The sequence below is a fragment of the Dermacentor variabilis genome, chromosome 4, assembly GCF_050947875.1.
Source record: "Dermacentor variabilis isolate Ectoservices chromosome 4, ASM5094787v1, whole genome shotgun sequence".
NCBI classification, from domain to species: Eukaryota; Metazoa; Arthropoda; class Arachnida; order Ixodida; family Ixodidae; genus Dermacentor; species Dermacentor variabilis.
Window position 1 is genome coordinate 170,127,684 of NC_134571.1, and position 72,089 is coordinate 170,199,772.

A 72,089-nucleotide genomic window follows, 5' to 3' on the forward strand; every position below is an offset into this window, starting at 1 on the left:
GATAAAACATTTCGTCAGTCCTCAGCTTTCCTGCGCACCACACGGCTCACGACTTCGGCAGTTACGATGCTGCTCTCCGAGTTATAGCAGAGCACAGCAATGCAAGCAGATGTCACATATACATTGTTGTGGCGGTGAAGAGACAGCAATGTTTAAGAGATTTCCATGAGCAAGAGGAACCCTGGACACGCCACATTAATGTCCGTATCTTTCCGGCATATACATCTGCAGTTAATGGCACCGCTCGTACTTAATTCACCATCATCATCCTCATCATCATCATCATCAGCCTGGTAATGCCCACTGCAGGGAAAGGCCTCTCCCATACTTCTCCAACTACCCCAGTCATGAACTAATTGTGGCCATGTCGTCCCTGCAAACTTCTTAATCTCATCCGCCCACCTAACCTTCTGCCGCCCCCTGCTACGTTCCCATCCCTTGGAATCCAGTCCGTAACCTTTAATGACCACCGGTTATCTTCCCTACTCATTACATGTCCTGACCATGCCCATTTCTTTTTCTAGATTCCAACTAAGATGTCATTAACTCGAGTTTGTTCCCTCACACAATGTGCTCTTTTCTTATCCCTTAACGTTACATCTATCATTCTTCTTTCCATAGCTCATTGCGTCGTCCTCAACTTAAGTGGAACCCTTTTCGTAAGCCTCCAGGTTCCTACCCCGTACGTGGGTAAGACACACGGTAAGACCCAGCTGTTATACACTTTTCTCTTCAAGGATAATGGCAACCTGCTGTTCATGACCTGAAAATGCCTGCCAAACGCACCCGAACCCATTCTTATTCTTCTGATTATTTGCATCTCATGATCCGGACCCGCGGTCACTACCTCCTGCCTTAAGTAGATGTATTCCCTTACCACTTACAGTCCCTCGCTACCTATCGTAAACTGTTGTTCTCTTCCGAGACTGCTAAACATTACTTTAGTTTTCTGCAGATTGATTTTGAGTCCCACTTTTCTACTTTGCCTCTCCGGGTCAGTGAGCATGCATTGCAATTGGTCCGCTGAGTTACTAAGCAAGGCAATATCATCAGCGAATCGCAAGTTACTATGGCATTGTCCATTAACTCTTATCCCCAATTCTTCCTAATCCAGGTCTCTGAATGCCTCCTCTAAACACGCTGTGAATTGCATTGGAGAGATCGTATCTCCCTGCCTGACGCCTTTCTTTATTGGAATTTTGTTGCTTTCTTTATGGAGGACTACGGTGGCTGTGGAGCCGCTATAGATATCTTTCAGTATTTTTACATACGGCTCGTCTACACCCTGATTCCGTGATGCCTCCATGACCGCTGACGTTTTGACAGAATCAAACGCTTTCTCGTATTCAATTAAAGCTATATATAAGGGTTGGTGATATTCCGCACATTTGTCTATCATCTGATTGATAGTGTGAATATGGTCTACTGCTGAGTAGCCTTTACGGAATCCTGCCTGGTCCTTTGCTTGGCAGAAGTCTAAGGTGTTCCTCATTCTATTTGCGATTACATTAGTAAATATATTGTAGGCAATGGACAGTAAGCTGATCGGTCTATAATTTTTCAAGTCCTTGGCATCCCCTTTCTTATGGATTAGGATTATGTGAGCGTTATTCCAAGATTTCGGTACGCTCAAGGTCATGAGGTATTGCGTATACACGGTGGCAAGTTTTTCTAGAACAATCTGCCCACCATCCTTCAGTAAACCTGCTGTTGCCTAATCCTCCCCAGCTGCCTTCCCGCTTTGCATAGCTCCCAGGGCCTTCTTTACTTCTTCCGGCGTTACTTGCGGGATTTCAAATTCCTCTACACTATTCTCTCTTCCAGTATTGTCGTGGGCGCCACTGGTACTGTATAAATCTCTATAGAACTCCTCAGCCACTTTAACTATATCATCCATATTAGTAGTGACATTGCCGGCTTTGTCTCATAACGAATACATCTGATTCTTGCCTATTCCTAGTTTCCTCTTCCCTGCTTTTAGGCTTCCTCCGTTCCTGAGGGTATGTTCAGTTCTATTCATATTATGCTTCCTTATGTTTGTGTCTTACGCTCGTTGATTAACTTGGAAAGTTCTGCCAGTTTTTTCTAGCTGTAGGGTTAGAGGCTTTCATACATTGGCGTTTTTTGATCAGATCTTTCGTCTCCTGCGATAGCTTACTGGTATCCTGTCTAACCGAGTTACCATCGAATTCTATTCCACACTCCTTAATGATGCCCATAATATCGTCGTTCATTGCTTCAACACTAAGGTCCTCTTACTGAGTTGAACCTTCAATTTGTACATCTTATTAAGTATCACAACAAGACCTGCCACCCTCTCGTAAATACTATAGAATTTCTGTATGTTAGCAGCTATATTCTTATTAATCAGTAATCCGACTCCTATTTCTCGTCGCTCCGCTAAACCCCGGTACCACAAGACGTACCTACTTTTTCGCACTTTATATGCTTCTTTTGACCTCCTAACTTCACTGAGCCCTATTATATACCATTTACAGCCCTCTAATTCCACTAATAGCACTGCTAGGCTCGCCTCACTAGATAACGCTCTAACGTTAAACGTTTCCCGGTTCAGACTCCAATGGCGGCCTGAAAATAAAAGAATCTAAGACGTTTCGGCTCCCATACAGGGGCCTTGTTCACAAGATTCACAAGATGATTTGTGAACAAGGCCCCCGTATGAGAGCCGAAACGCCTTGGTTTCTTTTCTTCAATGTATTTGGCCGGCGTCCGTTTTACCGTTGACTATGAGCAATCCTGAACAGACGAGTTTTCATCGAACTCTTGATTTCAACAAAAAATCAACTACGCATCAGTGACTTTGCTGTCAAAAAAGCAATTAAATCAAGGGCTAGTTGTTATGCGATTATACATCTAGACGTCTAACAAAAGAAGACAAAGGATATAAAACTAACAATAACTAAAGCGTGTTGTAGACGTCTTGAAACTTCTGTTTGTATCGGTGCTGCAAGTGTTAAATATTTTGTTGAAAGTATTTTAGCAAAGTCCCTGAATAAATAACTCTGGTTTTAGTAAAACGAGGCACTAATTGGAAGGTAAGTCAATTAGACCGCCTTGGGTGTTCACTCTCAGTGTCTGTAGGTATACATTTAGGGACAACTTCTTTAATTGCTTTTACACGGTTTTCCATCGGCCATATCTTTCTATAATTGCTCGATCAACAGGTGCTCTCCAGGTATGTTAAAATTGATGCTCACACATTTGAAATTCCTATGGGGATTTCTCGCATGGGGTCCACATTCTGTAAACTGACAAATGTCAATGAAGAATTTAAAATTACTAATCCATTCTGCAGCTCGCTAGATTTTATGGTTCTGAACTATGATGGTTCTGAACTATGATTGGTCGTGAATTACTGCGCCGACAACTGCAGACCTTGCTTGGCTGCTACTCGCCGGATGATGTCTTCTACTGTGGTGAGACCTGACTGTTTTACAAGCGTCTGCCAGAGAAGACGCTTGCTGTTTCCAGAGATCTTCCCCCCATGGTGGGAAGAATAGCAAGGAAAGGGTTACCGTTCTGTTAGGTGCGAGCATATCCGGAACTGAAAAGCTTTTGGTCATAGGAAATTCCAGAAACACAAGATGCTTGAAATGCATTAGAAGTGTGCCTGTGTCGTATGAAGCAAGCACTAATGCTTGGATTTCACAACAGTTGTTCGAAGGCTACGTGCGGAGGCTGGATAAAAGGTTTGAGGCACAAAAGTGCAAGGTGCTGCTTTTGTTGACAACTGCAGTTCCCATGGCCAAATGAATAACTTGAAGCCAACTTAAATCAAATTTTCACCACCGAACACCACGAGTATCCTCCAGCTTATGATCAGGACATCATCAAGAACCTGAAAGTGTTTTACTGATCACACCTGCTACGTCACATGGTGCTGTGCATCAACAGTGGCAAAAGTCAGTGTGGATTTGTCGTGTCGATACCGGGAAGGAACTGATGGCAGGCACAATCCACCGCTGTTTCCGCCATGCAGGAGCCTTAGCAACTCTGCCAGACGTGAGCGGAGATGATATGGTTGAAGATCCGCGAAGCGGTATGCCGATTCGAGCCACAGTGAACTTCGGAAACGTTTCTGATGTAGACAATGCCAACGTGTCCTGTGCCAAACTTACTGACGAAGTAATTGTTAATCAAGTACTCGCGCCCTTGGGAGATCACTCTGACTCTGAGGAGAGCCTACCATGCGCTGCAGGGCCATCGAATGGGGACCTGCTTTCGTTGTGCTTCAGTGAGGACATGGCGCTTGCCCAAATTCAAGCGAATTTGTTTCTACGTAAGCAGAATACCGTTAAACAATGCATCGAACAATGCATGTTCTTTTTTCGCCTCAAGTGCTCTAACAAGTAAATAAATAAGTGTTTTCTTGCCGAATTTGTTTTTTCAGACATTCGATGGTTCGTAATGTTTTGCGAGGTTTATAAGGTGTGAATTATTAGTCGGCGACTGTACACAGACTGTACGAAATGCTCAACGTATACACAACACTACCGCACTTACCACGATGAAAACAAGCACACTTGTAAATGCAAACTGAAACTTTTTGGTCAAAAAGACATCAAAGTCGTATTAAAACTTTCTTTAAGGTGCAACAATGATCACAAAGGCACGAAGACAACCGCCTTCGGCACAATGCCTGACGATACAAAGGTTTATCGTGCCTCACCTGTGTGCCTTACATTTCATGCTTAAAAGGACCACCTGGCAGTCCAGTGATCATTCAGTGATTTAATGAGACAATAAAGAGTGTGACTACATCAGTTTAGACTGGTAATACATTCTTTGAAGATTGTATTAACAATTTATTTGGTAGAAAACTGCTAATAACCAGAGGAGAATTTACGACAAACTTCCCCTTCTCAAAGGTTGCGCCCAAAGCCCAACGTCTGAATTTCAGTGTGACATTACAGTAGACAATTCTTAAACAAAACATTTCAAAACCTGCTGGTTCAAGTTTTTGGTGCTTCTGCAAAACAACATAATTCTTATCGATTAGCAGTTAACTAGTCTCATATAGATGCTGAAAGAATATATGACACAGTAAAAACTGGGGCTGGAATACCTAGGTTAGGTATTTGTGTCTTCCAGATATTTCACCACTGAGGTCATATATTTGCGCCATTTCTGGCTCACGAAGCATCCTTTTTGCCACTTTTTGCCACCTGAATGGGTAGCGCATCACGTTGCTGTTCCGAGGGAACAGGGTTCCATACCAACCAACGGACCATATTGTGCCACTGAGTATATGGCAATGTGCCGTAGATACGTACCGCTCTTCTAAGAACCTCTTTCACGCCGAGTAGAGGCAATGGGTATGTGCCTCTCGGTCAATGCTGGTCTTCTTTGATGCCAACTTGGGTCTCTCTGCATATCTCATTAGGTGCGTGCCTCTCTTCAATTAGTGCGTTTGACGCACTAATTGCCCTACTGGGGATGTGCCTCTCTACAATGACGAAAAAGATCCCTTATATTTATGCGATACTGAGCGGAATCAACTCCTCGACAAAATGGTTCCTCAAGGACAGCAACCCGACGCATCAGCAGTCTGCGCCAGAAATGCATCCGGTATGCGCCGCTTTCAATGAACGCCTTTCACACCACTGCTACAGCGAGCTGCACCATGATTGCATTGGGCGTGTACTGCTTTTCAATGAACTTCTCGCCAACTTGGGTGTCCAAGTAGGCGCCACAGTGTGTGCGGCAAGTGAGGGAGCACTTCTCACAGTTCGCCGGCACCAGCGTGCCACGCCTCACGTCTCGGAGGCCAGGTGCTGACATCTCGGCAGTGCCAGCAGATGGCGCAGCGAGTCCAGAAACCTAGGCCATAAGCTTAGCAAAGACACGTTGGGAATTATGATCCTTACTGAAGATCGAGACGAGTAATTACGTTGTGTCCATTCAATAACAAACCATACCCATCGTCAAGCAACATAAATGCCTCGGCGTATACGTAAACGTTGGAAAGACTTACTCAAGCACACACCAAGATAATCTGAAATTCAAGGGGAAGCGGAATGCAGCAATAATGAAACATAGAGCACTTTGGGGCCACTATATTTATCAGGTGGTGCGTGGAATCTGGAAAGGAGTAATGGTGACAGCGCTAGCGTTCGCAAATGTCTTCGGGTGACTAAAATCAGATATCTTTTCAGTCTCGGAAGTTAACCACAGATCGGTGGGCTGGTTGGCTTTGGGAGCCTGCGGTTATACCACAAATGAGGCAGCGCAGGGTGGCATGGGTTGGCCACCACCAATAATTATGTTCACCGTTATTACACACGTCATTCTACCGGAGACGAGTGCATTTTCCGAACGTTACGCAGTCGCGCATCAGTTCTCTCTGCCTGTGTAAATGTAGCGTGCATGAAGGATTCGCTCTACGAGAAACACGAATTGCGTACGGCTTCATTGCGACACGTGGCTTCGAATTCGCAGGAGGAATATCAAATGGCTGCAAGAAGTGCTCTATGATCAGCGTGGCGAAGTAGCCGGCGACGATGATGAAACCTTTATTTGTCGTCAGGTACACCATGCCCTTAGTCCAGTGCGTTTTCTTTCTGCACAGCTCCAGCGCTCGCTGAACGTGTACCGATATGTGCTGCTGATCTTCCAGAGATATCGTTTGGCACAGCCACGCTGGGAGAAATACCAGTTTCTCACCAGTAGCGATATTTGTTTCAAAATGCGTTTAAACTGTGGACGAATTTCACCGCCATTAAGCGGCAACCCGGTGTATATATAGGGTATATATACGCTTGTCCGCGTCACAGGATTCCACGTTGCGGCTGGTAAGTTTCTGGCTGCGCGATGACCGCTGTTTAAAGTTCTGAAACACGGCATAGATTCTTCCGATATATTTAACCCTTTCAAGGAGAGGGCATATCTCCATGTCAGGTGTATGATCAGAATAAATGGCTAAGCAGATTGCTCCAATCTGTGTGAAGCGAAGCCTTAGTGAGGCGAAGAATTAAACGCTACAGAACTAATGGCGATTCGTACATTTGCGTTTACATTTATGTAAGCGTGTGATCTCGTGAGTGTTTATATTCACCCAAGACAGCGGTTCCAACATTAGTCTCGTGCACTTTCAATCTTTACGCACCACACAGCTCACAAGCAATCCGGAAACGTAGGCACCAAATAATGCGGTTGCGCAGTGCGAGACGTCTACCCAACAATGCCACGAAGACGAAGGCGATGCGCGATGCTTCTCGAGGAAATAACGGTGAGGACGGGTGTATGCACTGAGGAGTACCACACTTATATCGCTAACATTTAAGGACTCTGTACCTCTTGTGTCACAGTGGGACCTACCCATTGTGAAGGATATTGGCCAAGATTATATGGACACTCACAAAATAAATCAATCAGAGAAACCGTTTAGTATAATCTCTTATTCCTTCAAATAGTCGCTTTCAGAGATATCTGCGAGTCGACATTATACGTTCAGGCTTAATGTGGGAATTTATTTTTCATTACGCTTAAGAGAGGCGCGCTTAGAGGCACTCGGCGGTCAGCATGCAGACGCACTACAAGCCCTTTCGCCCACTTGCATTCGGCGCACACGTAACCTTCGTACACATGTGTACCTGCCAACTTGTGAACTATCAACATGGCAATAGCACTTGCCGTCTTGGCAAAGAAAGGGATAGAAGGCAGGGGGAAGGGGAAAAAGAAGCAGGCAGATTTGTTTATGTTTTCCATGAGCATACACCTTTTGTGTGATGCCCGTACGCACTTTATTAACGATTATTTACGTTTAAACGGAGACATAAGGAGGAGCAAGGTAGGCACACCAAAGGCAGAAGCATACGATGCATGCATTTAGATAATAGTGACTTTTTCAGGGACTCTTCTTTTGCCGATTTAACACGCGTCAGGTCAACTTGACCGAAGGAAATAGCCATCTCTTTAGCGTTTGCATTGCCACAAAAAGTTTGAGCAGGTAGCATCGAAATTTATTTCTTATACGCATTTTTAGTTCGAACACAATTCTTGGAATACTGAGTCTAGGACGGCAGAAGACTAGATGGAGCGGTGAAATTAGAAAATTCGCGGGCACTAATTCGAATCGGTTGGCGCCGGACAGGGATAATCGCCCTTCGTCCTGGAGTGGACATAAATACAGCCTGATCCCGGAGTATGCTCAGTCTAATAACGTGCGCCGATACCTAAAGCTGTACAGTCTAACAATCTGGGCAGTTTGCTTGGGAATGCGCCACTTGGGTCACTGTGTGTATGCCACTTGTTATGCGCGGACTTCACGACGGCCCCGCCAGAAAACAGAGCGTGTCCAGAGGGAACCTAGAGAGAGGAACCCGGCTGAAGTACGCGCCTCATGCATGACGCCTTTAGACTGTTCGCACGCTTGGACAGTCGTCGTTGCAGTTGTTGACCCGAGTGGTGTTGTGGCACACACCCACAGTGGGGTACTGCAGCCATGGATTGGATGGCTAAATTAATATTCATCGTCGATAGTTCTGCCCAATGCCTTTTCTCAACCTTGTTCGCCTCATCTTTCAACATGTTTAAGAAATATTATCCCGCAGGATATATCTTTCCTAAAAGTTCACGCAACATTCGTAGCCCGAATTCGTAAGAGAGAGAGTCCTGGCGCGCGTCCGTGCGCCAGCTCGTTGGCGTTGGGAAATTCGGGGTGCACATCGGCCCCCTTGTGGGCTGGAAACCATTTGACCATGTGATGACCCGCGGCTCCCTCGCTGCCGAGGACAGCCGCCGCTTCCCGGGATATCGAGCCCGAGGCGAATGCTCTTGCCGCCGATCGCGAATCTGTGTAGACGTAAGGACGTTCGGGGTCCCTCATTCCCATGGTTATTGCCACCTGTTCGGCCACTTCGGACATTACCCCCTTGACCGATGCTGCGTTAATTATCGTACCATCCCAGCATATCGAGACGGCCGCGTACCGGTCGCTGCGCCCGTACTGGGCCGCGTCTACAGATGCCTCCAGTCCCGGGCAGTTGGCAGTCGATTTCAGCAGAGCTCGGGCCCTCGCCTTTCGGCGCCCCTCGTTGAATTGTGGGTGGACGTTTCTCGGAAGCGGTTCTACCTTGAAAGTGCCCCTGACCGCCGCGCTGAGCGCAATCTTGCGTGCGTTGCACTCTGCCTCGGCATTTATCGCTGCTTCTTCTAGGATGCGCCTGCCGGCCCTAGTGGTCGACAGCCGCACGAACTGTGCCTTTGTCTGCGCTTCGATGATTTATGATAGTGAATTGTGGACCCCTAACCGATCGAGTCGCTCCGTGCTTGTAGTGATCGGAAGACCTAGCACCCTTTTGATGCTCTTGCGCATCAGTGTCTCTATCTTGGCCGCGTCTCTCTTGGTCCATTTTAGCGCCGAGGCTACGTAATTTACGTGACTGATGAGGAAGGCGTGGTAAAGTCTGATGAGATTGCTCTCGCTGAGCCCTCCCCTGCGGTTCGTCACCCTGAGGATCAGCCGGAGCATGTTCTCCGTTTTAGACGTGAGTTTCATGACAGTTTGCGTGTTACCGCCTTTAGCCTCAATTAGCAGCCCCAGGATTCTTATAGCGTCTAATAGAGTAAAAGAGAGAGAAAACATTTATTTGGACCATCGAGGTCGTTGCTCTTGAGGTCGAGAGTAAAACATTTTTATGAATAATATTTGAATGGCGAGAGCAGTGTGGGAGGTACCCTCAGTCCAGGCTCCCTAAGATGATTCCGGCGATGTTTCGAGCCCGTTGTATCACAGCTCGGAGGACCTCGGGAGGTCCGTTGCGGAGGGCATTGTCCCACAGCTCTTTGTTGCGCAGGGGGTAAAGGAGAGTTGGCAAGGGAGGAAAGAGCTTTGCAGTGCACTCAATCGTGACGTGGAAGATTGTGGGCGAGCTGCCACAGCCAGGGCGACGATCTGCATAACGCTGTGGGTAGAATTTATTGAGAGAGACAAGATTTGGAAAAGTTGCGGTTTGTAACTGCCGTAATGCCACTGCTTCCTCCCGCGAGAAGGACGGCGGTGGCGCGGCGTGGGTGCGACGAATGCGTGTATAATGACGGAGTATGTCTTCATAACGGAGCATGGGATCCCCCCACTCATAACTAGTCGCCTTACCACGCCGAGTCGCCCGGAGGGAAATTTCTCGGGCAACCACATGTGCGCGTTCGTTACCCGGCAGCGAGGTATGACCAGGGGTCCAGAGTAAGTGGATGCGGGGAGGTGTGGTTGTTGTATTTTGCGGGATCTGTTTGAGAATTTGGTGCGCCGCTCTCGGGATGCCATGTCCTGATAGGAACGCCCGGCATGCCTTTTGCGAGTCCGTCGATATATACACTTCCTCAGGAACACGGATGGCGTATCAAATTGCAAGAGCAACACCGAGAATTTCTCCGTCAGCGACATTTGTTCCGCACATTGCAGCAGAGTCTCTCAGGGATTCGGTACCATCCAAAACTACCGAGGTATAGCCCTCTTGAGTGGGTGATGTGTCCGTGTATAAAGTATGTGTATCCGGGATGTTTGGAAGCGTGCGGCCAATGTATCGTACACGGGCTTTGCATCGCCCTTTGTCATGCTCGGGGTGCATATTACGTGGCAATGAATGAATACTTAGTGCTTGGCATATCGCTGACGACAAGCTCGTTGGACGGGTTTCAGACTCAAGGGGTGGGACAGAGTATCCTAGCCGTGTGAGAAGATGGCGGCCAGTAGGAGTGAGTAGGAGGCGCTGGCGATGGCTGACCCAATGTGCCTCTAGCAGCTCACCTAGTGTGTTATGTGAACCTAAGTTAAGGAGACGGCGTGTGGAAGTATAGTTCGGGAGGCCATGGGCCAGCTTCGTCGCGTTGCGAATCATTGCGTCTATGCGAAGTTGTTGCGCTTGGGTCAACAGCTGAAATGGGAGATGGTATGTAAGGCGGCTGATCACGCATGCCTCCACCAAGTGCAGCAGGTCCTCTTCTCGAAGACCCGAGCGCCTGTTGCAGACCCTCCGGATCATGGCCAGAATTTGCTCAATCTGTCTGGATAGAAGGGAAACAGTGTAGTTTGACCTGCCATCCGCTTGGACGTGTAGGCCGAGGATACGAGCACGATTAACCTGTGGTATCGGTGTGCCATACACGCGCACAGTTATAGGGGGAGTAGAGGAACGGCTCCGGGGGCGAATTATTATGAGCTCCGACTTTTCCGGAGCACATCTAGCTTAAGCCGCATTTTCTCGCGTACTCGGAAAGTGTATCGACTGCTTGCTGCAGGCGGTCCTGGATGGCTCCGTCGGAACCTCGTGTCGACCAGATAGTAATGTCGTCCGAATAAATAGCGTGGGCGACATCAGGGATCTGGTCGAGTAGCCGGGGGAGCCCTGCGAGCGCGATATTGAATAGAGTAGGGGAAAGAACTGAGCCCTGGGGTTCCCCACGCCCTACAAGACAAATCGTACCGGATCGATGCGGTCCCATTCATACGGTGGCTGTGCGATCTCGAAGAAATGCGCGGATATAGTTGTACATACGAATTCCACAGTGTGCATGTGCAACATTGCGAAGGATGAGGTCCTGTTCAACATTATCGAATGTCCCTTTTAGGTCTAAGGCGATGAGTGCTCTCGTTTGGGCGGACGACGGAGGTCCTATGACTTCCTCCCGCAATTGTAAAAGCACATCTTTGGCAGACAGATGAGCCTGATATCCGAATTGAGAGTTAGAAAAAAATGATTTTTCTTCGAGGAATGGCTGCAGACGCCGCAAAAGTACATGCCCAATGAGCTTACCAATGCAGGATGTTAGCGATATGGGTCGTAAGTTTTCAACCTTAACAGGTTTGCCCGGTTTGGGGATCAGTGTGACGTCGGCGTGTCGCCATGCTTGGGGAAACATGCCCTTGCGCCAGCAATCATTGAAGATATGGGCGAGGTGGTTAATATCCGCGTCACTGAGGTTACGAAGGGTGGCGAAACGGATGTGGTCGGCTCCCGGTGCCGTGTTGCGGCGTAGGTCTTGTAGGACCACCCGCACCTCGTCAGATGTGATGTCTGCATCGAGCAATTCGTTCGCCTCACCTACATAAGGATAGTCAGGGTACTGCGGCGGCGGGCCTGTGGGTATGAAATGCTTCTCTAGCTCTCTGAGGAGTGTCGAGACATCGTCCCTGTACTCGTGCGTTAGGATGTGCAGCTGTCGAAATGTTTTTCCCTTTGTTGTGGTGGGATCTGTGAGTGAGCGAAGAATCGACCACATTTTTGCTGTGCTCAATGTGCCTGAGGCGATCGCAAAATCCTCGCCAGTTATTCCTCGTAAGGATCTCTGCATACTCCCGAGATTCCCGTGTAATTTGATCTATACGTTTCCTAATTTTGCGGTTCAGGCGTTGTCGTTTCCATCGTCGTGTCAACCCTATGGGGGCGTTCCAAAGATGCAGGTAATGCGGGTCTATGTCTGGTGTCTCGGTTGTGGTGCGCACTGTGCTCGTGGTGGCCTCTACATCTTGTGCGAAAGAGTCAAGCCAGCGTTCGTACCCTTTGCGCTCAGGTGGGTCCTGGCGACGTTCCCTGAATTTCGCCCAATCCGTTATACGCACATTTCGCTCGGGCCTGCGCGCACCCCGTGATGACAAGGTGGTCGCCACAATGTAGTGGTCACTACCAAGGTGCTCCTCTAAAGGCCCGTGCGCAACGACTGGGCCAGTATTGCGCACGAAGGTAAGGTCAGGGCAGGTGTCACGAGATACGCTGTTGCCCATCCGAGTGGGGTGCTCTGGGTCGGTAAGCAGTGTGTATCTCATGTTACAGATGGCATTCCATAAGCGGGTCCCTTTAGCCTGCAATTTAACGTAACCCCATGCAGTATGCGGAGCATTAAAGTCGCCGGCCACCACACAAACCCGTCCAAACCTACCAAATTCTGTTAGTCGGTGCTGAAAACAGTGCGTTCGCGAACGTGCGGAACTGTATGCATTGAGTATAAACAGACTCGCTGCGTTTACTTTGCGTAATTATTTCCAATATTTGGTGAGGAATGTCAATGTTATTGGTATGTCGAGTGGGTGGTGTCCTCATTCCAGGGCTCCACTGGCTATGGCGGCTCGACGTACTTGCTGGACGAGAGCTTCTTGTCCCGCCAGGGTATCGGCCAGTCAGCTGTACCTCCCACTGCTCTAATGACGTGCTAATTGCATAGGTGTATCTATATGTTTCCCAATGGTATCCGCCGAGGTAAAAACCAAACCAGCCGCAGCTACCCAAAACCTGGGTGGGTATCCAGTGAAAGCTTCGCTTGAAAAGACGAATCAGAACACCTATTTCTTGTAACCGAAGCTGAGAGCTATATTCTATTCATAGCTGGTGCTTAAGCATGGTGTGCACCCATCATACGCTTTCTAAAGGTTGAATTCATCCAATGTTACAAATGCAGCGGCAGCTGGAAACGCCGATACTGCAGCTTATTCGCTTTCAACTTGTTAGCGTTTGAAGTTAAGCTGATAGCACGTGGTGAATGCGTTTTGTACTTAGCTACAGACTAGTTTTCTAGCGTCGCAGTGCCACAGTGAATACAACTCCACCTATAGTTTCCATCTTTCCCAATGCCGTAACACTAAACAGCAATTCATCTGCAGCAGCATATGTATTTATCTAAACTTACACGAGGCGCAGGGTTTCTAACAAAAGCCCTTCTTTTGAGTACTGGATGTGTGACGTTGCAATCACAACATGCCTCTTAGAGTCACCAATTAAAACGTTATATAGTGAAAAAGAAGAAAATTAAAAAGAATAGTCCGGCAGTTTTTGCTGTTGTGGCCTCAGGTGGCGCCAATGCTATGATGCTTGGTTTTTTAATCCGATACCGCAGTCGGACGCCGGCTTTCATGAAACCAAAGGCCATTTAAATTAACCTACGTGTTTATTTGGCTCATTTGTGCAAGCTTGCAAATTAAATGGTTCGTGACAGTGCGCGCCTCACACCGGTACGAGGCAGCGCGCGTGCGCAATACGGATTGAGGCAGGTATGCGACAGTGCAGACGACACGCTGCGTTCCCCGGCAATGTATTGTCGGACGCAACTTGTGGCAGCAAGATGGCGTCGAAGAAGGACAAAGAGCCGTGTGAAAGGGAGAGAATAAGCCTTTACTCGAGTGAAAAATGGCGTAAGCGATTCCTAGAATCATTTAACGGATTCGCTAAAGAACATGTGTGTGACACGGAAAGGGGAATGTCTTCTATCGCAAGCATGTGGAAACCTGAAATGCAGGTGAATACCGTTTTTCGCGAACGTCTGAAGCCTAAGAACAATCGAATATTGGCAATTATGTGCGACACTGGAATATCACCTGTCGCTCAGGCCTAGAAAATTAAGAATATTATCGTTGTATGCACTTGAAACATGAATTGATAACTTCTAAAACAAAGTGAGTCGGGGCACGTTAGCAGGCAACACAGCCTAATTTCATCCCTCGTCTTGTTCCACTTACACGTCTTTAGTTCATGATCCATTGCGCCTTTCTGTGCTGCGCTGGAACCGTAAAATTGTGCTAATGAAAATTCTAGCAGCCGCGCCTCCTTCCGTGCACATCCGTCGTTCTCAGCCCATGTGCTAAAGTGTTCACACCCGATAACTACGCCCCGAAAAGGTAAGCAGCGAATTTCTATCCGTCCCGCCTCGTCAACCCAGAACCATTAGCATATTCTGCGTGTCCAGACAAAGAAGCATCACTGACGCTTGCAAACAGGAACACTACCGGCCAGCAGCGACAGCGCCTCGTTACCCCGCACAAACTAACTTTGTGGACATGCGGCCTCACCATGAGTCGTTTTCGTGTACGCATCGGTTGACTTCGGACAGCTCTATGGAACCTGTTACGGCTGCGCATATCTTGCAGCTACTTGCGTGCATCCTCTTGGAGCTTTACCTCTACAGCGCTGGAAGCGTACTACAATGCGTGGTTAAGAGTTAGAGAGGATCGGCTGCGTGCATAAATACCCAAGTCGAACTGGTTCCCAACAGACGAGCGCATTTTCTCTTTATCATTGCCACCACGACCAACGTGGCATTCGCTGCGAATGCGGCGGCACCAGGGCACCTCAGAGGCGCTCCGCCTCGGTTGTGGTCTCGTGCGCGGCCGATGGTTGCGCCGGCTGCGGGGTGACGCTTTGCGCCGACTTGCTTGACTCCTGGCTGGAGCGGCGGTGCTTCTTGCGCTTGCGCTTGCTGGTCGACGTATCGCTCGCGTCCTTGCTGACGTCACCCTTCGCTGGTGACCGGTGACTTTTGGACGTAATTTCAGCTCTGCAAGACACACCCATTGCGGAGACGCTCAATTGGCAACGAGGGGAGACAAAAAGCAAGGCGAGTCGAGGCAGGGAGGTCGACAATGACGAGCGCGCACAGCGGAATAGGCACACGAGGACTACTTAACCGATCACTCAGGCAGTTGCACTTGATCTGCACATTTGTACGAATATTTCACGCCATCGACGGGTGTACATATTGGTATCAGGAAATGATACGGAGTCATGTTTCAGCAAATCGAAGGCGCAAGATAGACGCGGAGAAAGAGACGTACCACTGGACATCTTTGTTCGCGTCTATTTTGGCGCCTTTCATTGTCGGAAATATGACACCTGCAGCGACTAGCTGAAACCAAGATTCTACGGAGTTTAGCTAGTTTAAGGTTGTCACCAGAAAGAGGCCTCATTAAAAATGTCGTCCTGAGAGTAAGGGCACAACAAGTGTTCCATAGTTTCTTCGATCCACAAGCAACGCACGTTGGCTCCTAGGAGAAAGTGGAGACTGTATGCAAGAGCATGAATAACTCCACAAGAATAGTTATCGATTACAAGAGAAACACGAAAGCTCAGGTGCACACAAACTGAATACTCATGAAATGATGGCGCAAACACACAGGGATGAGAAAGAAAAACACGAACGAGCGCCGCTCATTTTTTTTTTCTTTCTCGTCAACGTGTGGTCGCGCCATTCTTTCTTGATTATGGAATACCAACACGTCCAGCATTCAGTACTTCTAAGGCACACTGAAGCAAGTCGTACGTCAAAGACAACCAAGCTATACTCAAGTGAGGCGCAAAGGAAAGTTGTGCAAAAGAACCATACGAGATATTGGCGGAAATCAAAAGAAATGAGAACGGGCTCATACTTTTTCAACCGCTTCTCAAATCCGGTGCAACTCCTCAGTCACCGCAAGCTTTTCTTTCCATACTTTGACGTACTACTACCCCATAGGTGAGGTGCTCGTGATCAGGGTTTCAAATGCCACAGATACAGGTCCTCGCTTCCCCGAAGTTCCACTGTTCTAAGGTCGAGCCGTGTCCGCTTATCGAGCGAACAAACTGTGTGTGGGCAGAAAGCTCACAATGAAGGGCAATACAAAACCTGCAAGGTAAGCAGGTTGTCTGCGGCAACTGTCGCGTCCGCGATCGCAGCAAACTACAGTCCATTACGTCGCCTACAAAAGAAGGGACCGCTTACTTGGTGCAATCACCGCGCTTAAAGTGACACTTGAAGGGAAACACTAAATCAAGTTTAGTCCCGATAAGCTATTTCAAAACTATATTTTCGTTATTTCGCGGAAATATGTTGATCATTCGGAGAGAAAGTTAAGGTTGAAGTACCGCTCCATTATTTTTTTTCGTGTCGATAACCCAGCGCCGATGTGTCAGTGTGACGTCACAGATATTAAAGTTTATTTTTTATATCTGGCCGTCAATGCTCAGTAAAGGCTCCCAAAACTTGCTAATTGTAGTTTTTGCCTCATTTATAATACAATGAACTCCACTTTTGCCGATAACAAATTAAGCCCGAGAAGGAACCGCCCACCTGTGAAGTCACGGCGCGAGCTTGTGCGGAAACTTCAAGGCGGCGTCGCCACCAGCCTTTCATCCTCGCGCTTTTTTCGGCTTACTGATCCTTTATTCGTGGTGAGGTTAGAGTAACCTTTCGGTTACGAAGTGTCTAAGACTAAGTCGGACCTTCGCGCTACCTTCCCATTACAGTCGTTAGAAAACATGCAAACTCCTTCTCACACAGGCTGACTTTCCCGTCATAAAATATGCTATGTGAAATCCTGCGCACGCAAGCGCGAAAATCTACGTGTCCTTGCACCTTTCGACAGCAATCAGTACTATAGTGCGGTGCAAGGTTAAAACGAGAAAAAGTCATAAAGAAGTGGCTCTAGGTGTTAAATATGGTAAAGCATAAAACGCTAGAGCAATGCACGTAAACTGCACAATAACCGGTCTCTCAAAACGCAAAATTACCAACAGTATTGCGGCAAAGGCCCAACCAATATTGAGTCTGTGGCTAATAAACAAAACTCGCAGTTTCGTCCGAAAGGCGAAGCACTGATTGCGACAGCAAATTGGACAGCTATGCAAAGTAAGGTTGGTAGTTTTATAAGCTGCATAAATTGATGTAAACATTCGCTTACTAATTGTGCACATTGTGACGCGTGCATAGGCAAAAACGAACATATCTCTCTCGATGACCACGGACACTCGCTGTCCGAATGCTGGCGTGACGAATAGCGCGGCAGCAGCGGCGAGCGAATTCACCTTCGTACTTCATCTCTCTTCACTGTGAACTAAACACGCGAGAACACAGTGTACACAAATCCATCGTCTATCTCGGATCGCCAAGTCTTCGAACTCACCACAGACCAACTCTAAGGTAGGGCGCGGGCGACCACGCCCAGCCCCCCCCCCCCCTTTCTAGCACGCGCACATCTCCCAGCTCCTACCCCCTCCTTGCACTCATGAGAAGACGGGGCGAACCCTCCCTGCTTCTTCCCTATAGCGCGCGCGAGCAGCCGCCGCCGCATCGAGCCATTAGCCTTCGCGGCTCACCTTCTCGAGCTTTCTCTCGCATCTACAGCAAAGCGTGTCGCCGCAATCTACCCGAAGTTGGAATTTATACGGATTACGGTGACGCCGAGGCCATCGACGGAAATTTGCCTTGAGCGTCCTTATTTTTGCTATGGCAACACAATTCTAAAAACGGTTCGGCAAGTTGCAGCGGTAGCGTCGCTGGCTCCCATGTTGTGAACCGGGGTTCGAGTCCCTGTGGCGCCTACTTTGTTGTTTCGTGAATATTAAATAAAGGTCCCCTATTTTGCGGAGTTTCTCTAGCATGGCGAAAGTCTTTTTGCCACTTAGATCTCTTATTTGCAAATGAGAGCGATCAGCGCGTCCTCACTGCCGCTCGTAAGCCTAACTATTGCACCGCCTGGTCACGCGTATTAGTGCGTTTACTGCTCCGTTTCTGCACTACGTTATGCTGGTGTTCTAACGCGACAGCGTGAAGAAGGTCGTGTCGAAGAAAAGCCGGTGTCGTCGGCGTCAGCAGCGTTTGCCGTGAGCGATAAATGCCGGAAGGCACTTCATAAATAAAAAAAAACAACTTGCAAGATGGGCTGGTGGGAATCGAACCAAGGTGTCCGGAGTGTTAGACGGACACGCTACCACTCAGCCACGAGATCGGTCGTTGAAAGCGGTACAAAATCGCCTCTAGTGAATGCGGTGTTGCCTTAGAAACGTGCCGCAGAAAGTTATACTGTTATGTATATCGGTAATTATGACCATGTAAATTACAGACGTCGCAGTTTCACGAGTAGCGAAGTACGTGTCCGCTACATTTCTTCTGCGCTCTGCGCACACGCAGGGCCATGTTGCGGTAAACACAGAAGACCCCCTCCTCGCATCGTACGGCGCTGCCCCGACGTGTGGCGCGCCACTCGCCCCATGATCGCGTGCGCCTTTATGACGCGTAGCGGCCCGGCTCTCCGAGCCGATCGCGACGTTTGGCTCGCATATATCGTTTGAGTAGGCGGTGCAAACGGAGTGCGATAACGCTATCGCGTTCCACTCTTGAAGACGAAGCTAGTTAGTTGGTTAGTTAAATGGGGTTTAATGGCGCAAAAGCAGCTAAGGCTATGCTAGGCCAAACACGAGGTGTTTTAAAATCCAGTTTATAAAGTAAAAAGTTGTGTTAGTAATCTATATTTTATGTAAAAATCCAGTGTCGTCTAGAAATTTATGGACGTCACATAATGGGACTAGCGGATCATCACCTAAAATTAAAGCAGGGTGTAGAGGTATGTGTAGTTGATATAATTTGTGCAAAAGTGTTCGTCTGTGTGTTTCAGTCTGCGTACATATGAGTAATATGTGCATAACTGTTAGTGGCTGTTGACATTTCTCGCATGTTGGTGTGTCTTCTTTCGTAAGTAAGTAATTGCGTGTGAGATGTGTGTGCCCAATGCGCAGTCGGCATAAAACTACTTCGATGAACCGCTCCTGATGATAGCATGACTTCCACTCGCCAACTATGGGTTTTGTGAGATGTAGCTTGTTGTCGGCACAACGGTCCCATTCGCGCTGCCATTTTACCGTGAAGGCTTTTCTAATTGCGCGGATGCTATCATTATATGGGAGTGTTGTGTTTGTAATTTATTTGTGCGCTGCCATCAATGCATATCTATCAGCTGCTTCGTTACCCGGTATGCCAACATGGCTTGGGACCCAGCAGAAACGAATTAACATCCCGTATTCGTTAAAAGCCACCATGCTTAAAATGTCTCCAATCAGGGATTCACACTCAGATTTCAGATGTATAGCCTTCAGTGTGCTTAAAGAATCTGTGTATATGATTGCAATTTTGTGTTTATCAGCGATAATCTTCTTAACAACAACCCATACAGCGATAACTTCGGCCGTGAAAACAGAGGCATGTTGTAGCAATCGAATACTTTTCTTCCCAATTTTCCGTTACGACCCCCACACCCACGAGTTCTTTCGTTTTAGAGCCATCAGTGTAATATTGCCTGTTATTTTGATATTTGTACTGAAGGGCACGGAATTCTTGTATAATGTGTTCGCGTGGGGTGTCTTTCTTCTTTAAATGTGTTAGGGCCAAACAATGAAATCTTCCTTACTGAGCCTTCATTGCGGTGAGGCTACCTTATGTCACTCTGAAAGTTTCCTTACTGAGGGACCCTCGGTGAAGGCTTCCTTGGTGCTTCCTCAGCATAAGGTAGCTCCAAAGCTACCTTCATGCGTCCTTACGCCGCTTTTTGCCCTGAACGAGCGCTTCACCTCACTGCTTAAAGGGACACTAAAGCGAAACAACAAATCAGTTTAGACTAATGAAGCGTTGTTTGAGAACACTGCAGGCAGTCATTTCCAAACAATAGTTTGATTATTAGATGAGAAAATGCAGGTCCAAGTATCAGTATCTGAATTTCGCGCCGAAACGCCAGCGCCGGTACGTCAACGTGACGTCAGGGATTCCAAAGTATGTTGTCGCATTTGGGCCGCGTTGGCTGAATAAAGGTTCCCGAAACTTGCCATGTTTAATATTTAGTTCCTTTAGAACACAATGAAGCCAATCTGTACCCCTATATAGTTTGTAGGCCCTAGAAGATGCCATCAAAATCCAAGACGTCACAACCCCCAGTTGCGGGAACTTAAGTAGGCGTCGCCACCCGTATTTCGTTCTTGCGCTTTCTCTGGCTTACCAAACGTCTTATCGTTGTAAGAGTGGAGTTTTTGGCGTTGTAGAACGGTAATTTACTGATGCAGAAGAAATCATTTTTCACTTTAGTGTCCCTTTAACCACGTGACGTTTGCTTGCGCATGCGCGCTGTCGCCCACCTGCGGAGAAGCGCGAGCACAGTACGTCTTACCAGGCATATTCGTTTCAGTCACGCGTGCGGCATGGAAGCGTTGCTAGGCGTTGCTAGGCGTTGCGCGACGCCGGCGTGCCAGCGTTGCTGGAGCACATCAGGTTTTGCACTGTAATGCGCTACTTTTTAAAGAAGTTTAGTAAACCAAACTAGAAGAAAGCGTCCACGCTTCTCTATATTAGCTCTTCAATTTAAAGATTTTGCGACGATACAACATTTTTTATTGAATAATGGTGTTCGCGTAAAGCTCTTAAGAGATAATCTCGAACCCAGGCATGCGGCAACCGCTCCTTACTTGAGGACAAGTGAAGGGAGCTTTCAGAGTACGCTTGCTTCCTCCATCGGTCCTTCGCTCTAAGGTGGCCGCACGTAAGGTTAGGAAGCGCTCGAAGGAAAGGAACGTCTCATTGTTTGGGCCTTAATGTCCAGTCACACAACGGTTCAAAGTCGTGCCACGGGGGCAAACGCTTTGGCTTTCTGGCAACCCGGAGCACTTCGCGAGGAATGTCGTAATCCCGGACATACTCCTCATATCGCAGGACAAGCGACTTAATCATGTTCGGTTTATTTGTATAGTGTAGGCGTGAGTTGCATTGTGTGAGGATGTTGTAGCTATGTGTTGCGGTGATGACTGAATCCTGAGTATGTAAGAGACTGTGAGTAATGCTCTGCGCTGCTGTAATGAGGGTCCATTTCACTCAACGTATAAACTTTGAATAGGTGACGTTCTGAAGGCACCACTGGCCAGTCGCAGTCCAAGGTTATGTACTGGATCAAGTCGTTGGATGTAGGATTGTCTGGCTGAGCCGTAAACAATGGCGCCGTAGTCTAAAAGGCTACGAACAGGAGACCGGTAAATACGTAAAAGAAACGTTCGGTCGGAACCCCAGTGCTTATGAGATAACACTTTGAGGATATTCAACGCTTTATTTGCCTTAATCTTTAGTGCTTTAATGTGGGCAAGGAAGTTCAGTTTTTTGTCAAAGATTACTCCCAAAAATTTATATTCTTGTTTTACCTGCAGCGCAACATCATTCAATTTTAAATCCGGGTCTAAGTACAACCCTCGTTTTTGCGAAAATAGCACTGTAGAAGTTTCCTGAGTAGAGAAGCGGAAGACATTTTTCTCAGCCCACTCCATTAGTTTATTTATTGTTATCTGGAGCTGCCTTTCACATGTTGGTAAGTTGGAGGCGCGGCACGCTATTTGCAGGTCATCGACGTATATGGAGTGCATAACAGAGGTGGGAATGACTTTGTTGATAGAGTTCAATTTTACAATAAAGAGTGTTGTGCTAAGTACGCAACCCTGTGGCACGCCGTTTTCCTGGATAAACGTGCGCGAGAGCGCAGTGCCTGAACGGATTTGGAATGTTCTGTTGGACATCAAATCTGCGATACAGTTTAGCATTTTGCCAAGGATTCCTAACGCGGCGACGTCACGTAAGATTCCAAACCACCACGTGTTGTCATACGCTTTTTCTAAATTGAAGAACACTGCCAGGTAGTGCTGTTTGTGTACGCATGCCTCACGTATTTCGTGTTCAAGTCGGACGAGGTGGTCTGTCGTTGAACACCCTTTTTTATAGCCGCACTGAAGAGAATCAATGGAGTTCCGTATATGAAGCGTGAAAGTTAATCTGGCATTTACGATACCTTCATATGTTTTCGCCAAACAACTTGTCAGCGCGATGGGTCGAAAGCTGCTTGGGGATGTGGGGGATTTACCTGGTTTTAGAAAAGGCACAACTATTGCGTTTTTCTAACTTTTTGGCGTGCTTCCGGATTCAAATATGTTGTTAAAAAATTTAAGGAGAACATCTACGGATGCTGGGGACAGGTGTGCAAGCATGGAATAATGGATCCGGTCAGGACCTACTGCAGTTTTCTTGCCAGTACAGAGAACCCTGTTAAGCTCTTGTAACGTAAATGGAGCGTTTTATTCGTCCCTTGACATGCAAGTGGTTGGTAGTTTCTCTTTTTCTGCCGACAGTTTGTATTTTAAGAACATGTTCCTATATTTAGCCGAGCTAGAGACGTTATAGAAATGTTCCCCAAGTATATTCGCTTGTTCTTGTAGTGTTGTCCGAGTGCCTGAAGGTGTGAGTATGGGTATCGTGTACGGTGAGTAGTCCCCCTTAAACTTCTGACCTGGTCCCACATCCTTTTGGATGTGACGGTGCTATTAATTGTAGATACATATCTCAGCCAAGACAATTTTTCCGCCTGTCTCCAAATAAATCGGGCTTTCGCTTTGGCTTGTTTGAAATTGCGAAAAATGTTTTGAGTTGGGTATCTGCGTAAAATTCCCCAGGCCTTGTTCTGCTGCTTTTTTGCTACGGTGCATTCACGTGTCCACCAAGGATTCAGGTTTTTCCGAACCACGCCAGAAGATTGCGGAATGGCCTTTTAAGCTGCAGAAATTATGCAATTGATAAACTTTTCATTAATTTCCTCAATGCTTAGGTCTGTTAAAATAAGTTCCTCCACCCTGGCACTTTCCGTAAAAACAGCCCAGACGGCCATTTGTAACTTCCAGTGGCGTGGTTTGTGGGATATAATGGGTAGTGTTGATGTAAGGTGGATTAAAGTAGGTAAATGATCACTGCCATATGGATTCTCCAGTAAGTCCCATTTAAAATCGCTGAAGATATCTGGAGAGCAAAATGCTAAATCAATACAGCTAAAATTACGTGAGCTCGGTGAAAAATGAGTTGGCTCACCTGAATTTAAAAGACAGATATTATTCAAAATAAAATCTTCGGTAATTTGTCCTCTTGGTCATTCTTATCGCTACCCCAAAGAGTGCAGTGAGCATTAAGATGTCCAACTAAAACAAAAGGCTCCGGCAGCTGGACAATTAAATCTTCCAAATCTCGAGTTGTGAAATGGGTATGGGGAGGGATGTATAACGAGCAGATGGTGACAGTCTTAAAAGTTAAAACGGTGACAGCTACTGCCTCAAACGCAGTATTTAGTGAAACGTTCAGTGTAGGGATGCCGCCTTGAACGACAATAGCGACACCTCCTGATAGACGACTGGAGTGCTCGCGGTCGTTTATGATTGTAAAGCCTTTAAGAAAATGTGTATGCTTTGGTCCTAGGTTCGTTTCTTGAAGGCAGAATGTCACTGGTGATAACTTATTTATAATGTCTTTGATGTCACCTAGATTGTGAATTAGGCCTCTGCAATTCCAATGAATGATGAAAGCCATGTTATTGAGATTGGAAAAAAAGTTACTTGTGTGTGTGAGCTTACGAGTTGTAGGTGACATGTATTTAAAAGCTGATTACTCTTATGAAAGGCGGTAACCGCCCCGTTCAGGTTACCTTTCCTTTCCTCAGCGAAGGTATAATATGCTTATCCTTCTGTAAGCGCTCCAAGGTACGCGGGTCTTTTGGCGTCAATGACGCAGGGGTTTTCGGATCGACCTCCATCGCCTTTTCCGAGGCGCTGGACAATCGACAGCCAGGCGCTGAGACCCGCGTCTCGGGCCGTGGAGTGCGGTTCAACTTCGGGCCCTGCGGCATTGTGGTCTGCTGGGCCGTCTTCGTTGCTGATGGAGCAGCACTGGCTGCAGCCACCAAGGGGGCGGTTGGGGTTTCTACAGGGGTACCGGACGTGGACCCTGTAGATTCCTGAGGCCGGTGTGACGCTGCCCCCTGCCGCGTCACACTGGCATAGCTTTTTTGAGGTAAGTGCCCTAGCCTTTTCCTCGCTTCGTAGAATGCAATCTTTTCCTTTACTGTGATTGCAATTATTTCTTTTTCTCTTTTCCAGCAAGGGCAGCTCCTCGAGTAAGCAGGATGATCGCCCTTGCAATTGACAAATTGTGCGGGAGCAATGCAGTTGTCAGATGGATGGTCGTTGGCACTACCATTCGCGCATGTTTCCTTTCCTCTGCATGATTGAGATGCATGCCCGAACCTCTGGCACTTGAAACACCGCCTTGGGTTGGGTATGTACGGTCTGACGTTGATTTTCAGATATCCTGCGTCCAGTGAACTAGGGACAGTGCTACTACCAAATGTCAAGATCACATGTTTAGTCGGGATGTGTTGGTCATTTCGTGGTAGTGTTATTCTCTGAACATTAATTACGTTTTGCTCCTGAAATCCTTCGAGTAGCTCTTCGTCGCTGAGGTTCAAGAAGTCTTCTTCAGATATAACTTCCCTTCTAGTGTTGAGTGAGCGGTGTGGAGAGATTGTTACTTTGATGTCACCGATATTGGTGAGTTCGGCGAGCTTTTCTAGTTGACTTTTCTTGGTCAGTTCAAGGAGGAGGTCTCCGCTAGCCATCCTTGAAGCCTTGTAACCCGATCCAATTGTGTTTGCTAGGCATTTCGATACTGTGAATGGCGACAGTTCTCTAACGATGGTGTTGCCTTCACTGTGAAAAACATGGTATTTCGGTAATGTGTTTTCGCTTGGTTTTAAAAAGAACTGGAAAGTTGCTTCGGTGCGACCTCTTTTCAGAGGTCGATCTGAAAGTCGCGGGAACGCTTCTGCCATTGGATGGTTTCAAAATTCGGCGGCGGTGGTAGCCACCCACCACGGAGCCCAACAAGGGGACGCTACAGATTCCAAGAAACCTGCAGACGCCAACTATACAGCGCCACTATAACCTAATGTATATACCCAAGGTTGAATATATCACACACGGTTAGCCCTTGCCGCCAGGAAATACGGAAGTAATATGAAGTGAAGAGAAGACAGGAAAGATGGGAAAGTGGGAGAGAAAGAAGAAGATTGGAGAAGAGGACACGAAAAGGCGACTGGCGATTTCCTCCAGGTGGGTCAGTCTGGAGGTGCCGTCTATGTGAAGCAGAGGCCAAAGAGGTGTGTTGCCTCCGCCGGGGCGCCTTAAAGGTACAGACACCCAGAATCGGCTCAACCTCCAGGATCCCCCTTTCCGCAGACACGGTTAAGCCGCGCACGGCTACACGCGGGAGGGTCCAACCCTCGTGTGCTCGGGTACGTGGTGTCGCGGCACACCAAAGGCGTGCTTACGCATACGCCCCTGCGGGGAAGGCGAAGCTTAAGCATACTCCAATTTCTTTGAATGTGCTCTGTAGCGCACGTAATAACGGCGCAATAAGGTAACTTAATCGCGTGACCTGACGGTGGGTGTGACTGTCCGGCAGTGGTGAGGACGCATTGCTTCCTGTCATCTTGTCATGCAAGATGCAAGTGGCGAGAAAGGCCTTCGCCAGGTCAAGCTATGCTGGAGTAAAAAGAAACGGAAGAAAAAGAATATTTGTGAATTGATATCCGACCAAGCTACCCAGCGCAGTTTACTGCAACGCTATAACAGAACAGCCAGCCGTGCGAGGAAAAAAAGAGAACCAGAAAGCTCGCCCCACTCACCTTCGCGCATATCGTTTTCGTGGAAATGCCATCGTATAAGCTGCAGTTACCACTTCGCGGCCACTGCAGGTTATGCTACTGCTGTGTTGTGTTGCTACTGTGTTCTTCAACGTCACCACCACGTGACATTATGCAGCGGCGACAGAAGCAGACGTCAGTATACACTATACGGCGTCGTACTCAGGCCATAGGCAGGGCGCGGCGGTTCCTGCCCAAAGCGAGCCACGCACAGTTAGGACTCCTGAAGAGCAGCGCGAACAGGATGAACGACGAAAGGAACAACAACGTCAATGTGCACGACGGCTTCGCGCTCAGGCTCGGCAGCACCCAGTAATAGGCTCCGTCTAATTGGTCTATAGGATCAAGTGACACCACACAGCTTCGCTGGCCAACCACCTTCGCTACATGAATTGGAGCCCATTTTGTTTAAAACCGAGTTATGTTACACCGTATTGAACACAAACAGTCATTGCATGTTTCGGTATAAAAGCGACCCTCAGCCACGTTTACACTGAGTACCATCGAAGCGAGCTAGTGAATCTATATTCTTCTGCACGACTACGCAGAACCCCATCTATAGAGCAGAATAAGTAGACGAAACAGCATAAAAGTGTGTTGAAACCGACGCAGTCGAAATTACTTCGAAACGTCCGAGTAACTATGACGCCTCTAACGATTTGCTTGAAGCACATGTTTACATAATATTGCGTCGGAGCACACCGGCCGAATGGAATGCGTTTCTCTCTCTCTGCGAAAGCGCACATCTCCGTTCTGGAATCAGATGCGGCCCTAAAAGAGTAAGCGAACAACTGGCGCCGGCACAAAAATTTACAATGCCGCCTTTTTTTTTTTCTTTTGCGAATGTCTTTTCGAGGAGACTAGTTTGAATGTAATCGAGAAAATCTGGGGCCGAATTCACACAAACCTTTCATATTCTAAGTGATCTCTGCCCTTGGTTGGCGCCCTTCGCTAATGGTACGTCCAGCATCAGGATTGGCCGACTTTTTTTCTTGGGAACAATTCTAGCCCAAGAGGTCTTTGTGAACACGGGCCCTGTTTTACTCGCCCAGACCGCACGTGAAGCATGCAACGGCACTGCCGTTCAGTGCCGAATTTTTTGGCCAAGCGCACGCGAAGTATCGATGCGACGTCATTCGCCAAACTTGGAAACGGGCAACTCCTCCGCGCTGACTGGCGCAAAGTAGCTGTATACATAGTCTAATGATTCGAATTTCGGTTCTTTTTTTACCCGTCATCGTTACGCAGTGGCTATTGCGGTGGGATTACTATGCCCGAGGGCGAGCGAACGAATACCGGCCGAGGCAGCCGCATTTCGATCGGGCGTGAAATGCAAAAGCCAGTATACGGTGCATTGGACGCACGTTAAAGAAACCCAGAGGGTCAAAATCAATTTGGAGTCTCTTAATACGGCGTGCCTCATAATCAAATCATGGTTTTGGCGTGTAAAATACCAGTGTTTATTTCAATTTCTTCGGACAAAAGAAAGGTGAACGGGAACTTTTCTGGAATGTAGCGCGTTTATATGTATAATCTCAGTTAAGCGCAAGTGTGTAGGCACCCAAGCGTTTCCTCGCCAAGAAACGGAAACCGACTCAGTGGTACAGCAGCTTTCAGCTTGCGGATTCAGCTTTGCAATATCACGAACTGGACTGCAGTGGTGTTCCCCAGACCCACCCTGACGTACTTGTTTATTAATTTTGCTACATCGCTGATTATGTGATTGATGTCATTAGTACGAATTCGGATACTTTTGAAATCGGGAGATTTTATCTTTAGTTGTTGCGAATAGTGCCCCTGTGCAGCTGTGCCTCTCTTTCCGACGCAGCTCTGATGAGCAGCGGTTTATTTCGGACATTATGTCCAAGATAAACCGATGTACGCCATCAACAACGTGGAGAATTGAGCTGCAACGTTGTCCCTGTAGATATCTGCCGAAAGAGGCAACGAGGCGAATTGAGTCCTTGTATACGTGAGCCATATACAAGAACAATATGACCACTACTCCAGAGCGCTGGGTTGCGGAGGGGCGCCTAGACTGATCGAGATGTTTTCGAATCGTTCGGATATCTGCGCCGGCATCAAGGTTGGTCGTAGTCGATCGTTTGTGTGTCCATACGTCCCGTCAGTGAGCGCACACTTCGATCTTGATACACGGAACCCACTAAGTGCACTCAGCATTCATGGTTCATGTATGCGCAAAAAAAAATCGATCATTACGATACTCCCATCATTTTGCGATATATTGGCTGGCGCAGGCAATCAGTCTCGTGTGGCACGTTTCAGACGGAGCGAAGTGTGGCACCACTGTCTCACTAATCCGGAGATCGCGAGAGCCAGCTCGTGGTGCCAGCGCGTGGGTGGGATTCACAGCAACCGCCGCAGACAGACGTTCGCTCATGCAGCGCTTGGTTTCCATACAGACGGCGCGCGCTACTCTGGCGCCATATCGCACACAGCCATCGTCGCCGCACAGGCCGTCTTGCGCGACACTACGCTTTTATGCTCACGCTTTCGTTCCACCAAGGACAACAGTGGCTCTTCATCGCTGGGAAGTCGTGTCTTCAGTGTCAGCGGCGACAACTTCCACGGTAGCGTGACACCAAGCCTCCCTCGCAGCCGCTCGGCATCGTCCCTTGCAGGAGCAGTGGTCCTCATGCCACATACCGCGGACTGACCTCAGCATATGACGCCGCGGACGGGCGTAGCCCTCCTCGCCCCACACCCTGCCCCCCTCCGAAGCGCAGATGAGGCTGCCCACGAGGCTGAGGCTGCCTGGGCCATCGGCAACTTAGCGCATGCGCAGGCCGTACCCCTCCGGTCCTCCTCCGGTTTCCGCCTCACTCATGGTTCCGCGGCACACTCCTCCTGCGCTACCGCATTTCGTGCATCTCCCACTGCAGTCCGCGTTCGCTTTCATTATTCGCGGAGCTCGTTCGCTCGGCCACAAAGACGCTCGCCGCAGGAACAGGCGTCTAAGAGCTCCGCTCTAAAACAAAGGAAAAAAAATTGGAGGACGCTTAAACTTCGCCTTCAAGAGTGGAACGCGACAGCGTTCCCGTCGACCCGCCAAGGGGTGTAAGACAATGGGCTACGGCGCAGCGACTACGCGCCCCGCATCGGACGCGGTGAGCGTCGAGCAACGCAGCGTTCGGCGCGACAACGAAATGTGCGCCTGAGCAAGCGACGCACGCCTGAGCCGTAGAAACAGCTCGTTTCTAAGGCAACACCGCGTTCACTAGAGGCGCTTTTGTACCGCTTTGAAGCATCGAACTCGTGGCTCAGTGGTAATGTCTCTGTCTCACACTCCGGAGACCCTGGTTCGATTCCTACCCAGCCCATCTTGGAAGTTGCTTTTTATTTATGAAGTGCCTGCCGTGATTTATCGCTCACGGCCAACGCCGCGGACGCCGACGCCGACGCCGACGACACCGGCTTTTCTGCGACACGAGCTCCTTAACGCTATCGCGTTAAAAACAAGACTCTTCGCCGGTTCACTTACGAGTGCTGCGATATGCGACTGGGAATCTTCTCGACAGGTGACAGCTTGTATTCCGAGGTGCTATGAGGCGTGATCCCTGCGGCGTCATGAGGTGTAGTCGACGCTGACACACTACCGCCCGGAATCGCAGACGTCTCCGCCGTGATCGGCGTGAGCGCAGGCTCGGGGGCAGCGGGCGGTGGGCCGACAGCGGAAGGCGCCTTCAATTCCGCGCCCTCAACCAAGGGCGGCTTGCCGAGCACCTTGGCGTCGGGCTGAAAGCAGCCGAACACGTCCCAGTCGAGGGGCGCGCGTCCACCGGCGAAGAGCCACGAGGTGATGCCGGACACCGCCACCAGGGTGAGGAAGCTGATGACCATGGAGAAGGTGCGGAACGGGAAGCGCTGCACGCCCTCCTCGTAGTCGTAAAATGGGTACTTGATGAAGGGTGGTATCTTGAGAATGGACTCGCCGCCGCCCGCGCGCAGGAAGCAGCCGACCACGTAGGCGGCGAAGGAGCCGTACGTGTTGACGTGCTCCTTGAGGTAGACCACGCACACGAGCTGCGGGAAGAGGATCACGTAGACCAGGTCCGAGGAGAGGTACCACAGGCCGTAGATGGAGTCGGCCGTGAGCGCCATGAAGGTGGCCAGTGCGCCCACCAGCACAATGGACACGCGCATCACGCCGATCACCTCCTTCTCCGTGGCCTGCGAAGCACGGAATGCCAATTGAACGGACACTGTAACGGCAAGAATTGCATCACGCTGGAAGGGAATATTGAGATTCCAAAGAACACGTATACGTATACTGCAGAATAAATCGAAAAAGAAGGAAAAACATAGCGCTCCCCTAGTCATATAACCTGTTGCATCCCATCATGGGACAACACGTACGTTACTCACTTATCCCCAGTTCAACACGTTCAGAATCAAGCAATACGTATAATCTTTAGCGGTTCTATGTCTTAGACTCCTTCGTTACATTTTACGCATAACATTTTAACAATGCAGAATCTGGAAAAATATAGTGGAATTTTCATGTTTAAGTACGTTTCCGGAAAGCTTCCATTTCCTTTGCTACATCCTAGTTATTTCGTCATGTTCCATCGACGCTTCTTGTTACGTAAAATAACCACTTAAAACTTACGCCCACGACTAATTACGACAAGCTCACTGCGAATATTTAACGCGTTCCAATGTGGAATTCAGTGCCGGGTGGTATAAAAGAGGGTTCTGTTGATTCATTTGAAAGGAATTTGCGTTAACATGGAATAAATACAGTTAACTTTTCATTATCCTTTTTATTTGCAACGTTCTTCTGTATGTTTAGACTTGTAGAATGAATATCGTATTTTTCATAAATAGGATTGTTCGCAACGTTGTATATACTGAAAGCCGGTCTACAGTGAATGATGTTACAGCTGCTCTACATGTTCTGAATAGCCTGATGCTGTTCATTGTATAGTTATTTTAGAGGGCAGCTCTTTGGCGCCCATTTACGCGGCGAGCGTCGGCGTTGTCCCTCGGCGTAACCGAGTGAAAGGGACAGAGAAAAATGAAAGCGAACGCTGAGCGCAGCGTGAGAAGCAAAGCGTAGTGCCGCGCAAGGCTTGCGACGACCACTACACGATGGCGCCAGAGGAGTGGGCCCTCATCTGTTCACCGATGACATGCGGCGTTCGCGTCGCACGGTACTATATATGGAAACAACGCGCTGCATGAGCGGAGGCCTGTCTGCGACGGCTGTTGTGAACTGCGCCCACGCGTCACCCACACGCTGCTTGTCGTGATCACCCGGCGAGCGACGCAGTCGCGTGACGCTTCACTCCCTTTTCAACGTGCCGCACGAGACAGATTGTCCGCGCCAGCCAATATATCGCAAAATGAAAACGCATATAGAGCTGCTTTTGTATTTCGCATTAAGGATTATAGGTGAAGCAGGGATGAATGTTTTTCTTTGACGTAAGCATTACCAAGGGGTCTCGCAAATTACATCTTTTCACTATGGGACCTCTTTCTGTATTTATGTCTTCTTTGAAATGAGTATTTTGAACTTACGAAAATAATAAATAAAACAATACTCGTACTCTCGGTTATCACGCAAAGACGGTGGCACCACGACTGAGTCGCTGCGTCACGTCAGACGTCGCGGTCTCCTCGCTGATATGGCTTCTTTATCCGGAAATATCGGCCAAGGTCAATCCTTTATCTTATAATAAGGAGCGATAATTTCTTTGGAAAGAATTCTCTCATTTCAAACGGTACGTACCCATTCCTGTAAGAAGTAAGTATAGTCTCCGCCTCTACATATCATAATCCCCTGCGTCATTATTACGTGATTATTGTGCCAATGCCCATTCATCTGAAATGCACGTTCTCTGCTCCAACTTTTTCACATCGAGCGAACCGTAGTGGCAGCTGCCCGTGTGTGCACACTGTGTCTTCTGTGATGATTACCCACCGCAGGAAATCCACAGTGCCCTGTGACGTTCTGCACTACTGGCTACAGAACGAAGCTCGACGCTAGCGCACCCCTGTTAGCCAAGAAGAAAAATAAAACAAACAAACAAAGGGACCGGGCGGAGCACGCACGTTCTGCCTGATGCCGAGTTTGTAGATATTCCAGGCGAACATGGAGGCCGCGCTGAGAATGGACGAGTCCGAAGACGACATCACCGCCGCGGAGACGGCGCCCAGCCCCATGGCGGAGACGAAGCCGGGCGTCAGGTACTGCAGGACCAGCGGCAACGTCAGCGACGTCGCCTCGCCCGTCAGTGGAACGGCCTTCGTGTAGCCCGCTTTCGTAAAGTCTGCACGCAAGGGCACAGGAAAGAGTTGGCGGTGCGAATACGCGTAGGTGAAAGCGAGCCATGCATGGGGCAAGAACCGATCAGGAACGGAAAATACCGTTCTCTGCGGCCTATGCATAACGTCTCGAATTCCATCTGAGCATGGCAGGTTCATGTAACGTCGCAAAGGACGAAGTTGAAACGGCCGCCGCGATAACCCCGCACAATGGGGCCAGCTATTTCTCCCACGCGCGGTACGTGCCGTTCGTTGTGATCGTCACGCGTTTCCTGTCACGTAGGGCACCGAGCGACATATCCTTACGGGCTATGTCCATCGGTTATGAATGCCCTCTCCATGCAAGCTTTCCTTGGCAGCTGAAGCGTATTTGACACTGCACCGGGCGGGCTGGTTGATGAGACCCAATTCTGTAGTGCAATGGACTTGGGCCCTTTCTTTCTACTCCGTGATTCTGGCAATTACAAGTCGCGGGCACTGGCCGCGCACTCTGCTTTCCCCTGCGTAGCACTGCAGCACTCACTGGCTGCCTTGGCGACGGCGCCGATGACGACGGGTGGGATGGCCATGAACAGGCAGCCGAACGCCGCCATGTACGACAGCAGCTCGGCACCCTCGGCCGTGCGGCTCGAGAGAACCCGCTGGAAGTAGACCTGCGCGCGCAGCGCGTTGAGTGTGTTACAGAGCGACAGGTAGTAAGGAGAGAGGCGGCGGGCCGCTTTTAGCAGGGAAACTTGGTTTAGTCGGTGAATTGTCACGTTGCACAAGCAGCGCTAGAGCAGGCGAGGACTTCGCTCGACCGTTCCTTAGACATGCAGGACATTGCCAGATATAACAGGTTTTCGTACCTGTCCACGTCTCTAGCACAGCTTCTATGTGTCACTGAGTCCCCTTCTATTACCGCAGTATTTTTCGAGCACGCACTGCAAAGATAGGCGACTTTCCCGAACGCTACAGAAAAGCCATTAGCCTCAGGTTCGCAGGTCCATGCACCATTGGAAAACGTGCGGCGAATAGTACACGCAGCAACAATATTTTCCGCTGAATGCGAGAGGGTATTTGTGTTCCTATTGTCGCAGGAGAGTAGTGCACTAGCCTGGAACCGGCGTAAAGGAGGTGGCTACACGAGCGGTGATAAGTCGGTTCGGGACACATGGTCCACCAACCTGCCAGGGCACGCCGCCCATCATGAGGAGGAGCATGGAGTCCCAGTAGTTGCCGAAGTCCTGCCACTCGACGCTACCCACAAAGTCGTTCCTCGGGTACGAGATCGGGCCCACTGCCTGGTGGAACATGGCGAAGGGCACCGACAGCCACTGAGCGACGAAGGGCAAGGACGCGCCATCAGCCATGTGCCATGTGACCAATATAGAAAAGCACAATTACACTACTGAAGACTGTGGTGCTGAAGTTACATAAACAGGGAAAAAGCGCCTCGGGAAGGCTGGCCAATGTTCCAGTAAGTGGACTTATCTTTGTCAAAGGTGCCTTGTCAGCCCTCCGAGCATGACAAGGCCACCTTCAACTAGTATAGGTCCACCTATCGAAACGTTAACCAGCTCCCTCCTTAAATTTAGGCTTCTGAAGGCACGTTAGTCAGAAAACAATTCCAGAACGCCCTGCCTTAAGGCATGATATAGGACCTCATCTAGGACCTTACGAGGTCCTAGATTATGCAGATGCCTCTTACTGTCGTCACACACAGTATCATTTATGGAGAATGTTTAGCAGGAAAGACAACCAAAGGACAACATACCAGGCCGAAGAAGATGGCAAGGAGCTGGATGACGTCCGTGTAGGCGACCGAGTAGAGGCCGCCCGTGAAAGTGTAGAAAAGGGCAATGCACGCCGACGCGATCACCGACTCTGTGCGCTCAAAGTCCATGATGACCTCTACGGTGGCGCCTACGCAGTGAATAATTGGAATGCGATTCAACCACCCAGTTGGAAGTCCATCAAAGACAATGTCTTCCTGAGCAAGTTTGGGGGTAACAATGGGCACAGTCACTGCGCACGGCGCTTACAGCTTCAGCGCTCAGTTGGGAGAGTAGGAAGTGAGTAGGAGTGCCTAATTTTTTTTTCTGTACTTAGTTTTATTCTAGATACCCATGGAAACGCCCCAATTTAGACTACACTACTTTCGGCACTGGCCCGCGTTTTCAGATTACACTGTCTTCGGGATCGGTCAGCGAAAAATGCTAGAAACCCAGAAACCAGACACAGAAAAGTGGAGGTGACTCGCTAAGGAAGGCACTGTCTTCAAAATCATGAACGAGTGTGTCCGAATAAACGATGATCTGTTTTGCTTTGTGTGGAACATGTCGCAATAGTAGGCAGAAGCGCCAATGGCATAAGCGGACGGTAACGACAACCGCCAGGAGAAACGATAGAAACAGATGCCTCGACCTTAAACCGTCACGCCTTTAAGAGGGCTCAATCAAACACATTGTTGGACTAGTTGTGTGTATGTATATATATATATATATATATATATATATATATATATATATATATATATATATATATATATATATATATATATATATATATATATATATATGTGTCATATCATAAGAAGCCAACAAACACTGAGACCGAGGGCAACCTTACTTGTGCGTAAAGATTTCCCCTATGTTTTCCTCTGTGTCAGTGTTTCTTGGCTTCTGATGATATGACTAATACAAGTCGGGCCCCTCGGTTAACCCTCTTTTCTTTATTCTCGTTTACATATATATATATATATATATATATATATATATATATATACACACACACCAGAATTGCGGCGCAGCAACAGACTAGGGACGACAGAACTTACACGCGCAAGACGCAATATACTTGCAATACATTTATTTCCGAAAGACAAAAAAAAGGAATATAAACAATGTGTTTACCTTGGGCGCAGGCTGTGAACCCGCGCTATCAGCGACTCGAACTCTTAAAACGAAGTTGCGACGCAATAACACGCGAGTCGGCAGAGGCATATTTCATCCAAAAAAAAAAAGGGGGGGGGGGGTGCACATGCATAAGTGAACATTCTATTGTGATCCGCAGTAACGAATATATTTTTTTCAGATTTCGCTTTTGGCTATGCTTATGCGCATCTGCTCTATATAGCCTGTTTTCTCCTGGAAATACATTAGTTGAAAGTGTGCGCATGATTCATGTTGTTTCTGTCATGCCTGGTTTTCGCTACGCCACAATTCTGCTAAAAAATTAACGCAGTGCTTGTGTTCCTGCCGGTATACCTGTGAGGAGCACTGTGTTCTGAGTTTTGTCGTCCTCTCAATGTATATATACGGTATACGTTTGTGCGCAATTCGCACAGCATACGCTGGTGTGGGCAGACTTTTACACGTTACAGAAAAGGTAACTGATCACAAGTGCTTCATTCAAAAATGTAATTGATTACTGTGACCAATTAGTGCCCGACGAAAATAATTACGGAAATAATCAAAATAAATCAATTTTCTTACGTTACGTCCGTTTGAACTTATTATTCGTTGAGAATCAGCTGTGATCATGAATAATCGATCAAATGTGCACGCTGGGTCGGTGCTCTAACGTGCGGACATCTTGCGCGCAAGGCTGTCATTACTCAGCAGCTGGGTCCTCTGTAAAGTGTAGGCGTTTCATGGTTTCATAGTTGCTGGTCTTACAAGGAGACGCCCCCGGTTGGACCAATGAGAAGCTGTACAAATGGTCCGTGGGCGATTTCGTGGCATTAACGTCCCGAGTGGTAGTCGCTATCGAGACATGCCAGCTTCGGTTCGGTTCGGCGGACAACGCCTGGTTGAGCGTTAACACGAGAAAGATGCTGAGCTCCCGGACTTGCCCGTCTTAGCTTGCGCAACCGCGAGGCTGCTGCGCGGCACAATCTCGGGCGTTGTGTGCTGCAGTTGCCACCAAATTCAGGTTCCTAAAGCTGCGTCACGTGTTGCAGCTTATCTCGTCAGTAAAGTAACTATTTGCATGTAATTGGTCATTGAAAATATTAACTGAATTACAGTGAGCGTTACCAAGTAAAAAATGCAATTCTTTATTTGCAATATTATCAACCAATGTAACAGATTCCGATTAATTAATTACACATTATTACTTAAGTGCGAGTCTTCTGGTGGCCCACGAGAGGTCTGAGCATCCAGACCCTTATATAGGTGCCGCGTATTGCAAATATGGGGGCAGTGGATTGCACTGCGCTTCAACAGGAAGCGGGGGCTCCTGTTTAAATAAATAGAAAAAGAAATCTGTTTTCTCGACAACCACTGCAATATTTGACGAACAGGTAGGTGTTCATGGAAACCTTTCAAAATTGTAGACATTTCCCTCATAAGAACGCGATTCACGCAAAAGCTACGGTGTTGAATGCAATATTCTAGGGGCTGTACAAAGCTCAAAGGACATTAAAACAATAAATCAGTTTAGACGGAAAGAACGTATTTGAAGACATTGTTGCCGTTAATTTCGAAATAATAGGTTGATTATTACAAGAAAATAATGAAGGTCGAAGTTTTTGAATTTCGGGCCGAATTCCGAAAGTCGGTACGTCACTGTGTCGACACGAAAGTGTTTTTTTCATATTCAGGCCACTTTTGCTCAGCAGAGGTTTCCGAAACTCGCCATGTTCAATCTCTGGCTCCATGAGAACACAATGTAAAATTACCTATGCCCTAGACAAGCTAGAAAACGGTGTCAAAATCCATGATATCACAGTGAACTGTTGCGAGAACTTCAAGGGGGCGTCAGCACCCGTGTTTTGTTATTGCAGTTTTTCTGGCTCACCAAGCGTCTCATCGTGGTACGAGTGGTGATTTTGGCATTGTAGAAGGGTGATTTACTGAAATACAGAAGAAATCATTTTTCTCTTCCGTTTTCCTTTGAAGACCAATTCTCACCAGTTCTGGCCATTATGAGCTGGCAAGAGCGGTGCATACAATGCGCGATTACAATCGTGCCTGCAAAGCATTACACCGCTACGCCTCACGAAAACGGCTGAAATTTCGAACCAAAAGTCGTGCTCGCTTCTCCTCGCGGGTGCCGCGCTCCCAGTCGACGTCATTCGCACAAGTGAACCTACGTAGTTGGCACTGCTGTGACGTCACTCACAGTGACGCGTGAATTTGAGAATTAGTAAATGCAACAGCAAGTATTTATTTGACCTGTTGCTTCAATAGACGATTAAAGTTTAAGCAAATAATAAAACACACGAACCGAATGTCTGCGTGTTTATCTTGTTTTTGTTTTACTTCGTACCTTAGAAAAAGAGATGCACTTCTGTTTCGTCTGCTTGTTGTTCCCACGTCGTGCAGTCGCACGCACAGGGAACGAAAGTATGCCGTTTTCTACATGTGCCAGCGCACGGTCATGCTCTGTGATCCGCGAGCGTCTGCCTCAGTGTTTATGTGGCACTGACTTATGATACCGTGCCAGCGGTACAATGACGCGGTGTCTCGCGGCAAACATCCGTGAACCGGGCCAGCCTCGCCAAATGTGCACACACTGACGGATCCAATTCACAGCAGCGGCCAGATGACAACGCAGGTGTATCGCGCACAGCTTGGAAGCTCTTGCACGGAGCGGAACGAAACAAGCGCAAACGCAACAGCTCGTGGGCACGGGCGAAGGTCTGTAACCGGAAGCCCGCCGCGCAGCAATAACGTCAGAAAGAAAAAGAAGGCGGGGCTCAGTGACGCGTAGCTGACGCGGTCCTCCGTCTACGGTACGGGAGAACGCGGGGAAGGAATTTTGAGTGCGGAGGCTAGACTAGACGGGGCAAGTGGAGAGAGCGTCCATTTTGACAGTGAAGCTCGCCTCCTGAAATCATGGGTTCGCGACACTTCAAATATTTCTATCGCTGCTATTAATGAACTAATTTGAAAAATTATTGCGGTAGAAAGCTCGTTTATCGTTTCACTCCATAACTGCGGTACGAAGTCCCGATTTCTCGACAGGAGCACAAATGATTAATTACACCCCTTTTTGTACGATCCGTTCCAAACGCGGGTAAAGCGCAGCGTGGGTGCGGACGTGAAAAAGGAGACTCATCAGAGGATTTCCTCGGCGGCGATCGCCTTTGCGTGACGTAGGGAAAAACAAGCTAAGGAGCTCAGCAGATTTTGCTCAACCAGCCAATCAGCTCCCACCTGACGGCGACACAGTCGCCGACGAGGTGTTATCGCCGAAAGCGATCATCGCTTCGAAAGCAGAAGTGGCGGGGTGAGGTTCTTGAAGGCCGTACAATGACCGCTTAGCCGAAAGCGGCAAAATTTGGAAACAAAGGTGGGGGGGGGGGAGCACTATCTCCCCTCCTGCCTCGTCGATTGCTGAATCGACTCAGCTTTTGGCAGCTTGGCCAAAGTGGCAGTAATATGTGGTGCAACGAGACAAGTTTCGGTGACGTGACAGGTCACCTTTACCCGTCCCAGACCATGCTGCTTTTGGCGTCCGTTTTGAACTCGTTGCAGATAAAGAAACTATTCGTCGCACTCTCAGGGAACTGAGGTTTCCTAGTGCCATCACTGGATCGACGGCTATCCAAAGGAGCAATAAAGGCTCGAAAAACATTTTCAGCCAGCACACCTCCAAAGGGATCCTGAACCAACCCTCGGCCTTGGTGAGAAAACACAGTGCGTGGATAGCATACACTGGTCTAAACATCTCAGCCAAATTCCGCAGTCGTGCGCGGCGCGTGGAGCTCGCAAACGGAGCGCGAAGTCATCTTTCTCTCAAATGTTCTCTTATGAACATAACACATTGAACAAAACATATTGTTGCGCCGGTCCTGTCGTTTGTGTTCTTCTTGAGTCCTGGTCTTCTGCGCATTGACTATACTACTTCAAGCATGAACCAACTTGCCCAAGCAAGTGTTTTACTTATGAACATAAGCGTGCTCCTCATTCTTTACTCGACGCTTTATTTCGTGATATAGCGCACTCCCATAGGCGACTGCTATTGGCCCATAGCTGACCTAGAGTTTCTCGCTATAACACTAGAGGGAAATCAGGCGCTACCGTCTATGGGAGGTTCCTAAGGGGCGCTGTGCCGTCATGAGAATGATGGTATATGTGTCTGCGAGGCTTGTGTTGGCTGGTGTTGTAAGAGGCTTCGTCTAAAATGTAGATATGGCCACACAAATAGCGCTTTCTTAAAGTAAGATCCTTATAAAATGTTTCCATTCACGCATATTACATCTAGCACTGAAGTTTACTCACCTACAATGTATAACCAAGCGAAGAAAAGCAAGAACAGACGACAAACTGTTCCGAAGCGAGCGCGAATCTTGTCGTCTGTCCTCCAACTTTAGCGGCTCGCGGATACTTTTTACGTTTCATATAGTTATACATGCAATAACAAGTTCTCATAGTTAAACAAAACATGTTTTGTGTAATAATAAGGCTAAAACAGCTTTTTACATTCTCATTTAGTAAAAGATGAATCATTGTAACAGAGGGAACGGTGCTTGCCAGGCGCGTCTTCGAGGTGCCAAGCCGAAGTCACAATATACCGGCATTCCCATCCATATCACAGAGCAGCAGCGCCAGATTTTCCGATAGGTAGTATAGTGAAAAACTCTATGGCTGACATCAATCAAGAAGAGTATTTGGATCAACGCACTTCTTCATACTGTTATCGTATATATTTATTGACGCACTTTAATAAACAGGCTGAAGTAAGTGAAAATCTGTTACTTTCGAATTTCTATAATAATTGCGTACTTCCGGAAGAAGCCGACTACAATCTGCTCACGATCGGCCGTGGCCGCCCCCATAGGAAATAAAGCTTTGGCCACCCTGCTTATATCGATGTCGTAATCATCGGGTCTCGCTAATTTCGACTATTTTTGAACAACCATCTAGCCTCGAACTACGCGAAACTTAAGGTCAGACCAGAAGCATGCTTGACAGTGCGCGCTCATTCCTTGCTGCGCCTGGTTAGACGCCTTTGCAGACTTTACTGCGTATAGAACTATTGATAGCGCTTCACGATGCGCAAGTTGGATGTGGCAACTATCCATCGGTCAATCCGAACGCCGCTTTCCTTTTCTCTCGCGGCTACCGCGCTGGAAGCCGGACGGTGACGTACTCGTGTCCCTGCGCCTACATGACGTCGCTCGCGGTGACACGTGACTTCGAGAATTATTCAAGGCAACATCTGTTACTTCTGTGATGTGGTGCTTGAATTGACGAACTGAAGTTTAGAGAAGTAATAAAATACGCTAACGGGATGTCTGCCTGTTTTTTTTTTGTTTTTTTTTATTTCGCACCAAAGCACTACTTCCGCTTCGTCTGCTTGTTCCTACGGTTGTGCAGTCACGTGCGCAGGCACCGAAACTATGCCATTTTCTACCGTGTTCGAGCGCGTGATCAAGCTGTGCGATTCACTTGTTCTGCTTCACTATTCGTGTAGCACCGAATTATACCGCTAGTCATGTGGCCTCGTGCATAGCGCGCAAAATAGTGCGCTGCGCGAAACGAGACAATCAGAACAGCTCACGCGCAACGCCGTCAGCGTTGCGCCGCGAAACAAAAAGAGAAAGTAAGAAAGAAAGAAAACAAGGCTAGCAGAAAAAAAATCAACCTTCGCTTTCGCCTTCATCCTCTTTAGCGTACGCTAAATTGACTCTTTTTTTCTTTATTCCAGGCCCTAAATCAAGACTTTGCTTCCTAGAGTCATTAGAATTTACCTTTCTTCTATCAAGTGGAACAAATTTCATTCAGATTGGCCCGGGCGTTGTCTCATAAAAGCATTTCTACATATTACATGTATCTGAACAAGTGGCTTCGGAGTCTGCCTCGATCGATCTGAAGTGCTTCGAACGTAGCTTCCGTTTTTTCCGTCCATTCGTTGTTAGTATATTTAGTGAGATTTATAGTGTGTTCCAATTATGACCAGCATCGGAGACAGTCTACGTAGGCAGTTAAGGTGACAGCCGAGAAAGCTTTGAGGCCATTTACTCAAACGAGTTTCTAGCCGTCTGGAAGACGCACGGAAGACGCTTCTGCGACGCGACGTTACCTCGCGGCGATAAGAACAAGTTGAGAAAAGCACCCATTATTTCTGTATCTTAAGTATTTGCGCCTGCAAACCAATGAAAAACGCGATGTAGCTTACATTAAAGGGACACTAAAGGTTACTATGAACTCAAGTTAAAGCGATAAAGCAATGCTGTAGAACGTCTAAGGCGTCAATATAATCGCGAACAGAGCTTTAGTAACCGAGAAATTGAGGTAAATGCACGACACGATTTGAGACCTTCCAACGACAATTCGGTAGTAGCCCGATGACGAAGGCGCTCCTCATCATAATTTATGTCACTAGTACTCAACTACTCGTATTAAAAAGATCATTTCATTAGGTTATAAGTCGGGAAAAGATGCTACTTGTCTACTTCTGTTCAATTCCAAGAAAAAATAACATTTTGACGTTACCCTTCAGTAGTCATCATCATCATCATCAGCCTAGTTACGCCCACTGCAGGGCAAAGGCCTCTCCCATACTTCTCCAACTACCCCGGTCATGTACTAATTGTGGCCATGTTGTCCCTGCAAACGTCTTAATGTGATCCGCCCACCTAACTTTCTGCCACCCCCTGCTACGCATCCCTTCCCTTGGAATCCAGTCCGTAACCCTTAGTGACAATCGGTTATCTTCCCTCCTCATTACATGTCCGGCCCATGACCATTTCTCTTTCTTGATTTCAACTAAGATGTCGTTTACCCGCGTCTGTTGCCTCACCCAATCCGCTCTTTTCTTATCCCTTAACGTCACACCCATCATTCTTCTTTCCATAGCTCGTTGCGTCGTCCTCAATTTCAGCAGAACCCTTTTTGTAAGCCTCCAGGTTTCTGCCCCATATGTGAGTACTGGTAACACACAGCTGTTATACACTTTCCTTTTGAGGGATAGTGGCAACCTGCTGTTCATGATTTGAGAATGCCTGCCAAACGCACCCCAGCCCATTCTTATTCTTCTGGATATTTCAGTCTCATGATCCGGATCCGTGGTCACTACCTGCCCTAAGTAGATGTATCGTAAACTGCTGTTCTCTTCCGAGACTGTTAAACAATACTTTAGTTTTCTGCAGATTAATTTTCAGACCCACCCTTCTGCTTTGCCTCTCCAGGTCAGTGATCATGCATTGCAATTGGTCACCTGAGTTACTAAGCAAGGTAATATCATCAGTGAATCGCAAGTTGCTAAGGTATTCTCCATCAACTTTTATCCCCAATTCTTCCCACTCCAGGCCTCTGAATACCTCCTGTAAACATGCTGTGAATAGCATTGGAGATATCGTATCTCCCTGTCTGACGCCTTTCTTTATAGGGATTTTGTTGCTTTCTTTGTGGAGGACTACGGTGGCTGTGGAGCCGCTATAGATATCTTCCAGTATCTTTACATATGGCTCATCTACACCCTGATTCCGTAATGCCTCCATGACTGCTGAGGTTTCGACTGAATCAAACGCTTTCTCCTAATCAATGAAAGCTATATATAAGGGTTGGTTATATTCTGCACATTTCTCTATCACTTGATTGATAGTGTGAATATGGTCTATTGTTGAGTAGCCTTTACGGAATCCTGCCTGGTCCTTTGGTTGACAGAAGTCTAAGGTGTTCCTGATTCTATTTGCGATTACCTTAGTAAATACTTTGTAGGCAACGGACAGTAAGCTGATCGGTCTATAATTTTTCAAGTCTCTGGCGTCCCCTTTCTTATGGATTAGGATTATGTTAGCGTTCTTCCAAGATTCCGGTACGCTCGAGGTTATGAGGCATTGCGTATACAGGGTGGCCAGTTTCTCTAGAACAATCTGACCACCATCCTTCAACAAATCTGCTGTTACCTGATCATGCCCAGCTGCCTTCCCCCTTTGCATAGCTCCTAAGGCTTTCTTTACTTCTTCTGGCGTTACCTGTGGGATTTCGAATTCCTCTAGGCTATTCTCTCTTCCACTATCGTCGTGGGTGCCACTGGTACTGTATAAATCTCTATAGAACTCCTCAGCCACTTGAACTATCTCATCCATATTAGTAACGATATTGCCGGCTTTGTCTCTTAACGCACACATCTGATTCTTGCCTATTCCTAGCTTCTTCTCCACTGTTTTTAGGCTTCCTCCGTTCCTGAGAGCCTGTTCAATTCTATCCATACTATAGTTCCCGATGTCCGCTGTCTTACGCTTGTTGATTAACTTAGAAAGTTCTGCCAGTTCTATTCTAGCTGTAGGGTTAGAGGCTTTCATACATTGGCGTTTCTTGATCAGATCTTTCGTCTCCTGCGATAGCTTACTGGTTTCCTGTCTAACGGCGTTACCATCGACTTCTATTGCGCACTCCTTAATGATGCCCATCAGATAGTCGTTCATTGCTTCGACACTAAGGTCCTCTTCCTGAGTTAAAGCCGAATACCTGTTCTGTAGCTTGATCCGGAATTCCTCTAGTTTCCCTCTTACCGCTAACTTATTGATTGGCTTCTTGTGTACCAGTTTCTTTCTTTCCCTCCTCAAGTCTAGGCTAATTCGAGTTCTTACCATCCTATGGTCACTGCAGCGTACCTTGCCGAGCACGTCTACATCTTGTATGATGCCAGGGTTCGCGCAGAGTATGAAGTCGATTTCATTTCTAGTCTCACCATTCGGGCTCCTCCACGTCCACTTTCGGCTAACCCGCTTGCGGAAAAAGGTGTTCATTATCCGCATATTATTCTCTTCTGCAAACTCTACTAATAATTCTCCTCTGCTATTCCTAGAGCCTATGCCATATTCCCCCACTGACATGTCTCCAGCCTGCTTCTTGCCTACCCTGGCATTGAAGTCGCCCATCAGTATAGTTTATTTTGTTTTGACTTTACCCATCGCCGATTCCACATCTTCATAAAAGCTTTCGACTTCCTGGTCATCATGACTGCATGTAGGGGCATAGACTTGTACCACCTTCAATTTGTACCTCTTATTAAGTTTCACAACAAGACCTGCCACCCTCTCGTTAATGCTATAGAATTCCTGTATGTTACCAGCTATTTCCTTATTAATCAGGAATCTGACTCCTAGTTCTCGCCTCTCCGCTAAGCCCCGGTAACACAGTACATATGCCCGCTTTTTAGCACTGTATATGCTTCTTTTGTCCTCCTAACCTCACTGAGCCCTATTATATCCCATTTACTACCCTCTAATTCCTCCAATAACACTGCTAGACTCGCCTCACTAGATAGCGTTCTAACGTTAAACGTTGCCAGGTTCAGATTCCAATGGCGGCCTGTCCGGAGCCAGGTATTCTTAGCACCCTCTGGAGCGTCACAGATCTGACCGCCGCCATGGTCAGTTGCTTCGCGGCTGCTGGGGACTGAGGGCCGGGGTTTGATTGTTGTATTCATATAGGAGGTTGTGACCAAGTACTGCACCAGGGTGGCCAATCCTGCTCTGGTGAGAGAGTGCGTTACCGGTTCTGGTCACCGGGATCAGGCCGCACTCCAGGCCTCTTTGTGCAATTTTCTCAACACACGGTTTTTTTTTTATTTTCCGGTGGAGAATTGCGCGGCACCGGGATTTGAATCACGGTCCTCTTGCACTGGAGACGGATACTCTACCGTCCCCGCAGGAGTTAAATTAAAAATTGAATTATGGGGTTTTCCGTGACAAAACCACTTTCTGATTATGCACGCCATAGTGGAGGACTCCGAAAATTTCGACCACCTGGGGTTCTTTAACGTGCACCTAATTCTAAGTACAAGGGTGTTTTCGCATTTCGCCCCCATCGAAATGCGGCCGCCGTGGCCGGGGTCCGATCCCGCGACCTCGTGCTCAGCAGTCTAACACCATAACCACTGAGCAACCACGGCGGGTCCCGCAGGAGTTGTACGCCTCATTTAACCTACAGTGGTGCCCTATTTGATCAGTCAAAGTGGACCAATCTGAGCTCGGTTATACCGCATGGATGTCACTCGGCTAGAGAACCTGGTATTTATGACCTGCACATGTGTGGCCACACATAATTGAGGATATATAATTTTTTTAGGAGGGTTTCCGTACAGTGATAAAATGAAGGAAAATACATTAAATGAAAGAAAAAAAAGGGGGGGAAAGGAACATAACATGTGATTTGAACTCGTGATCCTTCAATGTTGCCCGGAAAGGTAGCCCAGTCGGTTGGTTCGTCAAGCCAACGGTTACTTTCAAGCGCCATAGCTCCTGCTCCGAGCCTCATACTTATGTGGAAAGGGACTGATGATGTCCAGGTATAATTTCTTGGAAAAATGGCCGCCAGAGGAGCAGCGTGAACTCGAGCGGCTTTAGAGACTAGGAAAACTGCCTTAAAATATTTAGACTTGAGGGGAAGCTTCGTTAACAAACTATAACACGGCAATCAGCACTCGAATACGACGAGAGAAATTATTGAGACGTGGAAAATTCCCTTGAAATAAATCTGGTTTGCGAGACAAATGCTTGTATGTATTGAATCTCTTAATAGATGAGGGGGGAAATATGCGCTCACCGAGAGGGCATCGTCAGCACGAGACCACCACCAGGCACCTTACTGAGATGTAGAGAGCTTCGCGGCCGGAACGAAGTCTCCCCTCTCCGCCGGCCAAGAGTGGAAAACGCGCTTTCCGATCGCTCAAGGTTGCGCGGACATTGTATGGCTCTAGCGTCTAGGAAAAAGCTTAAACAGGTGCGAGGGCGGCACGCATAGCGTGGGAAGCTAGCCGCCGGAATAGCTATCTCAAGTACTGCTGCTGGCGAGGGCGAAATACCTTCTTGTAATTATAATAATCCTAATAGGACTTCTTTCAAAGAAAAAAAAGAAAAAAAAGGAAACGGCTCAGAAGGCTATAGTACGAGAGCTATGACTGATACTTTTCTATATATATGTATTCATCTCATCTATGGGATCGCATGCGCGCTGTTGCTTTGGCTCTGCGTGTAGTAGTTAAGAGAGCCAGTTTAAGGGCGGAGAAGAAGGAAGGAGAGGAAAGCAATATTGCAGCGCCGTGGTTTTAAAGCGCAACCGTGGTAGAGAAACGGAAGGCGATATAAGCATGCGTGGCCATGATACGCACACGACAAGCTGCCTTACAATATTTAGACTTGAGCGGAAACTTCGTTAACAAACTATAACATGGCAATCAGCACTCGAATATAATTATAACCCTAATAATAATTGTAAATATTCATCTCATCTATAGGATCTAAAGCGCGCGCTGATGCTTTGTCTGTGCGTGTAGTAGTTAAGAGAGCCAGTTTAAGGGCGGAGAAGAGGGAAGGAAAGGAAAGTCTCTGAAGCAAACTTGCAGCGCCGTGGTATTAAAGCGCAACCGTGGTAGAGAAACGGAAAGGCGATATAAGCATGCGTGGCCATGATACGCACATGACAAACTGCCTTAAAATATTTAGACTTGAGGGTAGTATGGGTGGTCGAAAGGTTTCGTTTTCGCTCGACTCTGCACGCTCGACTCTGCGCCGCGCGCGCTTTGGAGTTTCAGTCGTTTCGTTATCGCGTCGTGCTGCGCTGGTTCTGCTGGCTCGCGAAACTTGCATTTGGAACAAGAAGCGAGAACGCCACGTCCATGTGATGTCGTGGGATGCGCGAACGGTCCGCGGAACTTGGCCAAGGGCAGTTGCAGCGGCGAATCCAACGTTGCTTATCACTGTGTGCCAGCGAGTGAACCTCTCCGATCGAAGTGGTTAAGTGCCGTACCTCTGCCAATGCGCGTTGGCAAAGAGCCGAAAAATCGCAAAGTGTGCTCGCTGCACTTTCGTCCAGAGGATTACGAGTTCAACGCCGACTTACTGAAGTCGTGTGGCGTGCCTTTCAAAGCAATGCTTTCCCGCAGCGCTGTTCCGTCGGTCTTGCCTGCATTCTCCGAAGCGCAAGAACAACTGCAGGTCGAAGACGGGGCGGTGAGGGCGGCATTTGGTTTTCACAAAGCAAAAGCTACAAATGTGCGAATATGTACAGCCATGACATGCAGTTGCCGTCGTAGCAGTACGCAACGACGCCGGCAGCGCGAGCCCTCCGCAGTAGGTCACGTTCATCATTGCTTAAATCGCTGAAGTCAAACCCAGCATCCCGAGCCAATGTGTCGTCGTCAGAGTCGTCCATTGCAACGAGCGTCAAAGTTGGCGTCATAAAATAAAGAACCAGCTTATCGTCGCGAGCTTTCCCGTCCGATAGCCGCCATAGTTCCGTTTTCGCACTGCTGTGGGCTCCGTCTTGGCTCTGTTTCTGGCCGTGCGTTTGCGTTTTGCGCAGAAAAGCCGTAGCGCCGTCTGCGGGCGCCGTTTTGTCACCGACGGAGCTACGTCACTATGAGACCATGACGTCAACACTCCTCGATAGGAGGGCGGGGGATTTGAACTACGCTAGAAGTACGCGGACGCTTCAGAACGCATTTTCACTTCAAATAAGTCTCTTCTTTGCATGAAACAAGCGTTTCAAGGTTTCCGGGATGGTATTTAAACAGTCCACGTTCACTTAATATTAACGTTTAATGTCCCTTTAAGGGCTTAGGATGTAACGTGCCTACGTTTTCTTGTGCACGGACAACTTTCCTGTCGGCTTTCCAAGCGTCCTGCTCAGCCGCCATATTGTTTCGACAGGAAATTAGCCTGCCTCATTTTTGACTTCGATACTGTTTTCGCGAAGCTGTCTACTTTGACGTCTTCCCGAATAAAACCCCTGCATCTACGCACCACCGCCGCTTTCTTAAGTAGGGACAGCCTTTGTTGTGCGACGCCTTTTCCCCTCACACCAAATCCGGTTCCGGTATTTCTGGTTTCAAAATTTCCGGTTCCGGCGTTCCCGCTTCCTGGAGTTGCGCTGCAGGAATTTCCGCTTTGACTGCTGTTAGCGTTTTGCGCCGCGTTTTCCTCTCACACCAAATCCAGTTCCGGCATTTCCGTTTTTAAAATTTCCGGTTCCGGCGTTTCCGGTTCCTTGAGTTGCGCTGCGGGAATTTTCGCTTTGACTGCTAGTTGACGATGGTGAGACGCCCGCGCGTGCTTAGCACAGAGCTGTGGCAATCACCATAAGAAGAATGCAAAGGGGACAAGCTGTTGTATTCCGTTGAAGTAGCAGTTCGCGGTCGCTGTTTTCCAAATGCACGAAAAACGGCACTGGACTCCAAGCGCCCAGGCACTACATTTCACTGTACGTTCTCGCTCGTACCACAACCCGTCGCAAGTTGATGCGAAGCAGCGAACACGAGCAGATCGCTGGTTACAGTAGGCAGTGGTTCTTGGATGGAATCGCATTCACAGTTTCAACCGCAGCTCGTGCAATTGAAGCCTCTCAGCGGCGTGAAAGTAAAGAACGCTAAAAAACAAAGTGTCACTTCCACTCGGAACAGGAAGCTGCAGCTACGTAAGTTCCGCTTGACGCCGGAAGCAAAGCGGGTGAGTGGGAGAGGAGCGTGGAGGAGGAGAGCAGGTTGGCGGTACTTAACGTGGTCGGCGGAAACGTGTATGGAGGGGCTTTATTCCGAAAAGTGGAAGGAGACTTAAGATGGCCGCTGTCCACTTAGCCGTCTACTTAGCCGTCTTCAGCGAGTATTGGAATCACTAAAGCCCCTCCATATACGTTTCCGCCGACCAGGTTAAGTACCGCCAACCTGCCCTCCTCCTCCACGTTCCTCGCCCACTCACCCCCTTACGTACGATGGAATGTAGTGCCTGGGCGCTTGGAGACCACTGCCGTTTTTCGAGCATTTGGAAAACAGCGACCGCGAACTACTACTTCAGCGGAATACAACACCTTGTCCCCTTTGCATTCTTCTTATGGTGACTGCCACAGCTCTGCTAAGCAAGCGCGGGCGTCTCACCATCGTCAACTAGCAGTCAAAGCGAAAATTCCCGCAGCGCAACTCAAGGAAGCGGAAACGCCGGAACCGGAAATTTTAAAAACGGAAATGCTGGAAATGGATTTGGTGTGAGAGGAAAACGCGGCGCAAAACGCTAACAGCAGTCAAAGAGGAAATTCCCGCAGCGCAACTCCAGGAAGCGGAAACACCGGAACCGGAAATTTTGAAACCGGAAATACCGGAACCGGATTTGGTGTGAGGGGAAAAGGCGTCGCACAACAAAGGTTGTCGCTACTTAGGAAAGCGGCGGCGGTGCGTAGATGCAGGGGTTTGAGGAATCACGACCTACTGAACTCCAGACCTGCACAGATCTCCCTCCTCGAGCACGCATGGTCTAGTTCGCCCCTTTTGCCGCTAGGGAAAGAACGTAGTGGCGCTAGTTATAACCTGTTCGCTGTCGTCTGCTTCTGCGATCTTTCAGCGCTTGTCTTGCCATTTCGGCAGGCACAAAGCGCTCGTATTGGCGGTAAATGAATAAATTCACAAATGTACAAAAGAAGACATATTTGCGAATGCTTTGCGTTTGAATAGTGAAACTAGAAGAGGAGGAGCGGTGCAAGTGTGAACAACGAGCATAGGTGGCCGCTGCAATGCTAGATCGACGGCATAAATTTCCATTTCCTAGCCTCCTCAAGAGACTGGAAAAATTGTTTAGAAAGATTCATAGGATAATCTAGCTTTCTTTAGTTGATTACTGACAGCCTAATGTAGTAAATGACATTAGGATTTACTGCTGTGTGCCGTAGTTAAAGGCAGATGACCTGGTAAAAGTATAGTAAAAGTATTCACGGAGTAAGTCCTCCGCCCGATATGTGCAATAGGCTGATCGATTCTGTTTCAAGGGAAGGTGAGGATATCTTGTTTCTAATATCGTTGGATGTCTAGCTCAGTAGAAAGCTTGCAAAAAATTAAGCGATACCAGTGCTTTAAAACGTGCTGCACTGCAGGCCTTAATTAAATCGTGTCACGGAACTCTTTTCAAACTGTAAAGCTAGCTTTTCTGCCTGGTATGGCGGCAGCTTAAGATACGTACACAGTGAAGCTGTCTACGTAATTCAATTTTTGAACTCGTGACGCATTCACGGACAACTTTTAAGAGTTAAAATGAGTGGTAATCGTTCTGTCGTCGAACATTACGGTGGCTTCAAGTTTCTAAAGAGCGCTGAAGCGAATTTTACAACGTGTACAATGAAACTGTTGTGTTCGTGGCGAACTCTACACACAATGTGATTTATAATATTCTGCTTGAAGAAGGCACTAGGAGCGGCTATTTAACGCTATTTTAGAGAGCAGCGGACTATGCGCTCCGACATTTTTTAGGTTCGGGCACTCAACTTTTGGAGCCAAGTGACCGATCAAAGCCTTGTGACATCACTGTCACTGTGTTAGCAAAATCATTAACTAGAGAAGCAGTTCGTCACAACACAACAACTGCCTAACTAATTACAACGCCGCACAGCCACCCACTGCGTAGCAGACGGATGGATGGATGGATGGAAGGTAGGAGTGTCCCCTTTGAAACGGGGCGATGGCAGTTGCCACCATGCTCAGATTTTTATTTTGCCTTTTATTTTTATCTGTGTTGTATGTTATTGAATTTCTCGATTTTCTTTAAATACGTCTTCCTACCCTTTTAACCTTATGTCACTCTCTGCTTTTGAGCCACCAATCCTCCTATCGCCCTTTGCTAATTTCCACCGCATATTTATTTGCATGACTATCATTATCTCTGAACCCTAGGGCCTCAGGAAGGGTGACTCTGGCCGCGTCGACATCGGGATTGATACCATCACATTTTAGTATGAGGTGTTCCATTGTTTCTACATATTTACCACACACAGTACATGTGTCTTCTTCTTCGTTAAATTTCTTTTTATAGCTCCGCGTTCTAAGACATCCTGATCTAGCTTCAAAGAATAGGGTACTGCCTCTTGAGTTATCATAAAACGCTTCCTTCCTGATCTGCTGTTTCCAGTATCGATATAGTTCCACACTATGCTTCTTTTCCATTGAATTTATCCAATTTTTACCTTCCGCATTTTTAACCTGTCGTTTAATGCTCTGTCTTTCTTCGTCCTCGTGTCTGGCATACTTACTGGTTAGCTTCCTAGTTCTTTTCCGCCATTGTGAGTCAACGCTCTTTCTGTATAGGTATTTAAACACCTTAGCTGCCCACCTGTTATCGTCCAATTTCCACAGACGTTTTTCGTATAGGATTTTAGTCTGAGCTTCCCGTGCTTCGAACGATGCCCAGCCCCTATCTCCCTGTACTGCTTCGTTTGTGGTTTTCCCATGGGCACCTAGTGCTATCCTTCCCACAGCTCTCTGATTTACTTCGAGTCTCGACTGAACCTCTGCCCTTAAACACAGGACGGCATTCCCGAAAGTAAGCCACGGCACCATTACTCCGTTCCGAATGCCTCTCAGTACCTCATACCTGTTGTACCCCCACAATGCCTTATGTTTCATTATCCCGGCATCTCTTCGCCCTTTTGGTATGAGAGACTGTTCGTGCTCCTCCGTGTACATCTGCCCTTTGTTTATCCATACCCCGAGATATTTGTATTCGGCCACTCGGGGTATTTCATGGCCTTGTATTGTAAGCTCCTGATCAGTTGCATCGTTGAAAAACATCCCACCGGACTTAGCTGCACTAAAACTGAAACCTAAACTGTCTCCTTCGTCCCCACAGTAATTAACCAGAGTTTGCAAATCTTCCTGGCTATCTGCTAACAGCACAATATCGTCCGCATACATTAAACCCGGTAGTCGTTGCTCAACAACCTTTTCGCCTAATCTGTACGACAGATTATACCCTAGATTGCTTCGTTGTAACCTTCTTTCCATGCTTATCATATAAAGCATGGACAGCAGCGGTGATAGAGGACAACCTTGCCTTAATCCTTTGTGAACCTCGACAGTTGTCGTACTCTTAATTCCTTCCCATGTTATTTCAACATTATTTTCTCGATATAGTTCCTGTAGAAAATCAATTACCTCATTACCGATACCTTCAGCTTTTAATATGTTCCACAGGAGTTCCCTGTTCACATTGTCGTATGCACCACTTATGTCCAGGAAGGCTAAATACAGAGCTCTATTTTCCGCCTTAGCTATTTCTATGCACTGGGTAAGCACGAACAGGCTATCATCTAAGCGCCTACCACTTCAGAACGGGTAGAACGGAACTTTCTACCGATAACTGCATTTTTAATTTCACCGCCTGCATCGCCAGCCTATATATAACTGATGTTATCGTAATTGGTCGGAAGGATTTTATGCTCTTATCACCTTTCCCTTTATAAATCAAATTCATTTTACTCTGTTTCCAGCTGCGCGGAATTTGCTTATTTGTTATGACTGCCTCCAATGCTTTTATCAGCGTTTCCTTGCGAACAGGTTATAAAAGCGCCACCTACGGCCGTCGTTTGGACGAAAGTGGGCGCAAGCTGCTCCCATAGAAACCGGATATCTGTGCAGGTCGCGAGTTCCAGTAGGTCGTGATTGGAATACAGCCTAAATTTCCCATGCCAGTACCAAATATATTTCCCTTACAATGATGGCAAACCGAGCAAGTTGTAACTAGTCTACGCAAGCATCTACAAAGAGCGCCGTGACATCACCGACCGGCGCCATCTTACCGAGGGCGGCGAGGATGGCGGCCGACCAGAACACTTCACCGCAAAGTGCCGGCAGGAAGAGCAAGCAGCCCATGCGGGCGCCGAAGTGCTGCTGGAAAGGGTCCAGCATTGTCTTGTAGCCGGCCTTCCTCATCTTGACCGCGAACAGGTATCCGCCTGCGCAGAGCATAAGGAGCACCTGAAACGTAACGCGCTTCAAGCGACATGTTGGTGCTTGTTCTTGCATATGTGTTTCTCGGGAAAGCTGTCGTGTTCGAATTTTGAACCCTATAATATATGCACGATTCTGCGCAGTAAGCAAATCGAGGCTCTAGATTTCTTTCGCCGTAACTGATCTTTGAGGCATTATGAATCCATACATTTAATCATATTTACAATGTACTGTGTCACGGTAAATACTCAAGGAAGTGGGGAGCCACCACGTGACCTCCGCCAAGCTTCTTGTTCGAGTGCCACAAAAAGTTCAGGGCCGCGGTGACAGGCCTTTCCCTGCTTCTTTGTATCTCCTTGTTGAAGTCGGTAGTGTTGCATGGAAAAGTATTTATTATTAAAATATGCAACAAGTGCACTTCACATCGTGCGCGTGCGTGTTAAGTGTTTCTTTATGTGTGTATATGCGCTCGTGATTATATTGTGTGCTCTGCATTTGTACACATGTGATCTTATGTGAATACCTACAGTAGTGAACAAAAATACATTTTGCATTTGATATTTTGCGAACAACGTACTTGTGTCACTATTCATTCGCCAAGCTTCAAACTGACGTGGCGATGAGGTCCCCGATTGCGCCCTACTGCAAACAGAACTACCCGATCAGCTTAACTCACCGATGAGCAGGCTGAGTGCGTATCCGAAGGGAGCCTGGCACCAGGCGAGCCCGCTGATGTAGATCACTTCGGCGGTACCATTGATATAACCGCCTCCAACCCAGGTCGCTGAAGAGACGAGAAAGGCTCAACTGTCATAACCCATTGTATGCCAACACTGCAGGTGTAGGATCACATTATACCGCATACCACTTTAGAAGCTTATCACCCCGGCACCTCTTTCTCGCGATACGGAAACACGCCATTGAAATTTCAGTTCCACCCGAAGGGCGATGCATTGACAGCGATGCCAAGGGTTGTGCTTTAACGGCTCGGACACTACGCACCACGTGACGCGGGTGCTACGTGTTAGCAAGACATAGCACGCACGACAACTGCTGCTGGGCAGAATGGAACACCACCCTAACGTTAGCCTGACTTTTACTGTCTGTTCTGCTCGGACCAGTGCATGCACACAGCAGCATGCTCCGCAGGAATGCTGTAGTGCACTTATATAGCTGCGCGTGCAGACAACGTTTATGCTGGCAGTGGAAGGCAAAACGATCTACCCTGGCTTGAACAGCTTGAACCACTTGAGCCGCTTGAACAGAGCATTGATGGTGCGTCCACTTTGTCGTTCTTGCAGCCAAACGCACTCGAGTGCGTTTCGCTGCAAAAATGACAAAGTTGACGCATGATCAATGCTCAGCTCTCGAAACCCCTCTAACACTCTCCCCGCAAGCTTCGAATGAGCCGACCATAGCGGGACAGCAGGTGGTGGCGCGACGGAAGGAATGTGCCTCGAGCGTCCATTTCTATCGCCAGTGAGCCACTTCAGCGGTGAATATAGGTTGCGCCCCGCGGAACGCGAGCCTAAATGAGCAAATCTTGTCGCTTGCCATATATGAACTGTGTGCAACCAAATTAGACTGTCGCACTTGCGGGCGCTGTGGTCATCTAGATTGGCCAGCGCCTGTTCTGAGAAATTGCACTAGCCTATAAGAACCATTTACCTTGTGAATACGCGTCCTGGTAGTAGACAGTGATCACTACGTCTAAGCACAGTAACAATTTATCGGCTCGTTCCATCGAGTAGCATTCGCAGCACCGCCGTATCCGGCAGTGCCAGCCACAGTACAATACTTATCACCACATTCCAATGACAGTCCTTGTTTATAGTATATATGAGTGGTTGAAGAACGGAAGACACTTTAATGGGATTTTGTGGCCAGCTCTGAAAACTAACACGCCAGCTGAGAGCACCAATTAAGGTTACCAGCAAAGCGCCAAGAGAAGGAAAGTCACTGCGCCTTAGCAATTAAGTTAACTATGCATATGCTGTGTCAGGTAAAGCATTTCTAAAAAAATTGCGAAGCAATTGCAGAAGTGCCAAGAGCTGTGGAAGTTATACTAATGCTCCCTGGAATCAGAGTGGCAGGTAAATTGTTCCTCACACTTCTGCCCTTCAGTGCATACATGGAATTCTAACGGGAGTTCATCTGTCACTTCTAATGTAGATTTGACACAATATTTAATGTCATCAGGTTTAATTTCATGGTACCGGGCGCTCTGAAATTGCCCCTGTGAAGAAATGACCTCGCAGCCGTCTCATTGCGATTTGGAACATTATGGTATCGTATGTCTCTTCAACCATATCAAACAATCGCAATGTTGCTATATACGACATGGTTCCTTTTACGCGAGGAAGAAAAGGTAAGACGTATGAGCAAAACTACCATCGCTAATCCGAGCACCCAGGCAAGGACTGATTTCTTAACACCGCCGCCAGGTGTGCCATATCTGCTCTTTCGTTCTTAACGTTAGAGGTGCAATATTATAATGGTCCGGAAAGCGGGCAGTTTTAGTCCTGCGATTGGTCAGAATGGGGCTTTTGCTGACCAGACATGCGAGGGCAAGCGAACGGTTCATTCTCCGAACCGTAAGAAGATTGCGCCCCTGGGGTATGTGTCTGCGTAGTGGACACGTCCTTTTTTTTTTTGCTGCTGAAGTGCTGATTGGCTGGGGGTGCCTGTCTCCTTCTGACGCATACGAGTGGCATACGAGCCAATCAGAATTTCAGCGCTCGCACAGGTCACATCATCGAAGTTCTAGCACGGTTTCGCTATAGAGAAGCACTTTGTTGGGAAGTTTTTTTAGAAACACACACTTCTTGGCGCCACCTTAAAGTAGTACTTGCCGCGTACCTCCAACAATTATCGTAATTATAGACTTGGGGCTAATGCGCGTGTGCCGCAGGCGCCAGTAGACGGAGATACTGAAATCGACGCACGATCAAAATTTACTGCCATCTCAGCGGCGCTTACCGGTCATAGTAAAGACGCCGATGAACAGACCGATGTTTCTGCCGGCGAGCATGATGTTGGATTGTTCGCCCATGCTCATTGATAACGTGCTTCGACGCGGCGCATCGTTCTTGCGGCCGGCCCAGATTCCCACCACCAGGATGATGAGGTAGAAGAATACGATGGCCACCAGGCCCGGTATGTTGATCGCCATCTCGCTTCGGTTTCGCGGGGACGGACAGTCTCTCGGGGACAGGCAGGGGCGCCGGCGGAGGAGCGGTTGAGTGTGTGACCTGCGAGCTCGACGGTCAAAAATAATTATGGCGGACGCTGCGCTCTGCTCCTCGCCGTCGTCTTCATCCTCTAGCGTGCGCAGAGCTCGTGCCTCGTGCGACGCCTTGTCCTCTTTGCCCTTGAGTCAGTTTCAAGCGCAGCGCATTCCCAGGAGCCATGGAAAGCAAAAAATAATTTTCTCGCTAAATTCTTAAAACGCTACGTTGCGGTACCTATTTCTTTTGATATTATGAAAGGTTTCAATCAGTGTTTCTTCTTTTTAGACATGAGTAATTATACTTCTAAGCCTGCTCGATTCTTCGTCACTCCCAATACTGAGTGTAAGCATTTACGAGGCCGAAACGGGAAGTTTTTGCCCTTATTTTTTTAGCCATATTACGATTGTAAATGCGAAGTCAACATATATCCATTCCCAGCGGTGGACCTTTCTTGGACCGGGCACGCCTTATCTGCCGGTAGTGCCGCGGCACGGCGCTGCTGTCAGTTGTTGAAATGCGGAAATGCGGTTTTGTTTGAAATCAGGGGTACGATCAGGACTCCATGTGAACCAAAGGTCAGTGGGTCGCCTCGCATTGGGCGCTCACGCGAAGACTACAAATGAAGTTGTGCAGGGTGATATGGCCTGGACTACTTTTGAAGTGAGGGAAGCTCGCAGTAAAATTGAGTATGAAGAAGGACGGAGGAATATGGAAGACAGTAAATGGGTTCCGAGAGTGTTGAGGTATCTGTACAGGAAAAACATTGGTTCACAGTGGAGGAAAAGAACTAGAAAGCTTACCAGCAAGTATACGGCCTGTAGGGTGGGCAACACAGCAACAAAGAACGTCAAGCGGAAAGTCAGAGAAGCCGAAATAATCTCATGGGTGGCGGCAATGGAAAGGAAACCTGCCTGCCATGAGTAACTACTTAAGAGGAAAAAACAAAATCAGGAAAGAAACAATTTATGATAACTCAAAGGGAAGCTCATTGATTTTTGATGCGAGATCGGGATGCCTTAGAACACGCACCTATAAAGGGTGATATAAGAAGGAAGAAGAAGCGTGTGCTTGCTGCAGTAAAGCTAGGGAAACGACGGAGCATGTTTTATTAGAATGTCAAGACGTCTTCCCAGCGGTCGGTTTAGGCACCACTGGCCTCCTTGAAGCCCTTGGGTTCAGCAGGAGCAGTGTTAAAGCCAACATGTCCGCAATAGGCATCAGAAAGAGGCGATTGGAGGATTGGCGGAAGTGGGGAAACGACAAAAGACGGAGACGTACAAAAGCACAGTTCACAATAGGGGTCAGAAAATTTGGGCGTGGTGGTTCATAGTTTTTTTTTTCATTGTGTATCCTAGGTAGGACATTAGGGAGTATAATACTGTGGTTGCAGGTAAAATCGGCGATGTGTCTCAAAACGGCAACAACGCGAGAGATGCAACCTGTTCCGAGATATAGACATTTCTGGCCGCGATGTGTTTAAGATTAAGGTTGGACGTTTCTGCATCATGTTGCATTCGAAGGTGTTTTTTCTACATGCCTCCATGTAAAAAAATATTTCTGCATGTCTGCTGCATCATGCTGTTCCTTTGCAACATTTATGAGAAATCGAATGCAATTGACATCGACAGCTGCACTGAACTGTAAAACAGTTTTGACGTGTAGTTTAAAAAAGAACGCATTTATTTTCCCCTGGAAATATTTGGCAACCGAGCAGTGCCTGCGTTTCTACTAATCCGCACTTCGTTCATTTAACCTGGTAATGACGAGTTCACAAATTGAGCAAATTTGTTTTCTACGTGGCGTCATAATATATTTCAGCTGAAGAAATGTTTCTACCACTGCCAAAACAAAACTTATTTCCGTTATTTTTTCAGAAAGAAAGGGCGTTAAAAGAAAATTTAAAAGAAAAGTTACAAAAAAAGGGTGATTAATATTCAGAAAAAGTGATTTCACTTATTGTACAGTCGGGAATGCTCGTTATAACATAAGCTGATTGGTTGACAGCTTAAAGCCTGAAACTAGCAGCATTTGGTTATAAAAGACGTCTGTTTCTTGTTTTTTTAAAATAAGGCATATTATATGAATACAATCTCATTCAGAACAACAGCAAGCAAGGTTAACATATCTAAAGAGCCACGTGCGTTAATTGGTGCTGGCTTAGCAATTCTAGCCAAATTCACCGACTCTTTGCTCAATGGAAAGAACAATCGCATAAAAACTGAAACATAGCAAAAAAGAAAACAAGTGCCACTACGAAGGAAAAAACCAGCAAGGTTCTGCATGCATAATCGTGGAGGACGAAATATAAACCCTGAACATGCACGCCTTTAGATATGTGCTCAATGTTTTTTTATATGTCGGCTGAAAAGCAAAAGATTTACTAAAGGTTTTGTACTTTTCTCACTTTCAATACCTCTGTGTTCGGTCCTCTCAGCCCTTAGTATGAAAAGCCCAGAACTTCAACCTGTTTAGCAAAGAAGGATGTAGCGAAACGGCTATTTAAATTTGTGGTTTCGGTTTCTATACGCTGCCGGTGCGGCCAACGCAAGAAGTCACAGTTTCGCCTGGAAGGCGAAGCATCGATTGCAATAGCAAATTAGTGGACAGCTATACGAAGTAAGGATGGTAGTTTTATCGGTCGTACAAACATGTAAACATATAGGCGCACTAGATAAATTAACAAGCATGTTGTCACGCGCGCATAAGCCAACGTGAACACGTCTCATTCGATGACAGCGGAAACTCGCTGTCAAAACGCTGGAGTGAGGAAACGCGGCAGCAGCCGCGAGCGAATTTACCTTCGTACAGTCGCCCATATTACGCGAAGAATGCCGCGAAAACACGGCGCAGCATGGACTCTGACCGCGTCGCAGATGGTTTTTTAGAAAGCCTTTAAAAAAACAGCGCCCTGGGAGGGCGCGCGCGGTAGCCCGGGAAGCCCGGAGGTAGCCCGCGCGGTAGCCCGGACCATGTGCCAGTTACTCTTGTGACTCCACTAAAGCATTCAACTGACAATCAACGTTGCCGTGATGCATGGCACTACTTGTGCCATGCTTGTGCAATGTGCCATAAAAGCGAGCACCAGTTTCTCACATTCTTCTCTCGTGGTTGCTTTAGCATTTTGAGACACCCTGTTGCACTGCATCGCTTTCGGGATAGGCCTTATTAGTAATGAAACAGGTTCTAATGCTTCTTTGCCGTAGTAAGGAAGATTACTCGTGTCATTTGCAACATAATGATGTCGTTGCCGCCTTCTTGCTCCTGTTGTGATGCAGAAGCTTGCGTCACACACGAATGCTTGACGCACACACGCGCAGATAATTGTAGGTGTACAGGGGACGCAATCGCATGGGGTACGACGTGAAGCATCTTGTGCATGGTGCTTTGGGTGCATCGACACTAGGGTACAACAATGACGTAAGCAAATGTGCAAGTATTATTTATTCATGCATTACAAAGCTTACATGCTTAACTTACAATACAGATAGTTGGGGTCCTATGGTCTAATCTTGCAATCGTGCTCACTCCCTATGCTTAGCGGGCCCGCTATGGTCAAAGGTGGTGGGAGCAAATTGGCATCCATCCGTCTTGCTGTTCCCAGTCTGATCACGTAATTTCTAGATCCTACATGTCGAATGTGGTGACACCATATCCGAGAAACATTCGCATTTCAGCAGAAAATTGCACACTTGTAAGCCTCATAATACCTGATGAGAACAGGTTTGAGTTTGATGGACGACATATATATGCTATACTATGGTTGAGCGAGCACTAGCTCTTAAACACGAGCACTCCCACTAGGATCGACAAATTTACTGCTGGGCTTTGTGTCTCTGAATGCCGAGCGAGAAAGTAAATTTAACTCCGATTGCATCATGAGTGGCATGACAACGGTGCCTTCTGTGCATGCGACCCATGCATGATCGAGCAATGGCTTCTTTCCTCTACCCCAAAATACCAAGGTAAGGCGCGCATGTAGTTCGGTTGCAAATAGATAAGCGATGATATCATGACATGTTTTCATTACATGTAGTATTAAACAAGCTACACCCTATATGCTGAACGAAGTGAAACACGTTTGAGGTGAAAACTCCACGCACTGTGCAAATCGATGTTACGCAAAGCATTTTCCAGGTAGCTTGTTATGTAGCATTGTTTGAGGTTCTGCAAAACGTTACAAGGTTGACTAACGTGTTCGTACAAGACGAGTAATATGTGCATGTGCGTGAATACCGCAGCAAGACGACAGTATGACGACCTTGGCATGACAAACGAACTTCTTGTTCTCTGAAAAAGAAACACCAGACAGAAATAAGTTTATCTTTCGAAGTGGACTGTGAACCGCTGACTTATTCAACCTTCTTGATGCACGCCCGAGCATATAAGCAACGTGTACGCCATACACAGCTGGTCCATCATCCACACTTTGGCGGAGTGCACTAAAGCTGCCTGTGCCAGCAATGTCTTGGACCATGCTCCATTGGTTGCACGCTTCGCATAACCATATTGACTTCGGTGAATCAGAGCGACACAGAGAGACGGTGCAGTGCATTCCCTTGAATAGCTAAAATATGAGATCACACCACAGTATGCTGTGAAGAACAAGCATCAGTGAATTCTTAGGCAAAAAAGTACAACTATAGCCTAACTACATCAGTGAGCCAATGTTATTTTCCACTTGAATGCTCATGAGAAAGAAAGAGCTGATTGAATTAGGCTAGGTGTACACCTATACCCGGACGTTTATATTAGGAAGCTTGAAAAAATAGGCTGCCCAAACTTAGGCACCGTCCACCCGCACCTCCCCAACCTCAACGAGGTTACCCACTCCCTAGCCCGAGGCCTAGTAAACCGCGCGGGAGAAGGGGTGGCTGCCCCCACCGGTAGGGATCGCCTGACACGCTACAATGATCTTGTGAAGCCCTTCTACTTAGAGCGTAGAACGTTCCCCGGCCCACACAACAAACTATCCCGAGCGCAGGCTACAACTTTCCGCCTGCTACAAACCAATACTTACCCCTCGTTACAACTTTATAACAAGATCTACCCCGACATTTACCCCAATCCCACGTGCCGTACCTGCAAGACACAGCCAGCCACACTTCCACACATGCTTTGGGACTGTACACACCAATACCCCGACACTAACCCCACGACCCTCTCGTCGAGATGGCACGCTGCCCTGCGTAGCCCCAACCTTGACGACCAACTCTGGGCAACCCAGCAGGCCTGCGAGGCGGCGAAGAGGCAACACCTCGACGTCCCCACGTGGGAGGCCTAGGCCCAGCCACCATCTCTTGCTGGTTTCAATAAAGTTTATTCAGTCAGTCAACTTAGGCGACCTTATTGGCAGGATGGGCTAAAGATGCAGAAACAGTGCAGAGTTACTTGACCCAAGCAGAATTCAGACCATGCTTCATTGGGTGCACGCTTGGCATAACCATATTGACTTCGGAGAATCAGAGCGATACACAGATGGTGCCGTGCAATCCCTTGAAAAGCTAAAATATGAGATCACACCAGTAGTGCGCTGTGAAGAACTAGAATCAGTGAATTCTTAGGCAGAAAGAGTACTAGTTTTTCAACTAGTTTAAATAAAAAAATAAAGTACAGCTGAAAGTTCAGCGTCCGTCCGTGTCTAACGCCTTTTCCTCGTGTGCGCGTCCTTTGTGTTTCGCTGGTATGCCCTTTTTCAAGTACAACTAGTTATGGCCTAACTACATCAGTGAGCCAATGTTATTTTCCAATTGAAGGCGCATGAGCAAAAAAAGAGTTGAACCTATACCCGGACGTTTACATTTAGCAAGCTTTAAAAAAAATAGGCTGCCCAAACTTAGGCGACGTTAATGGCAAGGTGGGCTAAAGACACAGAAAGAGTTCAGAATTACTTGACCCAAGCAGAATTCAGATTATGACCATCACAGCGTCGCTGACGCTACACTAAAGAGCTTTGGTTTAGGTGATCCATGTGGCTTCTGTTTAACCACGGAAGGGGTGTATATAACAAAGAAGCTGAACAGTGATCCAGTTGAGCTATACTCGTGGACAACTTTTCTTGGCTATGAAGCGAAAGCTACGGGGGCGGAGCTTCTGCACATGGCTGTATTCGCACACAATGTAGTACGAGCACGCTCGGCACTGGCTTCGGTAACATTGCACAAGCACTTTAGTGAAAGCAAATACAATGAAATTGGATTGAATCAATGTTTATTCACATCTAATATGTACCAAGTTATGAACAGCGAGCATTGCAGCCTGCGTCGGAGCTCCGAAGGGGCTGTATGGCGTCGGTTAGGAATTCAATGTGCAACCGATGCTGGCGTCCGTAAGAGTCAGCTCGCTCACTCATTTGTACATGCCGATGGCTGCGATTTACAGCGCAGACGCTGGGAAAACTTTTTATGTGTTTCAGCACTCTTTTGTTGCTAAAGTTGGTCAATAGCCTGTCAGGGGAGTGTTCGTTGCTTAATTAAGCGACGAACACTCACCGGGAAACACAATATCATTTTGCATTTTATTATTTTGCAAAACGTGAGACGGTCTCAGGTGTGCAAAAACTTGAAAGAGCAAACAAAAAATACAATAAATTCCAAAAGCTGACTGGTGAATGTTACGTATTGTTTAAAATTAGGTGCGGTAAAAAATAAAAAAGAAGTATAGTTTTCTATTTCCGACATAAGCAAATGAAAACAAAACTGTGGGACTCCTTCCAGCATGGGTGAAAGAGGCGCGCTTAGTTTCCGTAGCCTTCGCTTCATAGCCAAGAAAACTTGTTGGCGAGTATAGCACAGCTTGTGCCTGGCGTGACGCATGTATGGAGTTCTTCACTCCGCGGTGCGGCAACAGCAGCAGGCAGCGCTTATAGGCAGTGCTCACAACTCTGGCCCACGCGGCACTCTCGCCATGCGCCGCAACGGAAAGTGCGAAACTCGAGATTGAGCCCGATTGGGCGCCGCGAGGGGAAGTGCAGCATGCCAGTGCACGTAGCAAATGTGCGATTGCTGTAGGCGAAGCCCGATTAACAGACAATGGCGGCACCGTTGATAATAATCGTGTCCTTTTATTCGTCACTACCATCCCCTGAGAAAAGTCAACTCGCTTTGTTCACCGCATAGGCCGTTAGGGATCCAGCGTCTTCCGTCTGTTTTATTTCTTCAGTTAAGTATTTTTGCTGCTTAAAATTGGGGCGTGTCACTCAATCGGTAAACAAACTAGCCTCCATTACAATTTTAAACCCATTACAAGGTGTCAGCCACTGTATGTCGATCGAGGTGCTAGCTGGGTAGAGGCGTTTCTCGCACAGGCAGAAGAAAGGGACTTGAAGATTTCTGATCACTATTAACGATGTCCAATGCCTTGATAAAACATTTCGTCAGTCCTCAGCTTTCCTGCGCACCACACAGGCTCACGACTTCGGCAGTTACGATGCTGCTCTCCGAGTTATAGCAGAGCGCAGCAACGCAAGCAGATGTCACATATACATTGTTGTGGCGGCTGAAGAGACAGCATAGTTTAAGGGATTTCCATGAGCAAGAGGAACCCTAGACACGCCACAATAATGTCCGTATCTTTCCGGCATATACATCTGCAGTTAAAGGCACCGCTCGTACTTAATTCACCATCATCATCCTCATCATCATCATCATCAGCCTGGTAATGCCCACTGCAGGGAAACGCCTCTCCCATACTTCTCCAACTGCCCCAGTCATGAACTAATTGTGGCCATGTCGTCCCTGCAAACTTCTTAATCTCATCCGCCCACCTAACCTTGTGCCGCCCCCTGCTACGTTCCCATCCCTTGGAATCCAGTCCGTAACCTTTAATGACCACCGGTTACCTTCCCTCCTCATTACATGTCCTGACCATGCCCATTTCTTTTTCTAGATTCCAACTAAGATGTCATTAACTCGAGTTTGTTCCCTCACACAATCTGCTCTTTTCTTATCCCTTAACGTTACACCTATCATTTTTCTTTCCATAGCTCATTGCGTCGTCCTCAACTTAAGTGGAACCCTTTTCGTAAGTCTCCAGGTTCCTACCCCGTACGTGAGTAAGACACATGGTAAGACCCAGCCGTTATACACTTTTCTCTTCAGGGATAATGGCAACCTGCTGTTCATGACCTGAGAATGCCTACCAAACGCACCCGAACCCATTCTTATTCTTCTGATTATTTGCATCTCATGATCCGTACCCGCGGTCACTACCTCCTGCCTTAAGTAGATGTATTCCCTTACCACTTCCAGTCCCTCGCTACCTATCGTAAACTGTTGTTCTCTTCCGAGACTGCTAAATATTACTTTAGTTTTCTGCAGATTGATTTTGAGTCCCACTTTTCTACTTTGCCTCTCCGGGTCAGTGAGCATGCATTGCAATTGGTCCCCTGAGTTACTAAGCAAGGCAATATCATCAGCGAATCGCAAGTTACTATGGTATTGTCCATTAACTCTTATCCCCAATTCTTCCCAATCCAGGTCTCTGAATACCTCCTGTAAACACGCTGTGAATAGCATTGGAGAGATTGTATCTCCCTGCCTGACGCCTTTCTTTATTGGGATTTTGTTGCTTTCTTTATGGAGGACTACGGTGGCTGTGGAGCCGCTATAGATATCTTTCAGTATTTTCACATACGGCTCGTCTACACCCTGATTCCGTGATGCCTCCATGACCGCTGAGGTTTTGACAGAATCAAACGCTTTCTCGTATTCAATTAAAGCTATATATAAGGGTTGGTTATATTCCGCACATTTGTCTATCATCTGATTGATAGTGTGAATATGGTCTATTGCTGAGTAGCCTTTACGGAATCCTGCCTGGTCCTTTGCTTGGCAGAAGTCTAAGGTGTTCCTGATTCTATTTGCGATTACATTAGTAAATATATTGTAGACAATGGACAGTAAGCTGATCGGTCTATAATTTTTCGAGTCCTTCGCATGCTCTTTCTTATGGATTAGGATTATGTGAGCGTTCTTCCAAGATTCCGGTACGCTCAAGGTCACGAGGCATTGCGTATAAACGGTGGCAAGTTTTTCTAGAACAATCTGCCCACCATCCTTCAGTAAACCTGCTGTTGCCTAATCCTCCCCAGCTGCCTTCCCCCTTTGCATAGCTCCCAGGGCCTTCTTTACTTCTTCCGGCGTTACTTGCGGGATTTCAAGTTCCTCTACACTATTCTCTCTTCCAGTATTGTCGGGGGTGCCACTGGTACTGTATAAATCTCTATAGAACTCCTCAGCCACTTTAACTATCTCATCCATATTAGTAGTGATATTGCCGGCTTTGTCTCATAACAAATACATCTGATTCTTGCCTACTCCTAGTTTCCTCTTCCCTGCTTTTAGGCTTCCTCCATTCCTGAGGGTATGTTCAGTTCTATTCATATTATGCTTCCTTATGTTTGTGTCTTACGCTCGTTGATTAACTTGGAAAGTTCTGCCAGTTTTTTCTAGCTGTAGGGTTAGAGGCTTTCATACATTGGCGTTTTTTGATCAGATCTTTCGTCTCCTGCGATAGCTTACTGGTATTCTGTCTAACCGAGTTACCATCGAATTCTATTCCACACTCCTTAATGATGCCCATAATATCGTCGTTTATTGCTTCAACACTAAGGTCCTCTTACTGAGTTGAACCTTCAATTTGTACATCTTATTAAGTATCACAACAAGACCTGCCACCCTCTCGTAAATACTATAGAATTTCTGTATGTTAGCAGCTATATTCTTATTAATCAGTAATCCGACTCCTATTTCTCGTCGCTCCGCTAAACCCCGGTACCACAAGACGGGCCTACTTTTTCGCACTTTATATGCTTCTTTTGACCTTCTAACTTCACTGAGCCCTATTATATACCATTTACTGCCCTCTAATTCCACTAATAGCACTGCTAGGCTCGCCTCACTAGATAACGCTATAACGTTAAACGTTTCCAGGTTCAAATTCCAATGGCGGCCTGAAAAGAAAAGAATCTAAGACGTTTCGGATCCCATACAGGGGCCTTGTTCACAAGATTCACAAGATGATTTGTGAACAAGGCCCCCGTATGAGAGCCGAAACGCCTTGGTTTCTTTTCTTCAATGTATTTGGCCGGCGTCCGTCTTACCGTTGACTATGAGCAATCCTGAACAGACGAGTTTTCATCGAACTCTTGATTTCAACAAAAAATCAACTACGCATCAGTGACTTTGCTGTCAAAAAAGCAATTAAATCAAGAGCTAGTTGTTATGCGATTATACATCTAGACGTCTAACAAAAGAAGACAAAGGATATAAAACTAACAATAATTAAAGCGTGTTGTAGACGTCTTGAAACTTCTGTTTGTATTGGTGCTGCAAGTGTTATATATTATGTTGAAAGTATTTTAGCAAAGTCCCTGAATAAATAACTCTGGTTTTAGTAAAACGAGGCACTAATTGGAAGGTAGATCAATTAGACCGGCTTGGGTGTTCACTCTCAGTGTCTGTAGGTATACATTTAGGGACAACTTCTTTATATTGCTTTTACACGGTTTTCCATCGGGCATATCTTTCTATAATTGCTCTATCAACAGGTGCTCTCCAGGTATGTTAAAATTGATGCTCACACATTTGAAACTCCTATGGGGATTTCTCGCATGGGGTCCACATTCTGTAAACTGAAAAATGTCAATGAAGAATTTAAAATTACTAATCCATTCTGCAGCTCGCTAGATTTTATGGTTCTGAACTATGATGGTTCTGAACTATGATTGGTCGTGAATTACTGCGCCGACAACTGCAGACCTTGCTTGGCTGCTACTCGCCGGATGTCTTCTACTGTGGTGAGACCTGACTGTTTTACAAGCGTCTGCGAGAGAAGACGCTTGCTGTTTCCAGAGATCTTCCCCATGGTGGGAAGAATAGCAAGGAAAGGGTTACCGTTCTGTTAGGTGCGAGCATATCCGGAACTGAAAAGCTTTTGGTCATAGGAAATTCCAGAAACACAAGATGCTTGAAATGCATTAGAAGTGTGCCTGTGTGGTATGAAGCAAGCACTAATGCATGGATTTCACAACAGTTGTTCGAAGGCTACGTGCGGAGGCTGGATAAAAGGTTTGAGGCACAAAAGTGCAAGGTGCTGCTTTTTGTTGACAACTGCAGTTCCCATGGCCAAATGAATAACTTGAAGCCAACTTAAATCAAATTTTTGCCACCGAACACCATGAGTATCCTCCAGCTTATGATCAGGACATCATCAAGAACCTGAAAGTGTTTTACTGATCACACCTGCTACGTCACATGGTGCTGTGCATCAACAGTGGCGAAACTCAGTGTGGATTTGTCGTGTCGATACCGAGAAGGAACTGATGGCAGGCGCAATCCACCGCTGTTTCCGCTATGCTGGAGCCTTGGAAACTATGCCAGACGTGAGCGGAGATGAGATGGTTGAAGATCCGCGAAGCGGTATGCCGATTCGCGCCACAGTGAACTTCGGAAATGTTGCTGATGTAGACAATGCCAAAGTGTCCTGTGCCAAACTTACTGACGAAGTAATTGTTAATCAAGTACTCGCGCCCTTGGGAGATCACTCTGACTCTGAGGAGAGCGTACCATGCGCTGCAGGGCCATCGAATGGGGACCTGCTTTCGTTGTGCTTCAGTGAGGACATGGCGCTTGCCCAAATTCAAGCAAATTTGTTTCTATGTAAGCAGACTACCGTTCAACAATGCATCGAACAATGCATGTTCTTTTTTGGCCTCAAGTGCTCTAACAAGTAAATAAATAAGTGTTTTCTTGCCGAATTTGTTTTTTCAGACATTCGATGGTTCGTAATGTTTTGCGATCTTTATAGGGTGTGAATTATTAGTCGGCGACTGTACACAGACTGTACGAAATGCTCAACTCATACACAACACTACCGCACTTACCACGATAAAAACAAGCACACTTGTAAATGCAAACTGAAACTTTTTGGTCAAAAAGACATCAAAGTCGTATTAAAACTTTCTTTAAGGTGCAACAATGATCACAAAGGCACGAAGACAACCGCCTTCGGCACAATGCCTGACGATACAAAGGTTTATCGTGCCTCACCTGTGTGCCTTACATTTCATGCTTAAAAGGATCACCTGGCAGTCCAGTGATCATTCAGTGATTTAAAGAGACAATAAAGAATGTGACTAAATCAGTTTAGACTGGTAATGCATTCTTTGAAGATTGTATTAACAATTTATTTGGTAGAAAACTGCTAATAACCAGAGAAGAAAATGACGACAAACTTCCGCTTCTCAAATGTTGCGCCCAAAGCCCAACGTCTGAATTTCAGTGTGACATTACAGTAGACAATTCTTAAACAACACACTTCAAAACCTACTGGTTCAAGTTTTTGGTGCTTCTGCAAAACAACATAATCCTTATCGATTAGCAGTTAACTAGTCTCATTTAGATGCTGAAAGAATATATGACACAGTAAAAACTGGGGCTGGAATACCTAGGTTAGGTATTTGTGTCTTTCAGATATTTCACCACTGAGGTCAGATATTTGCGCCATTTCTGGCTCACGATGCATCCTTTTTGCCACTTTTTGCCACCTGAATGGGTAGCGCATCACGTTGCTGTTCCGAGGGAACAGGGTTCCATACCAACCAACGGACCATGTTGTGCCACTGAGTATATGGCAATGTGCCGTAGATACGTACCGCTCTTCTACGAACCTCTTTCACGCCGAGTAGAGGCAATGGGTATGTGCCTCTCGGTCAATGCTGGTCTTTTTTGATGCCAACTTGGGTCTACCTGCATATCTCATTAGGTGCGTGCCTGTCTTCAATTAGTGCGTTTGACGCACTAATTGCCCTACTGGGAATGTGCCTCTCTACAATGACGAAAAAGATCCCTTATATTTATCCGAAACTGAGCGGAATCAACTCCTCGACAAAATGGTTCCTCAAGGACAGCCACCCGACGCATCAGCAGTCTGCGCCAGAAATGCATCCGGTATGCGCCGCTTTCAATGAACGCCTTTCACACCACTGCTACAGCGAGCTGCACCATGATTGCATTGGGCGTGTACCGCTTTTCAATGAACTTCTCGCCAACTTGGGTCTCTAAGTAGGCGCCACAGTGTGTGGGGCAAGTGAGGGAGCAATTCTCACAGTTCGCCGGCACCAGCGTGCCACGCCTCACGTCTCGGAGGCCAGGTGCTGACATCTCGGCAGTGCCAGCAGATGGCGCAGCGAGTCCAGAAACCTAGGCCATAAGCTTAGCACAGACACGTTGGGAATTATGATCCTTACTGAAGATCGAGACGAGTAATTACGCTGTGTCCATTCAATAACAAACCATACCCATTGTCAAGCAACATAAATGCCTCGGCGTATACGTAAACGTTGGAAAGACTTACTCAAGCACACATCAAGATAATCTGAAATTCAAGGGGAAGCGGAATGCAGCAATAATGAAACATAGAGCACTTTGGGGCCACTATATTCATCAGGTGGTGCGTGGAATCTGGAAAGGAGTAATGGTGACAGCGCTAGCGTTCGCAAATGTCTTCGGGTGACTAAAATCAGATATCTTTTCAGTCTCGGAAGTTAACCACAGATCGGTGGGCCGGTTGGCTTTGGGAGCCTACGGTTATACCACAAATGAGGCAGCGCAGGGTGGCATGGGTTGGCCACCACCAATAATAATGTTCACCGTTATTACACACCTCATTCTACCGGAGACGAGTGCATTTTCCGAACGTTACGCAGTCGCGCATCAGTTCTCTCTGCCTGTGCAAATGTAGCGTGCATGAAGGATTCGCTCTACGAGAAACACGAATTGCGTACGGCTTCATTGCGACACGTGGCTTCGAATTCGCAGGAGGAATATCAAATGGCTGCAAGAAGTGCTCTATGATCAGCGTGGCGAAGTAGCCGGCGACGATGATGAAACCTTTATTTGTCGTCAGGTACACCATGCCCTTAGTCCAGTGCGTTTTCTTTCTGCACAGCTCCAGCGCTCGCTGAACGTGTACCGATATGTGCTGCTGATCTTCCAGAGATATCGTTTGGCACAGCCACGCTGGGAGAAATACCAGTTTCTCACCAGTAGCGATATTTGTTTCAAAATGCGTTTAAACTGTGGACGAATTTCGATCCCGCCATTAAGCGGCAACCTGGTGTATATATAGGGTATATATACGCTTGTCCGCGTCACAGGATTCCACGTTGCGGCTGGTAAGTTTCTGGCTGCGCGATGACCGCTGTTTAAAGTTCTGAAACACGGCATAGACTCTTCCGATATATTTAACCCTTTCAAGGAGACGGCATATCTCCATGTCAGGTGTATGATCAGAATAAATGGCTAAGCAGATTGCTCCAATCTGTGTGAAGCGAAACCTTAGTGAGGCGAAGAATTAAACGCTACAGAACTAATGGCGATTCGCATAGACCAGAACACGATAGCCTCGCACCCAGACTAACCGAACGCATACTTTCGCACCCGGGTTGCCCGGTCGACCGGCGCCATTTTGCACTGGGCTGCCAAAGTGTGTTCGCCGGCGACCGGCACACATGGCAAGCGTCAGCTCTAGGACTCCAAAGTGCGGAAATGTGCCCGTTCACACGGATCCAAAGTACAAGAAGTCATCTGGGCATCATTGCGTCGTGTTTGGATGCCAAATCAACCAGCGCAAAAGGAGCAGGTTGCTTAGCGCTGTTTGCGAAGAGCACAACACACGTAGGGAATCGTTCCGGTGCGCTGTTTTCAGCCTGCACCGATTTCCATCCGCAACGAAGAATGCCAAGCTGCGCCACCGGTGGATAGCTGCAGTGAATAGGAAGAACTACCAACCCAGTGAAAATGCACGAGTGAGTATTCGATCTCTGTATATTTTGGTGCCACGTTCAACTTTGCGCCCTACGAACGTAGTATGTGTAACACGCAGGTTTGCTCCGAGCACTTTCTGGACAACAAGCATACAGAGCAGACTTCCGTGCCGGTGCTTCGCCTTGGCTATAACAAAAAGACAAGCCTTTTAGTGTTTTCAGTCATGCAGAGCTCCCGACGGTTAAGCGGAACAGTTGAGTTTGCGGTTAGCGATACTTGCAGCTGGTGCACGGCATGACCATTAAGCGTGAACGACAAGTTCTAGGCAATAGAATGTTGCCCTGCTGGTGAGCGTTATTGCTATGAAAGTAAACCGAAGTCTGCTCGTCACGTAGCATGCGTCCACAAAAACGTAAACGACGACTGCTCGTCGCCGAAAGTGTTCGTGCAGCGCGCCTGTGCTTGCGAGCCGGTGTTGCAGGTGTCATTCGTAACGAATTCATTTGAGCTTCCTGAGCTCTAAACTGCGTGCGGGCTGTTATGCGGGGTAAAACAACAAGAATTTTTCCGTTCATATAGCAAGGAAAATAAGGTGGTTAGTTATTGTTGTATTTTGTAACAAAATTTTGCTCGTTCTCGCCAGTTTTTTTTTTTTTACTGTTTTCTTTTCTAAGGGAGCGCCAGCAATCCGATATGGCCTCGCACAGGCGAAACAGGTCTGATACCAGGTAGCTGCAGTTGGTGGGGCTAATTTAATGCAGGTGTGGTTGTTGTTTTGTACAAAGGGGTCCCTGATGATGCAGCTTTAAGTAGGGATGGTAATTTTATGTTTGAAAGCGGTAGCTTCCGGCGTTCCGCAAGGGAGCATTTTGGGTCCGTTTCTTTTTGTTCTTTATGTCAATGATATTGTCCACATCGACAGCACTGCTAAGTACATAATTTACGCAGATGACACCAGCTTGTTTCTTTCGGGTACTTCAACTGCTGATCTCGCAAATCGAGCTAATAAAACCTTAAAAGAAATAAATACTTGGGCGGTTGATAATCACTTAAGAATTAACGTTAGCAAAACTGCAGCAGTCA

At 47.4% G+C, this 72,089-nt stretch overlaps 1 protein-coding gene across 1 annotated transcript; it reads right to left on the minus strand.

The window, feature by feature from the left end:
• Positions 1–14,115: 14,115 nt before the first annotated feature.
• On the minus strand, positions 14,116–56,242 carry LOC142579935 (high-affinity choline transporter 1-like). Its single transcript, XM_075690614.1, has 9 exons — positions 55,991–56,242; positions 53,688–53,795; positions 52,861–53,016; positions 34,122–34,270; positions 33,532–33,681; positions 32,889–33,018; positions 32,153–32,370; positions 29,580–30,268; positions 14,116–15,282 (listed from the first exon to the last, which is right to left on the minus strand). Exons 1-9 carry the CDS (start codon positions 56,181–56,183, stop codon positions 15,078–15,080), a joined length of 1,998 nt encoding a protein of 665 aa, XP_075546729.1. The 5' UTR covers positions 56,184–56,242; the 3' UTR covers positions 14,116–15,077.
• Positions 56,243–72,089: the final 15,847 nt, after the last annotated feature.

Excerpts from the sequence above, each read along its gene's own strand:
- LOC142579935 (XM_075690614.1), bottom strand. The coding sequence starts at position 56,183 with ATGGCGATCAACATACCGGGCCTGGTGGCCATCGTATTCTTCTACCTC. Across the intron at positions 33,019-33,531 it reads TGGGCGGCGTGCCCTGGCAG|GTCTACTTCCAGCGGGTTCT; the intron begins GTTGGTGGACCA and ends CTGCGCGCGCAG. Across the intron at positions 32,371-32,888 it reads CGCCGTCGCCAAGGCAGCCA|ACTTTACGAAAGCGGGCTAC; the intron begins GTGAGTGCTGCA and ends CCTTGCGTGCAG.